The sequence below is a fragment of the Myxine glutinosa genome, chromosome 6 (genome assembly GCF_964187855.1).
Source record: "Myxine glutinosa chromosome 6, kmMyxGlut1.1, whole genome shotgun sequence".
Taxonomy (NCBI): Eukaryota; Metazoa; Chordata; class Myxini; order Myxiniformes; family Myxinidae; genus Myxine; species Myxine glutinosa.
This window is the reverse complement of record NC_136266.1, coordinates 183,063,018-183,135,106: the sequence shown is the minus strand read 5'-3', so window position 1 is coordinate 183,135,106 and position 72,089 is coordinate 183,063,018. Positions and strand designations below refer to the sequence as shown.

At 45.3% G+C, this 72,089-nt stretch overlaps 3 protein-coding genes across 14 annotated transcripts in view; 2 read left to right on the top strand and 1 right to left on the bottom strand.

Moving 5' to 3' along the window:
• Positions 1-9,944, top strand: part of LOC137429315 (nodal homolog 4-A-like) — a 50,894-nt gene extending 40,950 nt beyond the window's left edge. The window contains exons 4-5 of one of the 2 annotated variants that reach the window (XM_068119270.2): positions 5,067-5,390; positions 5,966-9,944. In XM_068119270.2, coding sequence (XP_067975371.2) covers positions 5,067-5,390; positions 5,966-6,118 — 477 coding nt within the window. In that variant the 3' untranslated portion in view covers positions 6,119-9,944. Of the gene's footprint in view, positions 1-5,066 lie in introns of both variants that reach the window. The other variant, XM_078780931.1, reaches the window with a different exon arrangement.
• Positions 9,945-11,661: 1,717 nt separating this feature from the next.
• Positions 11,662-24,285, bottom strand: PRXL2A (peroxiredoxin like 2A). Of its 4 annotated transcripts, none has more exons than XM_078780929.1 (6): positions 24,123-24,285; positions 22,556-22,739; positions 16,648-16,739; positions 16,269-16,409; positions 13,815-13,979; positions 11,662-11,926 (listed from the first exon to the last, which is right to left on the bottom strand). In XM_078780929.1, the coding sequence occupies exons 2-6, from the start codon at positions 22,737-22,739 to the stop codon at positions 11,828-11,830; spliced, it is 681 nt and encodes a 226-aa protein (XP_078637055.1). In that variant the 5' UTR covers positions 24,123-24,285; the 3' UTR covers positions 11,662-11,827. The 4 variants fall into 4 exon arrangements, with proteins under 4 accessions (XP_078637055.1, XP_067975100.1, XP_067975097.1 ...); XM_068118999.2 differs by having other exon boundaries at positions 24,176-24,215; XM_068118996.2 differs by lacking the exon at positions 24,123-24,285 and adding an exon at positions 23,830-23,901.
• Positions 24,286-26,659: 2,374 nt separating this feature from the next.
• PRIMPOL (primase and DNA directed polymerase) lies at positions 26,660-70,188 on the top strand. 8 transcript variants are annotated; one of them, XM_068118990.2, is made up of 15 exons: positions 27,169-27,189; positions 27,641-27,730; positions 39,879-40,064; positions 40,704-40,828; positions 41,010-41,139; positions 43,395-43,542; positions 48,723-48,828; positions 48,921-49,387; positions 51,343-51,505; positions 56,269-56,378; positions 56,700-56,783; positions 60,717-60,825; positions 64,002-64,084; positions 69,281-69,323; positions 69,452-70,188. In XM_068118990.2, the coding sequence occupies exons 3-14, from the start codon at positions 39,915-39,917 to the stop codon at positions 69,316-69,318; spliced, it is 1,713 nt and encodes a 570-aa protein (XP_067975091.2). In that variant the 5' UTR covers positions 27,169-27,189; positions 27,641-27,730; positions 39,879-39,914; the 3' UTR covers positions 69,319-69,323; positions 69,452-70,188. The 8 variants fall into 8 exon arrangements, with proteins under 8 accessions (XP_067975093.2, XP_067975089.2, XP_078637052.1 ...); XM_068118992.2 differs by lacking the exons at positions 27,169-27,189; positions 27,641-27,730 and adding an exon at positions 26,660-26,680; XM_068118988.2 differs by lacking the exon at positions 27,641-27,730 and having other exon boundaries at positions 26,984-27,572.
• Positions 70,189-72,089: the final 1,901 nt, after the last annotated feature.

Sequence of the window (72,089 nt, the reverse complement as noted above, 5' to 3'; positions counted from 1 at the left end):
CTGCCATTTTGATTCCTATGCCGTTCAGGCCGGACATATCGTTGAACCTGTCATGTATCACAATCTGCATGCTCTACCTTCACGTTTTTCATTCAGTGTGAAACACAAACAAACACGTGAAACACATGAAGTAAAACAAGTGAAAATAAGATTCTTTTATGAAACTCTATTGTTATCGTGGCTGTGGTTGTTGTTGTTTGTGGGTTCCTTCTGTGTAGTTTGGTTTTATATTATACTAGCAACGGTACCCGCCCTACGGGCGAGGCTTCGATTGGGAGTATGAAAAAATGAAAAGGCAAAATATCAGAAATTGAAGGCTTTTATTTTTATTTTAAACGATTTATATAAACATCCGTTAAATCATATCACACACAAATCATCAAAATCTAAGCAGTATTTGTAGAATTTCAATAAAAGCCACATCACTGTTCATATCGGTAAATATTATTCCATCGTGTTTGGAAAAACTTTTGAAGGAAATTGGAATTTTGAAGGAGGTGGTAAAGATGTACGAGACTTTAATAATCTTGTTTTGGTTTAAAATGCTTACAGGAAAAGAAGTTTCTGCACAGCACTTTGAATTTTGGTTTTGATAAAATCTGCGTTTTATTTTAATCATTTAAAGTTTAATTCTTCATGGTTCATATATTATAAGCCTGGTGTTGGCTTAGCGGTTAGGGTGCCGGCTTGGGATCCTAGGATCCTGGGTTCGAATCCCGGTCGATCGCTGAATTAACACCAGGGGGGTTGACTCAGCCTGTCATCCTTCGGACGTCGGCAAATTGAGTACCAGTTCACTGGTACTGGTACTCAATTGGGAGTATGAAAGGCAAAACAGGCCATAGGGCAACCTAACTGGTACTGGTACTCAAATTGAGTACCCTGTGTGTCGCAAGAGTCGACCAACAGGGTTGGTGGCAGGAAGGGCATCCGACCGTAAAACATTGCATCAAAAAGGGCACCATGGTGCCCGACAAAGTCCAACCCCTGCTCTGCAGGGGAAAATGGCCTCTAAAGGTGGTTCTAAAGGTGGTTCTAAAGGTGGTTCGTGTTTGGAAAAACTGGAAAAACTGGAAAAATTGGAAAAATTGGAAATTGGAAAAATTGGAAAACCAATATAGCCTATTTTACTCCAGGGGGTCCCAGGATTATCCACCCAAAATTTCGTTGTGATCGGTTCAGCCGTTTTTACGGTACCTGGGAATGGACAGACAGACATTTGTTGAATAATCTTATATATTGACAGAATCAATATATTAATCAGACAGAATCTTATATAATCAATATATAAGATTATATTGCTTTGCAAAACATCACGACTGTATATATAATTTTGTATGCTCATTCCGTGTCCTTCGAAAGGGTTTCCAATGTCATAGAATAATAGATGTTTCCGTTCAAACTGCTGTGTGAATAAACCATAACTTAGCGCTTCTTCTTCTTCTTCAAAATTGCAAAGAGGCTTTTAGAACTGGAAAATTTGTGATTAAACAAACGATTTTTGACGGTGTAGATGTTCCTGCGTTTATCGTGTTTGTCTCTCCGTATGTATGTATGTATGTCTGTATGTATGTATGTATGTATGTATGTATGTATGTCCCTCACATATTTATCCGACATATTGGGTGAATTTTATAGCCGACAATTGCGCTTCTGAAAGGTAGAATGTCATGAATGCCATTTGGTTTTGCCAGTTATGTTTCTTTCAACACCCTTTAGGGAGCATTCATATATTACGTCATATACCTGGTTGGGGAAAATTGTCACATTTGATGATTGGGGGGAGCTGACATTATGACAACAGGGTGATGATATATGATGGGGGGGGGGGGGGGGACTGTATGCCCCCAGGTCATGTATGATTAAAACTTTGATTAAGGGCTCTTCAAACATTGACACATTTCTTATAACTGCCTCCAACCACCCTAATCCTGGTGTTGGCTTCACGGTTAGGGTGGGGGGCTTGGGATCCGAGGGTCCTGAATTTAAGGACAGGTACAGGTGAGGAGTTATCTCCCTCTGTTTGTGGAGGGGAACGTGACGTGCAGCCCCCATTCTGTCTGGCCTTACCCAGTTCCACAGAAGAGAATCTATAGCTATCTCTTTAAGCAAATGTCCCTTATCCTTTGTGGGGACATGAAAAGATTCCTTACATGAAACACAAATACAGTTAGAAATTCTATAGCTATAAAAAGTGGCGACAACCTCAATCAGTTTATTAGACGGTACAGCAACTGAGCGTGCCAAAGTCTGAAGCCTCGGCCTAGTGTCAGGTGTGCTTGTATGATGTATCCTCTTTATGTATTAGACATCATACGGATGTAAATTAACACTCGTTTTACTCTATGTGCGTTGTACATCACGTGCAGCGAATTTCACCTCCCTGCCTCTTTTATTTTATGTTATTTTAAAAAACCGTTTCTGTACACCGCCCTTGAGGCTCGGTTTGCAAGCCACCGTTTACAATTCCAATAGAAGAGACATAATTACTCTTTATGGAAAATGTTTTTCGAGTTTGTTTTATCCTAAAAAAAATAGACCGGAGTGAACACACATTCATGTTAAAAGATTGAACTTTAAAACCTACCCTTATGAAGGGGGACAGACATCTTTTTTTCTTTTTCTTTTTTTTTGTATACTGAATCGAGGCTCGTGAAAGAGCTGACATTTACTTCACAAACAAATCAACCAGACAAACAAAATATATAAAAAGAGGGAGCGGAAGACAAGATGGGGAGAGAAGGGGAAGCACACAAACACTTGAGAGCACACAACATTTGAGAGCAGGGAGATGTGTGGGAGGGAGAGGGTTTGGGGGGAGGAGGCGTGGGAAGGGGGGAGGGGGGGGGGAGGGAGAAGTATAAAACACAAGGACACCAAGGACTTCCAGGACAGAAGTTGGTCTTTCAAAAAAATGGAATTGGGGTGAAATTAGCGGGGGTAGAAAAGTTCAAGGTTTTGGATTTTTTTTTTTTTTTTTTTTTTTTTTTTTTGTATACAATATCGAGGCTCGTGAAAGAGCGAACATTAATCACATGAACACACAGAAAGACAAACCGACACATAAAACATATAACATAGGGAGCGGTAGACAAGATGGGGAGAGAGGGGGAAGGACACAAACACAACATTTGAGAGCAGGGACCGAGAGACATGGAGACATCGAGAGATCTGAGAGAGGGCGAGGGCTTTGGGGGGGGGGGGCGTGGGAAGGGGGCAGTGGGAGAGGTATAAAACATATGGACACTGCCAGGACTTCCAGGAAAGAAGTTGGAATTTCAAACAAGGTGGATCTGGGGTGAATTAGCGGGGGTAGAAAAGATCAAGGTTTTGGATGGGGGAAGATAAGAGATGGTGGTGAACAGCTGTTTTAAAGACCTGGAGGGAGGAGTGGGATTGAAGGGAGTGAGGGAGTTTGTTCCAGAGGCGGGAGAAAAGAGGAATGAAAGAGTGAAGGTGAGCGGAGAGCCGAGATTTCGGCAGTTTAACCATCAGAGGGTTGCTGGCAGATCTTGTGCGACCTGTAGGAATATTTGGGGGACAGAGCACAGAGAGAGCTGGGGGTGCAAGGCCGGAGAGGAGTCGGTAGAAGACAGAAAGACCACCTACCTGCCTGCGGTGAGTGAGTGAAAGGCCCTCGGAGATAGCTTCATCGCGGGAGATTCCAATAATTCTGAAAGCTTTGGTTTCAACAGCGTGAAGCCGAGCTAGGTGTGAGGCAGGAGCACCGGCCCAGAGGGGAGAGCAGTATTCCATTGAGCTGCGGATGAAAGCCTTGTATGTGGTGAGGAGCTCAGGTGTGCCGAGGAAGGACTTCGCACGACGGAGGATGCCCAGTCGGCGACTGGCTTTGGAGGCCAGCTTGGAAATGTGGTTTTCCCAAGAAAGATCATGGCAGATAGTGAGACCCAAAATCTTGAGCGACAGAACTTCTTGGAGAGGATTGTTGAGAAAGTAGATGGGAGGGTTGTCCAGTCGATCTTTTCGGAGAGACATAGTAAGAGTGTGAGATTTGTCAGGATTGAAAGACATGTTCCACTTGTTTGACCAGTCTGTGATTTTGTCCAGGTCTTCAGAGAGATGGGGGAAGATAAGAGATGGTGGTGAACAGCCGTTTTAAAGACCTGGAGGGTGGAGTGGGATTGAAGAGAGTGAGGGAGTTTGTTCCAGAGGCGGGAGTAAAGAGGAATGAAAGAGTGAAGGTGAGCAGAAAGTCTTGATTTCGGCAGTTTAACCATAAGAGGGTTGCAGGCAGATCTTGTGCGACCTGTAGGAATATTTGCGGGACAGAGCCCAGAGAGAGCTGGGGGGGCAAGGCAGGAGAGGAGTCGGTAGAAGACGGAAAGACCACCAACCTGCCTGCGGTGAGTGAGTGAGAGGCCCTTGGAGTTAGCTTCATCGCGGGAGATTCCAATGATTCTGAATGCTTTGGTTTCAACAGCGTGAAGACGAGCTAGGTGTGAGGCAGGAGCACCAGCCCAGAGGGGAGAGCAGTATTCCATTGAGCATCTGTACAAACACGCAAACTGACATTGTGTTTCATATGGTTTTATTAATTTATTTATTTATTTATTTATTTTGTATACAAGATCGAGGCTCATGTAAGAGCTAACATCAATCAGGAAAAAAAAAACGGACACACAAAACATACAATAAAGGGAGGGGGGACAAGATAGGGAGAGAGAGGGAAGCACACAAGTACAACAGCAAAGAACAGGGACATCGGGAGATCTGTGGGAGGGAGAGGGCTTGGGGGGAGGAGGCACGGGAAGGGGCGGGGGGGGGGGGGGGGAGGTGGGAGAGGTATAAAATACATGGACACTGCTCGGACTTCCAGGAAAGAAGTTGGAATTTCAAAAAAGTGGATCTGGGGTAAATTAACGGGGGTATAAAAGATCAAGGTTTTGGATGGGGGAAGATAGGAGATGGTGCTGAACAGCTGTTTTAAAGACCTGGAGGGAGGAGTGGGATTGAAAAGAGTGAGTTGACATTGATTTTGACAGTGGTTGATTTTGTTGTGACAAAAGAGTTAAATGGGCAGATGATCCTTCCTTTCTAACCAACAGGGCCCTCGCCAGAGGAGAATTCGGAAACATCCCCAAGGCGTCATTCTGAATAGGAAGCCCATGAGGAACTCCGGGAGGCTTCAGGAGCAATCCGATGGTGCAAGATCGAGATCGGTGAATGTGGTCGTCGGTTGGGGTGGTGCGTTTAACGTACCTCACACTCACAGCACCTGTCGTCGGGTCGATTTCTACATCGACTTTGATGAGCTTGGTTGGGGGAAGTGGATCGTGTACCCACGGCGGTACAATGCATTCCGATGTGAAGGGTCATGCCCCTCTCCGGTGAATGAACTTTACCTGCCCACGAACCACGCGTACATGCAGGTACGCCCCTTACTAAGTGCAACATATCTCAGGGACCAATGGATTTGCAGTCACCTTTTTGCGGATTGTCGAATACTAGCAACGGTACCCGCCCTAATTTGGAAAAACTGGAAAATTGGAAAAATTGGAAAATTGGGAAATTGGAAAATTGGGAAAACAATCTCGCCTATTTTACTCCAGGGGTCCCAGGATTACCCACCCAAAATTTCGTTGCGATCGGTTCAGCCGTTTTTGCGGTACCTGGGAACAGACGGACAGACAGACGGACAGACATTTGGTGAATTATAGTAATATGATCACATATCCTGATATTAATACCAATCACGTTGAAGTTGATCATGAACGATTATGATTGCACAATAACACAGTTGATCATAGTTTCAGTGGGATGTAAACTATTGTGGGAGTGATTGGTCAGATGTAGATTTTACTGAGGGCTGATTGGTGGGATGCATGTTCGGGGTGGTGGTGGTGATTGAGTTGTGGGACGTCGGTTGTAGTCGATCAATGGTATCCATATTATGGTGATGGTGGTGGTGATTAATCCTGCTCGTTTTATCTCATCTTCTGAACAGAGTCTCGTTCACTTCCACCATCCACAACGTGTCCCTTCGCCATGCTGTGCACCCACACACCTGAGTTCCCTCAGTATGCTGTACCAGGAGAGTGGGCACGTGGTTTTGCGTCACCACAAAGAACTCATTGTGGAACAATGCGGCTGCTTGTGACAGCACATACAATAACCAGTGAGAGTATATGAGCTTAGGGTTAGGTTTAGGACTCGTTTTTAATCACATCATGAAAAAACTACATTTCATGTACAAATGAAAAAATTTAGAGAGAAAAAAATAATAATTAAAAAAAGAAAGCATTCCTCAGCATGTGGATGTACTCATACATGTTGCTGTTAGCATCCCATGACAAAAGTGAAGATGGCATTTCATGAGAATTGGAAATGGAAGTTAAAGTACAGCACACTGTACATCTACACCCCGATCACAATACCCTCTCTTCCAAGCAAGACCAATTTATTACATAAAATGATAATTTTTCATCCTCTCACATCCACCTCCACACCTGCTCTTCAACACAATGTACTAACCTATTTCCCTTTCTATGGAGTCCAATCACACCTGGGTACTTTCAATCATCTCTAACCACAACCAGATCACCAAGGAGAACCGCACTCAGTAGGGCGCACACCTTCACCAGGTCGAACAGTTTACGGTTTGTATCTCTACTGATACACCAGATCTGGATTCGACATGAACCAAAATCGAATCGCTTGTTATTGTCACTGAATCAACTCGTCCACCACGTTTTGTCATAAGTCATCCACAACCTTTTGGAATACCGTGCTACATATCGTTTTTGTCCCTATCACTTAAATTTTTTTTATTGTATCCGGATTTGTATTCGGATCTTCACCAAAATCGAATCGATTTGTCCTTGTTACAAACCCAACCTGTCCACCAAGTTTCGTCAAAATCCGTCCACAACTTTATGAGATATCTTGCGATATACTACCGGTCAAAAGTTTTAGAACACCTCAATTTTCCCAGTTTTTATTGAAATTTAAGCAATTCAAGTCCAGTGAATAACCTGAAATGATACAAAGGTAAGCAGTAAGACAGACAGACCATTATAACCCTTAAAAGTGTAGGTCTTTCCTTCAAATAAATTGCAAAGAAAGCCAAGGTGTCAGTGAATACAGTTTCCTACACCATCAAAAGGCACTTGGAAACTGGAGGAAACTCTGACAGGAAGAAGTCTGGCAGACCCAAAGCCACAACAAAATCAGAAGGCAAGTTTCTGAGAGTCAACAGCTTGCGTGATAGGCGGCTCACAGGACAACAGCTTCAAGCACAGCTTAACACTGGTCGAAGTAAGCAAGTCTCAGTTTCAACTGTGAAGAGAAGACTTCGAGCTGCGGGTTTGACAGGTCGATTGGCAGTAAGAAGGCCATTGCTAAGATGGCAAAATAAGAAAAAGAGGCTTGCCTGGGCCAGGAAGCACCGCCAGTGGACTACTGAAGACTGGAAGAAGGTCTTATGGAGCAATGAATCAAAATTTGAAATCTTTGGTTCATCACGCACGGTTTTTGTACGTCGTCGAGTAGGCGAAAGGATGGATCCTCAGTGTGTGACACCAACTGTCAAACATGGAGGAGGAAGCGTGATGGTCTGGGCTCTTTTGCTGGATCCAGAGTCGCCGACTTGCACAGAGTGACTGGCACCCTGAACCAAAAGGGCTGCCACAGCATTTTGCAGCGCCATGCAATACCCTCTGGTATACGCCGAGTTGGTCAGGGGTTCATCCTACAGCAAGATAATGACCCTAAACACACCTCCAGGCTATGTCAAAACTACCTTCGAGGAAAAGAACAAGACGGTAGGCTTCAAATCATGGAATGGCCAGCACAGTCTCCAGACTTAAACCCCATCGAGCTGGTTTGGGATGAACTGGACAGAAGGGTGAAAGCAAAGCAACCTACAAGTGCAACACATTTGTGGGAACTTCTGCAACAGTGTTGGGAAGAACTTCCCGAACAATATTTGATTTCCATTGAAGAAAGAATGCCACGAGTGTGTTCGGCGGTTATACCTGCAAAAGGTGGCTACTTTGCCGAGTCAAAAATTTAAATTAAATTTTGTTAAACAAAATGATTCTATGATTTCTTTTTTATCCCCAATTGTTTATTTGTTCTATGCTTAATTTCAGAGTACATTGAGACATTAAATTGCGTAAATTTCAATAAAAACTGGAAAAATTGAGGCGTTCTAAAACTTTTGACCGGTAGTGTATAGCAAGATATCGTTCTTTGCCCAATCTCTCAATGGTGAAAAATCACTTAAATAATTCTCAGATCTAGATCCGTATCCGGGTCTTCACCAAAATCGAATCATTTAGTCTGCGTCACGTACCCATCCTCTCCACCAAATTTCGGCCGAATCCGTCCATAACTTTGAGATATCTTGTTCACAGACGGACAAGCAAACAAACAGGAAAGATGTTGTGCATCCATCCCCACCCTCCCCCCAAAAAAACGTTGCCATGGAGACATCAAATTGTTCATTTCATTAGGATTAAATTTGATGATCTCAATTGTCGCTCGGGTCAATCAGATGAAAATTGATGATTTTAGAAGTTTGACCTTGAGTTGACCTTTGACCTCTTGACCTCAAAAATCGTTGTTTTCCAAATTCAGTGATTCAATATGCAAATGCTGTTCAATTTTCAAGTCATTCGGATAAAAAAAAAAGGCATTTTAGAAATTTGACCTCCAGATGACCTTTGACCTCAAAATCAATAGGCCTCAGTTGAGACTACTTCTACAACTTCATAAAGTTTCATGATTATCGGTTTGGAATTGTGACGTGTATACGAGTGACAGACAGACAGGGGTGAAAACAACCTCCATATACCTTCGGTGGTGGAGGTAATAATTACAGACAAGAAAAAACAGCAGGGGGAAGAAAAAGGCAAAGGTGTTCACACACTCAACCTGTACCAATGGGGAAAAAGGTAATTGTTCATCAAATCTTTGTGACAACTCTGCATTCCCATGGTTAGGCCCTAAACCTGAGTGCGTTGTGACTCTCAAATCTTCCACATTGCTCAACATAGCACGTCCACATGTGCAGGTCTGGCTGCAGACCCCTGCACATGCTCTGGTGAGGTGATGCGTCCACATGTGCTACTCCAGGTATGCATGACACTGGCGAGGTGTGGGTGGAGAGACCGCTTTATAGAGGGGTGCCAAGGTGGTTGACCAGAAAAAGGAAAACGCAGGAGACGCAGAGAGACCCAGCAGACAGAGGGAGATGCCAGACATGCCGGACAAGATACTGCAAAGCAATAAGGGGCCTCCTGCAAAGCGTCATTGGCATCTCTGCCAACCTGCGAGACCAGCCTGTGTCACACCTCCAGATGCTTCACAAGGAAGATCACACACACCTGCACCACACAATTCCATCATTCTTCCCCTCGTTCTGTCTTGGCCCGAATAAGAACTTTTAATCAAGTACAGCCGTGAAATCCGTGACCGTCTCAGTCAGATCAATGAAGCTGATCGAGTTTCTATCATTTCTATTAATGTTCTGTTCATGTTATATTACTGTCCCCACCCCCATTATTTATTATTAAACCTGGTGATTTTAAACTGAGTCACACGATTGTTGTTCAGCATAATCAAATTCCTCTTCGAACCACGAGGTTACATTAATTAGGCCCCAAGCCGGTCACGTGTGGAATGCCGCCATCTTGGGAGTTCATCTCGTGGTCTCGCGTCATCCATTAGGGTGACAGAGTCATGACAATTTGGTTGTCAGGAGTGGGATTTGGACTCAGTCACTTTCCAAATGATGTATGAATGATGATGAGGCCTTTTCGCACATGCACTGTGTGTGTGTTTTCAGCGACTCACTTCTGCTGTTGCTGAGGTGAAATCTGGAAGTGAAATAGGCTTTTTAACATAATTTTTGGCATTTACATGAAAAAGGGGAAGAAGAACCACCTTTAGAGGCCATTTTTCCCCGGAGCAGGCGTTTGCCTTTTTAGGCACCGTGGTCCCCTTTTTAGGCACCGTGGTCCCCTTTTTGAAGCAATGTTTTACGGCCGGATGCCATTCCTGCCACGAACCCTGTTAGTCGCCTCCTGCGACACAGGGAATTACCAGTGAACTCGTACTCACTTTGCCGACCTCGGAAGGATGACAGGCTGAGTCAACCCCCCTGGCTTTAATTCAGCGATTGACCAGGATTCGAACCCAGGATCCTCGGATCCCAAGCCGGCACCCTAACCGCTAAGCCAACACCAGGCACCTTAAATGAAAGAGTGGCAATTTCAAAATTCCTGCCGTTCTATTCCTGAATGCAAATCGGACTCACAGAAATATAGGAAATACGACAAAGATCACCCCAATGTCTCAAGTGCCAGAGCAAGATGGATCCAAGCGAGGAGGCCCGTCAGGCCCACACCATCCAGCCAGCTAATCATCCAAGAGCAGAGTTAGGTGGAATTTACGAGGACCAAGCCAACATTTGTAGGATGACAGCAGCAAGCTAATCAGTGGGTACATTTGTCATTAAGATTCCTGTAATGAGTTTAAAAAGTAATTGTGGAAAATGTTTAGATTATGCCCTAGGGTTAAGATTGGATGTTGTTCTCCACATCAGCCAATGAATGCCTGCCACTGGTAATGACAGAATAGGTAAACTGGCATTTTAGAGGACATACTGAGTGCCAAAGTATTAGACCTGGGTAGGTACCGCTCAGCTACCCTCTCCACTAATTCTACCCCATGAACACAAAGCACGGTGGGGTTAAGCAATTGGTTCACTTCTGGCTGTCTGTGTGTCCACCTGTCTATAAACATCAGTTTATGATCCAGGAAAACGAACCTGGAGTGCATGAAGCAAAAACACCTCACTGGACTGGAAAACGTGGGGACACGAATACCGAGCTGTAAAGGGCAAGGACTTGCAATACCCTCCTCCCACCTCAAGGTGGAGCTACACACATTTGCATAGACAATTCGCATCATGCTGTGTGGCAAGTCTGGATGTGCAATCAGGCCAGAATTGTTCGAGTGGTGCAACGAACATACATCCATGAATTACAGCACGAGGAACTTGTATTTATGTTGGTTTAAACGGTTTATAAACTCAATTAATAAATCATTTTCATTATATATATTTTTTCACATTTTTTATTTTCCTTAAATTTTTACACCATGTCGACGGAATGTGCAGACGACCATTGTGGTGAGAAATTACAATTGGGAACGATTACGTGTTGTTTAGAGGGAAAAGATAACGAGAACTAGGCCAAGGAGCTTCCGATACATCCAATCCTGGTCGTTGCTAACTTGGGTTTAAAAAAAAGAAATATATATTTGAGCATTCACGAGATAACCAATTGATAATTAACCACAACCGTTCTTTTTTTTACCATGGCTTTAATTACTTACAAGATGTTCAAATCTGACCTTTGACCCACAATGTCAGTCTTGGTCTTTTGGGTGGGGTTCAGGGTGGACACAGATCCTATGTATGAGCTATACCCTCAGATATATGAAAAGGAGGTTTAAGTATCCAAAATATGTGAGACAATTGACCATTGGTACCTTTAGAGTTTAGATAATACCAGCACGAATTGCCTTGCACGCGACTGCCCACAGCAAAAAAGTTCCACGCAATAAATACAAACTTGAAACCACGAGGATGTTGAATATGGTGGGCGTTTTTCAAGTGAAAACTCAAAATACCAGTTTGAACACAAGGCAGCAAAATTTTATTCATTTCCACACCAGGATCCAACAAACTGAACTCCAGGACTGTTTCAGGTACAAGCCGCTTTAAAACCAAAACTTTGGCATGAACCGTCATAGGTTTGAAGTAGAGCTCGTTGTGAGTGGCGGGTTGTTTTTCAAACGGTTACAATGACCGATTCGTAATCTTCGCCACCGCCTCCCTCACTGCAGTCAAAGAGACTTTATCACCAAAGGTGCTGTCTTTGTGGTTTAGAAGGATGCCCTGAAAAAAAAATTAAATAAATAAAACACACACACACACCAGAATGTACAAACCAATCATTTAGAAACCGTAAAATACCTGGATCTATCACCGAATGTGCAAACAAAATGGCGCATCACATCTACCCTTTGTATCACCCCAAACGCTCTAACGAAATGTACCATGGGTTCTTTTGCATTTAACTTGGAGCCACCTTGATGTCCTGCAGGTAAGCTTTGATGTGTGCGTACTCGTCTTTGAGCTATATAGCATCAGTTCGAATCTCCACTCAACTTTTAACCATTACCCTGACATTCTTATCTTATCTATCCTCTTCCTCTTCCCCCCAGCCCTCTCCCTCCCACAGATCTCCGTTCTCTGCTGTTGGACTTGTGTGCTTCCCTCTCCCCATAATTATCTGCGTCATCCATCCCGAGGACATCAAATCAGAGGATCAGTATTCCAGCAATGATCATTTGGCGGATATTAATGATCTTGGCGTCTTTTGTGGAGTAGGAAAGTTATCACCGGCACCATGGCCAGATTCCAAATTCCTGCTATGACCAACTTCCTGGGAAGCTTACTATTCCTGGGATCTCCTGGGAATTTTATTCGTACTTATTCCTGGGATCCTCATTTTGAAACACTGACTTTTCCTGGAAATCCAGGCAGTGTCCATGTGGTTTTTTTTTTTTTAACGTCTCCCACCCCCCACCCCCGTCCCTCCCACAGTTCTCCCGATGTCCCTGTGTGCTTCCCTCTCTCTCCCCATCTTGTCTCCCGCTCCCTTCATCATATGTTTTATGTCATTTAGTTTTTTTGTGATTAATGTTACCTCTTACACGAGCCTCGATCTTGTACACATTAAAAAAAAAAAGCCAACGGCGAAACAATATGCATAACGACCACTACCAATGCACTGCCTTGGCAGCAATGACAGTAAATAGTATGGTACAGGTGACCATTGAGGTCCAAGTAAAGTGTGTTCCATGGTGCCATACCCTATAGTTGCAGAACCAGAACAGCGATCGCTTGCTTACATTGCCTGAAACATCAAAAGGTCCAGAGTATGCAAAGCACTTGTGACTCCATTATTGCACAAGAGCTTCTAACTGAAGGGACACATTATCCAGAGATGTTGAGCTCCGTGCCAAGTGGACCGAATGCTCGTGGCATTTCTTCACAAGTTGTGCAACAGGAAGTATCAAACTCTCGTATTTAATTATTTTAATAACAAGACCCATGGAGATTTGAACACTAAGATCTGGTTGGTTAGGAACTTGTCCAACACGGCTCAAATGTCCTTGACAATTTTGGGAAGGTTCAGATAAAATGAAATTGGAAAAATATGGAGTAATTCAACGGTTCTCCACGAGGCTTCCTCGGGACCGCAGAACTCCATGCTTGAGATACATTTCCTAACAGGTTCAAAGTCCATGGCACAATACTTCCCCCCCCCCACTTCCCATTCCTCTTCCCCCCAAGCCCTCTCCCTCCCACAGATCTCCCTGTTCTCCACTGTTGTACTTGTGTGCTTCTTTCTCTCTCTCTCCCCATCTTGTCTGCCGCTCCCTTTATTATATGTTGCATGTGTCCGTTTTTGTTTTTTGGCGATTAATGTTAGCTCTTACACGAGCCTCGATCTTGTATACAAAAAACCCCCCAAAAAACAGTTGCACTGTATATATACAACCATGACGTTAACTTGCTACACCGATTGGGATCAAGCTGCTGCGGTACTTTCACTCCATACCCCAACAACAACAACAACAACAACAAAAACCATGCACGTCTCAAATGAAGAGGCACAACATTGCAAATCTCATTCAATTTCTGCTGCTGCAAATTATTACCTCGTCATGAGCCTGGGACATCGTGGGACAACGAAACGATCCGTGCAAAAACAAACCTGTTCTCCGGGTCCAATAACGAGCACACCGCCCAAAAGACGTCCTTCGCCCTGAAGGTTGCCCTTGATGCCCGCATAAAGAGCCCGTCCGAAGCCTGTCCAGAAGCCAGGCCGCATTAGGCCGGTCAAACTCTCCCAGCGTTCTTGGGGTCCGTAGAAACGACGCTGCAAATAAAAAGCATCTCGTGAGGATCACGCCATTGGTTTGGAAAGCTGGGTGGCGCACTGGTGAGAGCGCCCGCTCCGAGTCCGCGACGTTGGCGGTTCAAACCCCGATTGCGCCAAACCAAAAACCAAGTTGAAAGGAGTGAATGAGCCAAAGGATATGTGTCTGCTCACGATGGACGTCAACCCACTTGTGTTTTATCTCAATGAAACGTGAAACATTCCAGGCCCCTTGAGAGACAGACAAGGAGAAGCGACAACAGACGCTCCCAATTCGAGTTATGGTCTGCAAGATGATTTTGCATATGGGGGTAAAGATGGCGTTACCCCAATCGTCTGGAAACACTCGACTCTTGCAAACCAACTTGCAGAAGGTAGATCGTGTCGACACCTATTTCACCAGAAGCTTTCAGTTCCTCAACTGTGACACTATCATACCAGGTGCTTTACCTTCAGTCAGTCTCTTGATCACACTGGCAACATCTTAAATGATTCCTGGCCCCTTGTGCGATGTTATTTATCATCTCATTTACTAAGTTTTGTTATACAAATATTCATCGTTTTCCTTCCAGAAGTTTTTATCTGCCTGCAGGTCGACAAGTACTTCCCCCGTTTTTATTCTTTATTGGTGTTTTGGACTTTATGGTAATTTTCTTGGTCAAGTTATTGCATAACGAAAATCTGCTTTCATCTGAGGTCACATGGCCTTTCACCCCAAAATCCTAGTTACCTCCGCCACCAAAGGTGGATGGAGGTTATGTTTTCACCCCTGTCTGTCCGTTTGTGAACAAGATATTTCAAGAAGTTGTGGACGGATTCGAATTAAATTTGTCAGAGATGTAGCGTATGTGACAAGAACGAAATGATTACATTTTGGTGAAGATCCGGATCCAGCTACCAGAATTTTTAAAAGTGATTCTTCACTATTGAGTGATATGGCCAAAAATGATATGGGTGGGAGAGAGGTGGTGAGCGTGCGGGCGGGAGAGGTGGTGAGTGCGTGGGAGAGTTGGTGAGCGTGCGGGCGGGAAAGAGGTGGTGAGCGTGCGGGCGGGAAAGAGGTGGTGAGCGTGCGGGCGGGAAAGAGGTGGTGAGCGTGCGGGCGGGAAAGAGGTGGTGAGCGTGCGGGCGGGAAAGAGGTGGTGAGCGTGCGGGCGGGAAAGAGGTGGTGAGCGTGCGGGCGGGAAAGAGGTGGTGAGCGTGCGGGCGGGAAAGAGGTGGTGAGCGTGCGGGCGGGAAAGAGGTGGTGAGCGTGCGGGCGGGAAAGAGGTGGTGAGCGTGCGGGCGGGAAAGAGGTGGTGAGCGTGCGGGCGGGAGAGAGGTGGTGAGCGTGCGGGCGGGAGAGAGGTGGTGAGCGTGCGGGCGGGAGAGAGGTGGTGAGCGTGCGGGCGGGAGAGAGGTGGTGAGCGTGCGGGCGGGAGAGAGGTGGTGAGCGTGCGGGCGGGAGAGAGGTGGTGAGCGTGCGGGCGGGAGAGAGGTGGTGAGCGTGCGGGCGGGAGAGAGGTGGTGAGCGTGCGGGCGGGAGAGAGGTGGTGAGCGTGCGGGCGGGAGAGAGGTGGTGAGCGTGCGGGCGGGAGAGAGGTGGTGAGTGCGTGGGAGAGTTGGTGAGCGTGCGGGCGGGAGAGGTGGTGAGCGTGCGGGCGGGAGAGGTGGTGAGCGTGCGGGCGGGAGAGGTGGTGAGCGTGCGGGCGGGAGAGGTGGTGAGCGTGCGGGCGGGAGAGGTGGTGAGCGTGCGGGCGGGAGAGGTGGTGAGCGTGCGGGCGGGAGAGGTGGTGAGCGTGCGGGCGGGAGAGGTGGTGAGCGTGCGGGCGGGAGAGGTGGTGAGCGTGCGGGCGGGAGAGGTGGTGAGCGTGCGGGCGGGAGAGGTGGTGAGCGTGCGGGCGGGAGAGGTGGTGAGCGTGCGGGCGGGAGAGGTGGTGAGCGTGCGGGCGGGAGAGGTGGTGAGCGTGCGGGCGGGAGAGGTGGTGAGCGTGCGGGCGGGAGAGGTGGTGAGCGTGCGGGCGGGAGAGGTGGTGAGCGTGCGGGCAGGAGAGGTGGTGAGCGTGCGGGCAGGAGAGGTGGTGAGCGTGCGGGCGGGAGAGGTGGTGAGCGTGCGGGCGGGAGAGGTGGTGAGCGTGCGGGCGGGAGAGGTGGTGAGCGTGCGGGCGGGAGAGGTGGTGAGCATGCGGGCGGGAGAGAGGTGGTGAGTGTGTGGGAGAGTTGGTGAACACCACAACAAGCCTTAGATGCTGTTTAATAATAAAAAAAAAGTGCACGAAGGAATTACCATGTTTGGCATGTGCAGTGTACCTCCTTATCCAGGTAGACCTCTCCACGGAAATATTGGAGGAAGCTGCCGACCTCAGAGTTAAGCTGCTCATGCACTACTGCATAGAGGCCAACACCAGCTCGAGATAGCTCTGGGACCAGTGTTGAAAGGTCAGCTGCTTCCTGCAGAAGTGTAAATGGGGTGGAGGGGTTACAGGATTGTGTCGGAGAAACACTCATTGGTGTATGCAAGCAGTCACTACTCCCTTCTCAAAAGAGGGCAAACCTGGACATCACTTTGTCTAACTATTCTGTCATCTTGAGTAATGCAAACAATTACGGTCACTACCTGTAGAGTACGCAACGATAAAAATATAGGGCAACACTAAATAGTGCACAAACGAGTTTTGGGTTTTCATACCTCCCTGCACAAAGATCATCCTGGTCTTCGGACGACCATTATCACAGCGCCTTGTTCCTTCCACAGCTCTGCGGCTTTGAAGGATCGTTTGTCTGCAATGTGCGCACAAAAAAAAAACAACAATAAATTCGCAACAATGCGGAGTATGCACCGATCTTACTAAACCTCAATGAGGATAATTCAACACATTTCCAAGCTGGCCTCCAAAGCCAGTCGCCAACTGGTCATTCTCCGTCGTGCGAAGTCCTTCCTTGGCACACCCGAGCTCCTCACCACATACAAGGCTTTCATCCGCAGCTCAATGGAATACTGCTCTCCCCTCTGGGCTGGTGCTCCTGCCTCACACCTAGCTCGTCTTCACGCTGTTGAAACCAAAGCTTTCAGAATCATTGGAATCTCCCGCGATGAAGCTAACTCCGAGGGCCTTCCACTTACTCACCGCAGACAGGTAGGTGGTCTTTGTCTTCTACCGACTCCTCTCTGGCCTTGCTCCCCCAGCTCTCTCCCTCAAATATTCCTACAGGTCGCACAAGATCTACCTGCAACCCTCATGGTTAAACTGCCAAAATTAAGACTCTGCTCACCTTCACTTTTTCATTCCTCTTTTCTTCCACCTCTGGAACAAACTCTCTCTCTCTCTTAAATCCCACTCCTCCCTCCAGGTCTTTAAAACAGCTGTTCACCACCATGTCTTATCTTCCCCCATCCAAAACCTAGATCTTTTCTACCCCTACTAATTCACCCCAGATCCTCTTTTTTGAAATATTGACTTTATTCCTGGAAGTCCTTGCAGTGTCCTTGTTTTATACCTCTCACCCCACCCCCCTTCCCATCCCTCCTCCCCCCGAGCCCTCTCCCTCCCACAGATCTCCCGATGTCCCTGCTCTCAAATGTTGTACTCGTGTGCTTCCCCCTCTCTACCCATCTGGTCTCCCGCTCCCTTTATTTTGTCTTATGTCTGTTTCTTTTCTTTTTTTGTCATTAATGTTAGCTCTTACACGAGCCTTGATCTTGTGTACAAAAAAGACAAAAACAAAAACACTTGATCAAAAAAGGTTAAATAGACTTAATTTTGTATATCAAGGTCAAAGTCCAAGCCATTATACGTGGAAGTTTCAGCGCAAAATACGAGGGCGTGTTGAAAAGTAATGCCTCCTATTCTTTCATCAAAACAGGTAAAGATATTCGAATGAAACAAAGCACAGTCCGTACATTAGTTCAAACATTGGCAGAAATATGTTGCCTACAGTGGTAATCACATCGAGAAATACTTATGCACCACGGTGGAATAAAGACCGGTGTTCGTGTCTGTCGACTTCATTCGGCTTGCTAAGATTTACCTGTTTGGAGAAAAAAACGAGGCAATACCTTTGAACACGCCATCGTGTATCATTATTCTTTATGAATTAAAAAAAAATACAATAAATAAATAAACAAGAAGACGTCATGCGTAGCACGATACTTGCAAAATCCACCCTCCCCCAAAAGTTTTCCAATGATACATGATGACCTATGTTGACCTTTTGGCCTATGGTGACCTCAAAAATACTTGGTGGTTGAATTCAGTAACCAGATATGCAAGTCCTCTTCAAATTTCAAGTCAATTGGATGAAAATTGAGGATTTTGGAAATTTGGCCTATGTTGACCTTTTGGCCGATGTTGACCTCAAATATACTTGGTGGTTGAATTCAATGACCAGATATGCAAGTCCTCTTCAAATTTCAAGTCAATTGGATGAAAAGAGGATTTTGGAAATTTGGCCTAGGTTGACCTTTTGGCCTATGTTGACCTTTTGGCCTATGTTGACCTCAAAATACTTGGTGGTTGAATTCAGTGACCAATTATGCAAGTTCTCTTCAAATTTCAAGTCAATTGGATGAAAATTGAGGATTTTAGAAATTTGGCCTATGTTGACCATTTGGCCTATGTTGACCTTTTGGCCTATGTTGACCTTTTGGCCTATGTTGACCTTTTGGCCTATGTTGACATCAAATATACTTGGTGGTTGAATTCAGTGACCAGATATGCAAGTCCTCTTCAAATTTCAAGTCAATTGGATGAAAAGAGGATTTTAGAAATTTGGCCTATGTTGACCTTTTGGCCTATGTTGACCTCAGATACTTGGTGGTTGAATTTATTGACCAGATATGCAAGTCCTCTTCAAATTTCAAGTCAATTGGATGAAAATTGAGGATTTTAGAAATTTGGCCTATGTTGACCTAAAATATAATTTGTGGTTGAATTCAGTGACCAGATATGCAAGTCCTCTCCATATTTCAAGTCAATTGGATGAAAAGAGGATTTTAGAAATTTGGCCTATGTTGACCATTTGGCCTATGTTGACCTCAAAAATGCTTGGTGGTTGAATTCAGTGACCAGATATGCAAGTGGTCTTCAAATTTCAAGTCAATCGGATGAAAAGAGGATTTTAGAAATTTAGCAAAGTTGGTGACCTTTGGCCTATGTTGACCTTTTGACCTATTGACCCCCAAAACAATAGGCTTCTGGCATTTGACCAACTCTACCATTTGGTGAAGTTTGGTGAAGATCGGTTGAAAATTGTGACCTGTAGGCCGGTGACAAACAGACAAACAGACAAACAAGAAGACGTCATGCGTAGCACGATACTTGCAAAATCCACCCTCCCCCAAAAGTTTTCCAATGATACATGGCCTATGTTGACCTTTTGGCCTATGGTGACCTCAAAAATACTTGGTGGTTGAATTCAGTAACCAGATATGCAAGTCCTCTTCAAATTTCACATCAATTAGATGAAAATTTAGGATTTTAGAAATGTGGCCTATGTTGACCTTCCGATGTTGACCTCAAATATACTAGGTGGTTGAATTCAGTGACGATATATGCAAGTCCTCTTCAAATTTCAAGTCAATCGGATGAAAATTGAGGATTTTAGAAATTTGGCCTATGTTGACCATTTGGCCTATGTTGACCATTTGGCCTATGTTGACCATTTGGCCTATGTTGACCATTTGGCCTATGTTGACCATTTGGCCTATGTTGACCATTTGGCCTATGTTGACCTCAAGAATACTTGGTGGTTGAATTCAGTGACCAGATGTGCAAGTCCTCTTCAAATTTCAAGTCAATTGGATGAAAATTGAGGATTTTAGAAATTTGGCCTATGTTGACCATTTGGCCTATGTTGACTTCAAACATTCTTGGTGGTTGAATTCAATGACCAGATATGCAAGTGGTCTTCAAAGTTCAAGTCAATCGGATGAAAATTGAGGATTTTAGAAATTTAGCAAAGTTGGTGACCTTTGGCCTATGTTGACCTTTTGACCTATTGACCCCAAAAACAATAGGCTTCTGGCATTTGACCAACTCTACCACTTGGTGAAGTTTGGTGAAGATCGGTTGAAAATTGTGACCTGTAGGCCAGTGACAAACTAACAGAGTCACAAACACAACCGACCAATATACTTGAAAAATCTTCGATTTTGCAAGCAAGAAAACGTCATGCGTAGCACTCACGATACGTGCAAAATACGCCCTCCCCCAAAAGTTTACCATTGATACAGCAAATTGTCCATTTCATGAAGTTTAAAATTTACAATCTTGATCAAAGCTCGGGTCAACAGCATGAAAAGTGACGATTTTTCAGATGAAAAATGATGATTTTGGAAGGTTGACCTTGAGTTGACCTTTGACCTTTTGACCTCAAAAATAGTTTCCCTATTTAGTGACTCGATGTGCAAATGCTGTTCAATTTTCAAGTGAATTCGATGAAAATAGAGGATTTTAGAAATTTGGCCTATGTTGACCTTTTGGCCTAAGTTGACCAAGAATACTTGGTGGTTGAATTCAGTGACCAGATATGCAAGTCCTCTTCAAATTTCAAGTCAATCGGATGAAAATGGAGGATTTTAGAAATTTAGCAAATTTGGTGACCTTTGGCCTATGTTGACCTTTTGACCTATTGACCCCAACAATAGGCTTCTGGCATTTGACCAACCCTACCACTTGGTGAAGTTTGGTGAAGATCGGTTGAAAATTGTGACCTGTAGGCCGGTGACAAACTAACAGAGTCACAAACACAACCGACCAATATACTTGAAAAAATCTTCGATTTTGCAACATGGTCAACATAGGCAAGAAAACGTCATGCGTAGCACGATACTTGCAAAATCCACCCTCCCCCAAAAGTTTTCCAATGATACATGATGGCCTATGTTGACCTTTTGGCCTATGGTGACCTCAAAAATACTTGGTGGTTGAATTCAGTAACCAGATATGCAAGTCCTCTTCAAATTTCACATCAATTAGATGAAAATTTAGGATTTTAGAAATGTGGCCTATGTTGACCTTCCGATGTTGACCTCAAATATACTAGGTGGTTGAATTCAGTGACGAGATATGCAAGTCCTCTTCAAATTTCAAGTCAATCAGATGAAAATTGAGAATTTTAGAAATTTGGCCTATGTTGACCATTTGGCCTATGTTGACCTTTTGGCCTATGTTGACATCAAATGTAGTTTGTGGTTGAATTCAGTGACCAGATATGCAAGTCCTCTTCAAATTTCAAGTCAATTGGATGAAAATTGAGGATTTTAGAAATTTGGCCTATGTTGACCTTTGTTGACCTCAAGGGTACTTGGTGGTTGAATTCAGTGACCAGATGTGCAAGTCCTTTCCAAATTTCAAGTCAATTGGATGAAAATGGAGGATTTTAGAAATTTGGCCTATGTTGACCATTTGGCCTATGTTGACTTCAAAAATTATTGGTGGTTGAATTCAATGACCAGATATGCAAGTGGTCTTCAAATTTCAAGTCAATCGGATGAAAAGAGGATTTTAGAAATTTAGCAAAGTTGGTGACCTTTGGCCTATGTTGACCTTTTGACCTATTGACCCAAAAACAATAGGCTTCTGGCATTTGACCAACCCTACCACTTGGTGAAGTTTGGTTGAAAATTGTGACCTGTAGGCCGGTGACAAACTAAGTCACAAACACAACCGACCAATATACTTGAAAAATCTTCGATTTTGCAAGTAACAAGAAGACGTCATGCGTAGCACGATACTTGCAAAATCCCCCCCCCCCCCCCCCCCCAAAGTTTTCCAATGATACAGCACATTGTCCATTTCATGAAGATTAAAATTTACAATCTTGATCAAAGCTCGGGTCAACAGGATGAAAAGTGACGATTTTTCAGATCGATGATTTTGGAAGGTTGACCTTTGACCTTTTGACCTCAAAAATAGTTAGTTTCCCTATTTAGAGACTCAATGTGCCAATGCTTTTCAATTTTCAAGTCAATCGGATCAAAATTAAGGATATTAAAAATTTGGTATATGTTGACCTTTTGGCCTATGTTGACCTCAAACTAGATGGTAGTTGAATTCATTGACCATGTATATAAATCCTCTTGGAAGTTCAAGTCAATCAAATGAAAATTGGTGATTTGGAAATTTGGCCTATGTTGACCTCAAAAATACTTGGTTGAATTCATTGACCAGATATGCAAGTGGTCTTCAAATTTCAAGTCAATCGGATGAAAATTGAGGATTTTAGAAATTTAGCAAATTTGGTGACCTTGGGCCTATGTTGACCTTTTGACCTATTGACCCCAAAAATAGGCTTCTGGCTTTTGACGAACTCTACTATTTGGTGAAGTTTCGTGAAGAACGGTTAAAAATTGTGACCTGTAGGCCGGTGACAAACAAACAAGAAAACGTCATGCATAGCACGATACTTGCAAAATCCACCCTCCCCCACCCCCCCCCCAAAAGTTTACCATTGATACAGCAAATTGTCCGACCTGTAGGCCGGTGACAAACAAAGACAGACAGACAGAATCACAAACACAACCGACCAATATACTTGAAAAATCTTCGATTTTGCAAGTAATAATTTTCTCCCTCACGCTCCAAAAAAATTCTTACCATTATCTGTTGTTACAAGGTCTGCATCAGCAAAATACTGCAGGTCCCCAGGTGTTGCGTTGCTTGCAGGGGGAGCCGTAAACATCGATGCCATCGCTATAACTCCAGCTATGGCTCCGACCCCGACACCAACCATGCACGAGGCAGAGCGCTTCCAGCCCCAGCGAGACGAGGCCGTGGTCATCTGGGTCAAAAAAAAAAAAATTTACACGAGGGGGAAATGTTTTGCAATACATGCCCCATAACGGTCCCAATGAATGTTCTTGTTCCAAGCGAAAAATGGCGCAACTCCATGAAAAATTGGCGAATCGCCCTGAACTTTGAACTTGTAATGATGAAGCCACGTACCAAGTTACAGTTGAAAATGTTAGAGTATGGGGGGGGGGAAAAGTCTGAAAACTACAGGTGTGACGGACAGACAGAGCAAACCTATAGTTCCCCCGAGTGTACAGGAGTACAAACTAAATACAAAGACACTAATTACAAAGTGCAACAGCAAATTTAACACATTACCAAAACCAGTTCAGCATTCAGTCCGATAAACAAACTGCCGATTGCAAAACAAGCTCAAAACTCAATCCCGCAATCTCGAGGATCGACGACATTCGCCAGATAGGAAAATGTGCAATTGCTGAACTTGGAGCTCGTCCGGGGTCAATTTGTACCCCGACTTGATCTATAAAACGAAACCTTGATTTGCAGACAGGGTGGAGCAAGTAGTTTTTACAAGTGCAGTTACTTGTAGACGTTAAATATCTGCAAACTTTAACAACATTAAAAATAAATAAATAAACACCTTTGCGTGCAAGGTCACCTGGCCACCAATTTAAAATCCCTGTCCCAATCTAGGAAAGGAGGGGCAGGGACTTATGGAATGTGGGTACTCCACAACCCCACCCCCTCCCACAGTCGGTTATGGAACAAGAACATTCATATAATATACTGATTTGGGGGGGGGGGGGGGGGTTCTGGGGGTAAGTAACACTGTTCCCACCAAGCACAATATAACGAGTAGGCCACTTTTAGAACCCCGATACATTTTGAGGAAGATGGGGGAAGAGGGGGGATGGGGGAAGGGAGGGGGGTCAGGGAGTTTGAGAAAGTGTAGGTGTGATGGAGTGGGGGTGGGGTGGTTGGGGAAGGGGATGAGTAAGTGAGGGGCGGTGGAGGGGGGAAAGTGGGGGTGAAGGAGTGTAGGTGTGGAATGGGAAGGAATGTTGGAAAGGGATTAAGAGGGGCAGAGGGTTTTAAGATCATTTTATGAACAAACAAACCTTTGCAGTCACAGAGCTGGTTACATCGGTTTGTTTGTGTACAAAGTCGAGGCTCATGGAGGGACCAGAACAAAGTACAGTGGGAAGACGGGTGAACACACCAAGAGCTCGGTTGGCAGACAAAATAGAGGGACACTTGGACAAACTAGAACAGCACTTGGTAGAGAGCATACCTCCACCAGGTGAACCGTTGTATCCCACTGATAGACCGGATCTGGATTCGGACCTGAACCAAAATCTAATCGGCTTGTTCTTGTGTAACATCATGATAAAGCACAAATAAACGTACGTACCAAGAGCAGCACCAGCAGCAGCAGCAGCAGCAGACCAAATAATAACCACCTACTCTTGATTCGTAGCGCACGGCAGTGATGGTGTGCGACGAACGGGCGCACGTACTCACATTTATCACCGCCCACTCCGTGACGTCACGGCCGACTCTACCAATCAGCGTTCGCCTTGCCAATCGTCCCCTTCCTTTAACTCCTGTGCCTCTTCTTTTTTATCAGTAAACCCAATCAACGATTAGATTACCCTCAAAACAAGAAGAGTCAGCTAATATAATGGCGATTACAATAGAACGCAACTCCAAGGATTGTTCGGCTTTTTGCGCTTCGAACACGAACAAGAAACAACCATGACGCACAATTTCACCTTTTGGGGACATTAGACTTGAGATGAGATTCGTCAGCTGTGGTCGCGTCACTGATCTCTCTACACGAGCTGAATAGCTACAAATGGACGTTCATTTTTTGAAACCATGATGCGGCATGTTTGCTCGCCCGTGGGTGCACGCACACTAACACGCAATCACACACACTAACACGCAATCACGCACACTAACATGCAATCACACACACTAACACGCAATCACACACACTAACACGCAATCACGCACACTAACACGCAATCACGCACACTAACACGCAATCACGCACACTAACACGCAATCACGCACACTAACACGCAATCACGCACACTAACACGCACACGCACACTAACATGCAAACACGCACACTAACATGCAATCACACACACTAACACGCAATCACGCACACTAACATGCAAACACGCACACTAACATGCAATCACGCACACTAACACGCAATCACGCACACTAACACGCAATCACGCACACTAACACGCAATCACGCACACTAACACGCACACGCACACTAACATGCAAACACGCACACTAACATGCAATCACGCACACTAACACGCAATCACGCACACTAACACGCAATCACGCACACTAACACGCAATCACGCACACTAACACACACACACACTAACACGCAATCACGCACACTAACACGCCATCACGCACACTAACACGCCATCACGCACACTAACACGCACATGAAATCACCCACACTAACACGCAATCACACACACTAACACGCCATCACGCACACTAACACACACACGAACATGCAATCACACACACTAACACACACATTAACACGCACACGCACACGAAATCACACACACTAACACACAATCACGCACACTAACACGCACACGCATACAAAATCACACACACTAACACACAATCACGCACACTAACACGCACACGCACACAAAATCACACACACTAACATGCAAACACGCACACTAACATGCAATCACGCACACTAACACGCAATCACGCACACTAACACGCAATCACGCACACTAACACGCAATCACGCACACTAACACGCAATCACGCACACTAACACGCCATCACGCACACTAACACGCCATCACGCACATGAAATCACACACACTAACACGCAATCACACACACTAACACGCCATCACGCACACTAACACACACACGAAATCACACACACTAACATGCAATCACACACACTAACACGCACACGAACACGCAATCACGCACATTAACACGCACACGCACACGAAATCACACACACTAACACACAATCACGCACACTAACACGCACACGCACACAAAATCACACACACTAACACGCAATCACACACACTAACACGCACACAAAATCATGCACACTAACACGCAATCACGCAAATCAATCACGCACACTAACACACAATCACGCAAATCAATCACGCACACTAACACGCAAATCAATCACGCACACTAACATGCAATCACACACACTAACACACAATCACGCACACTAATACACAATCACACACAGTAACATGCAATCAGGCACACTAACACGCAATCACGTACACTAACACGCAATCACGCAATCACACACACTAACACGCAATCACGCACACTAACACGCAATTACGCACAGTAACACGCAATCACACACACTAACACGCAATCACGCACACTAACACACAAACACGCACAGTAACACGCAATCACACACACTAACACGCAGTCACGCACACTAACACGCAATCACACACACTAACACGCAATCACGCACACTAACATGCAATCACGCACACTAACACGCAATCACGCACACTAACACGCAATCACACACACTAACACGCAATCACACACACTAACACGCAATCACGCACACTAACACATAATCACGCACACGCAATCACCCACGCACACTACCACGCAGTCCCATTTTTGTGCTCGTGTGCGTGACTGCGTGACATATTTCTTGTTTATCTTTCCCTCTTTCTGGAACTCTGTAGCCGCTGATGACACAATCAATTCGTTTGTGGAAGTTGTTGTCACAAGAGGATTGAGATCGAGTACCACTGAAAACGGTGGCCCGGACAGTATTTGCTCCAGTACCATTGTTTCCATGTAGACCGCCATGTTGTTAAGCGGTGCCGAGCAGTCCGTTCCGTTGGCGTGTTTGCTCGAGCGCTTTGAATCAGGCAATCCGCTTGGTAAAAGGTAAGCGATAGCAAGCCCCGGTTCTCTCCCTCGCTATGGTTCCTTGTATTACACACCTACTTCGTTTTAACTGTTTATACTTGTTCCTTTCTGAACTCAAATGATTTAAAATCAATCAGTTTATTGTTCAAAATATACATAAACCGTTATTGATGAAAGTGCTCAATATAGATCCTTGTAGATCAGTTGAAATTTTGCAGAAGTACAAATCGGAGCAAAATCGAGAGTGGTGCGTTCATATAGTTAACGAAACTGGTAGTTAAGGTGGTGTGTAGATTATCGTAGATTATAGTAGATTATAGTGAGAGTCGGTGTGTAGATTATCGTAAATTATAGATTATAGTAGATTATAGTGGCAGTCTGTGTGTATATTATTGTGTATTATAGATTATAGTACATTATAGTGGAAGTGGGTGTGTAGATTATAGTGTATTATAGATTACAGTAGGTTATAACTTATAGTGGGAGTCGGTGTGCAGCATTCGTGGTAGTGATTGCGCGGGTTCTGGGTAAAGATGAGTAGTTTCCGTTTTGTCGGGAAATGTTAGTTGTGGTAGTGGGATGTGGGTGGTTACGTTAGGTAAACGATAGTGGTTACATGGTTTTAGTTGTATGAGTGGTTGTAGTGAAAGTTAGATTTAGGCGGGAAGTTCGATTGTGGATGTTGTGTGTGGTTAGTTAAGTGTTTTTACATTGTGGTTGCGGTGGTGTATAAGTGTGGAGATGGTAAGCTAAATCTGTGGTAGTTGTTTAATGTCGTGTACAGTTAGTGGTTGTGAATTTGTGGGCGCGGGTGGTTAAACGTGGTTGTATAGTTAGTTGTATAAGTCATTGTGACTGTCTCGTTGTGACGATGAACGGTTCATCGGTTCCATCCATCGATCCACACGAGGTGAGTCTGATCGGTTTAAACTGCTCGATCTAATTGAACGTTTCATTCATTCGTTGTTCCTTTTTCAGAGTCAAACAAACAACGTCATCATTCGCACAGGATGAAGGATAAATAGAATGAGTAATCGCTAGAGCGAGACGCTTGTCTTGTTGGTGAAGGTGAGTGTCGATCTGCGTCGGCGGACAGGTGAAGCGGAACAATGGATGAAATGAACGAGACGATGATTGATTTGATGTCATCAATGAACTTCCTGTTTATTTCATCCATTACCATTACTCATTAGCCCGAAAAGATTACCATTATCCCTAAAAGATTACCATTATCCCGAAAAGATTACCATTGTCCCGAAAAGATTACCATTAGCCCGAAAATATTACCATTATCCCGAAAACATTACCATTATCCCGAAAACATTACCATTATCCCGAAAAGATTACCATTAGCCCGAAAAGATTACCATTAGCCCGAAAAGATTACCATTACTCATTAGCGCTAAATGATTTACCATTAGCCCAAAAAGATTACCATTATCCCGAAAAGATTACCATTAGCCCGAAAAGATTACCATTAGCCCGAAAAGATTACCATTAGCCCGAAAAGATTACCATTACTCAGCGCTAAATGATTACCATTAGCCCGAAAAGATTACCATTTGCCCGAAAAGATTACCATTATCCCTAAAAGATTACCATTATCCCTAAAAGATTACCATTAGCCCGAAAAGATTACCATTAGCCCTAAATGCTTACCATTAGCCCTGCAAGATTACCATTAGCCCTGCAAGATTACCATTCGCCCGAAAAGATTACCATTAGCCCGAAAAGATTACCATTAGCCCGAAAAGATTACCATTAGCCCGAAAAGATTACCATTATCCCTAAAAGATTACCATTAGCCCGAAAAGATTACCATTAGCCCTGCAAGATTACCATTAGCCCGAAAAGATTACCATTATCCCTAAAAGATTACCATTAGCCCGAAAAGATTACCATTAGCCCGAAAAGATTACCATTACTCATTAGCGCTAAATGATTACCATTAGCCCAAAAAGATTACCATTATCCCGAAAAGATTACCATTAGCCCGAAAAGATTACCATTAGCCCGAAAAGATTACCATTAGCCCGAAAAGATTACCATTACTCATTAGCGCTAAATGATTACCATTAGCCCGAAAAGATTACCATTTGCCCGAAAAGATTACCATTGTCCCTAAAAGATTACCATTATCCCTAAAAGATTACCATTAGCCCGAAAAGATTACCATTAGCCCTAAATGCTTACCATTAGCCCTGCAAGATTACCATTAGCCCTGCAAGATTACCATTTGCCCGAAAAGATTACCATTATCCCTAAAAGATTACCATTATCCCTAAAAGATTACCATTAGCCCGAAAAGATTTCCATTAGCCCTAAATGCTTACCATTAGCCCTGCAAGATTACCATTAGCCCTGCAAGATTACCATTAGCCCTGCAAGATTACCATTAGCCCTGCAAGATTACCATTAGCCCTGCAAGATTACCATTACATTAGCCCTGCAAGATTACCATTAGCCCTGCAAGATTACAATTAGCCCTGCAAGATTACCATTAGCCCTGCAAGATTACCATTAGCCCGAAAACATTACCATCAGCCCAAAAAGATTACCATTAGCCCTAAATGCTTACCATTAGCCCGAAAAGATTACCATTAGCCTGAAAAGATTACCATTAGCCCTAAATGCTTACCATTAGCCCTAAAAGATTACCATTAGCCCGAAAAGATTACCATTAGCCCGAAAAGATTACCATTAGCCCTAAATGCTTACCATTTGCCCTGCAAGATTACCATTAGCCCTGCAAGATTACCATTAGCCCTGCAAGATTACCATTAGCCCTGCAAGATTACCATTAGCCCTGCAAGATTACCATTGCATTAGCCCTGCAAGATTACCATTAGCCCTGCAAGATTACAATTAGCCCTGCAAGATTACCATTAGCCCGAAAAGATTACCATTAGCCCTAAAAGATTACCATTAGCCCTAAAAGATTACCATCAGCCCGAAAAGATTACCATTAGCCCTAAATGCTTACCATTAGCCCTGCAAGATTACCATTAGCCCTGCAAGATTACCATTAGCCCTAAATGATTACCATTAGCCCTAACAGATTACCATTAGCCCTGCAAGATTACCATTAGTCCTAAAACATTACCATTAGTCCTAAAAGATTACCATTATCCCTAAAAGATTACCATTATCCCTAAAAGATTACCATTAGCCCTAAAAGGTTACCATGAGCCCTAAAAGATTACCATTAGCCCTAAAAGATTACCATTCGCCCTAAAAGATTACCATTGGCCCTAAAAGATTACCATTAGCCCTAAAAGATTTCCATTAGCCCTAAAAGATTTCCATTAGCCCTAAATGATTACCATTAGCCCTAAATGATTACCATTAGCCCTAAATGATTACCATTATCCCTAAAAGATTACCATTATCCCTAAAAGATTACAATTAGCCCTAAAATATTACCATTAGCCCTAAAAGATTACCATTAGCCCTAAAAGATTATGACTATCCCTAAAAGATTACCATTATCCCTAAAAGATTACCATTATCCCTAAAAGATTATCATTAGCCCTAAAAGATTACCATTCGCCCTAAAAGATTACCTTTAGCCCTAAAAGATTACCATTAGCCCTAAAAGATTACCATTAGCCCTAAAAGATTACCATTAGCCCTAAAAGATTACCATTAGCCCTAAAAGATTACCATTAGCCCTAAAAGATTACCATTAACCCTAAATGATTACCATTAGCTCTAAATGATTGACATTAGCCCGAAAAGATTACCATTAGCCCTAAAAGATTACCATTAACCCTAAATGATTACCATTAGCTCTAAAAGATTACCATTATCCCTAAAAGATTACCGTTATCCCTAAAAGATTACCATTAGCCCTAAATGATTACCATTACGATTAGCCCTAAATGATTACCATTACCATTAGCCCTAAAACATTATGACTATCCCTAAAAGATTACCATTATCCCTAAAAGATTACCATTATCCCTAAAAGATTACCATTAGCCCTAAATGATTACCATTACCATTAGCCCTAAATGATTACCATTACCATTAGCCCTAAAACATTATGACTATCCCAAAAAGATTATCATTATCCCTAAAAGATTACCATTATCCCTAAAAGATTACCATTAGCCCTAAAAGATTACCATTAGCCCTAAATGATTACCATTATCATTAGCCCTAAATGATTACCATTACCATTAGCCCTAAATGATTACCATTACCATTAGCCCTAAATTATTACGATTACCATTACCCCTAAATGATTACCATTACCATTAGCCCTAAATGATTACCATTACCATTAGCCCTAAATGATTACCATTACGATTAGCCCTAAATTATTACCATTACCATTAGCCATAAATGATTACCATTACCATTACCATTAGCCCTATATGATTACCATTACCATTAGCCCTAAATGATACCATTAGCCCTAAATGATTACCATTACCATTAGCCCTAAATGATTACCATTACTATTAGCCCTAAATGATTACCATTACCATTAGCCCTAAATGATTACCATTACCATTAGCCCTAAATGATTACCATTACCCCTAAATGATTACCATTGCCATTAGCCCTAAATGATTAGCATTCCCATTCGCCCTAAATGATTACCATTACCATTAGCCCTAAATGATTACCATTACTATTAGCCCGAAATGATTACCATTACCATTAGCCCTAAATGATTACCATTGCCATTAGCCCTAAATGATTACCATTACCATTAACCCTAAATGATTACCATTCCCATTCGCCCTAAATGATTACCATTACCATTAGCCCTAAATGATTACCATTACTATTAGCCCTAAATGATTACCATTACCATTAGCCCTAAATGATTACCATTACTATTAGCCCTAAATGATTACCATTACTATAAGCCCTAAATGATTACCATTACCATTAGCCCTAAATGATTACCATTACCATTAGCCCTAAATGATTACCATTACTATTAGCCCTAAATGATTACCATTACCATTAGCCCTAAATGATTACCATTACCATTAGCCCTAAATGATTACCATTAGCCCTAAATGATTACCATTACCATTAGCCCTAAATGATTACCATTACCATTAGCCCTAAATGATTACCATTACCATTAGCCCTAAATGATTACCATTACCATTAGCCTTAAATGATTACCATTACTAATAGCCCTAAATGATTACTATTAGCCCAAAATGATTACCATTAGCCCGAAATGATTACCATTACCATTAGCCCTAAATGATTACCATTACCATTAGCCCTAAATGATTACCATTACCATTAGCCCTAAATGATTACCATTACTATTAGCCCTAAATGATTACCATTACCATTAGCCCTAAATGATTACCATTACTATTAGCCCTAAATGATTACCATTACTATTAGCCCTAAATGATTACCATTACCATTAGCCCTAAATGATTACCATTACCATTAGCCCTAAATGATTACCATTACCCGGTTGTGCCTCCGTTCGAGAATTTAGTCAGGTTCACGATGTTAACAAATATAATGTTGTTCAAAATTTTGGTAGATTAGCAAAACTATACATTTTTGGAATATTCAGAGCATGAGGAATCCAAAAATTAATGTTTACATTTGCGTAGACACCTTTGCGAAAATGACACTCAGGACAGTGATTAAGATAGTCAGGTTCACTATGTTAACAAATATAATTTCGTTCAAAATTTTGGTAGATTAGCAAAACTCTACATTTTTGGAATATTCAGAGCATGAGGAATCCAAAAATTAATGTTTACATTTGCGTAGACACCTTTGCGAAAATGACACTCAGGACAGTGATTAAGATAGTCAGGTTCACTATGTTAACAAATATAATATTTTTCAAAATTTTGGGATTAGCAAACCTGTACATTTTTGGAATCTTCAGAGCATGGAGAATCTGAAAATCAATGTTGGCAATTGCACAGACACCTGCATGGCCGCCATTTTGGATTTTGAAAATGGCCGCCATAAAATACATATTTTGCGTGATCTCAGCTTCAAGTCAACCTAGAGACTTAATTAAATATGCTAATCCTATGTTTTCTGGGTCAAGGAATCCAATAAAGGCCTCAAAATAGTGCTCAGGATTATAGAAAAGCAACAAACAAAGATAATTGAAAACCATTGTCTTTATATTTGTGATATTGTAGCGGCTACCGCTGGGTATACACAATCGCCTTGCACCTACCGAGGACGCGGAGCGATCACCATGCCGGGCTCGTCCAGGACGCCCGGGCATGCCCGCTCTCGACTTGCCAGGCCTCGTCCAGGACGCCCGGGCGCGCCCGGGCATGCCCGCTCTCGACTTGCCAGGCCTCGTCCAGGACGCCCGGGCACGCCCCCTCTCGCCTTTCCCGGGCAAACGCTCCGGGATAATGTGTATATATATTGCTGCCCGATAAACGGGCTTTTCAGAGTACCCGAGTTGATTTGAGTTAATAAAGAAACTCGGACTAATTCCAGCTTTTTGTCGCGTCCATTCTTCCGATTTACGTTGGAGCATAGCTCCTACATTGGTGACCTGACATGGACACGGCAGTTACCCTCAAACTGCCTACCTTCTGGGAGGCTCACGCGGCGGTTTGGTTCGCCCAGGCGGACTCCCAGTTCGCCCTGCGAGGCATCACGGCCGACGACACCCGCTTCCACCATGTGGTAGCAGCGCTCGGCTCCGCCACCGCGGCCCGCGCCCTGAGCCTCCTCGAGAGCCCGCCAGCCGCTGACAAATACGACGCGATTAAAAAGCTCCCCCTCGACGCTTTCGCCCTCATCAGCGGAACGCGCACGGCGCCTGCTTGACCTGCACGAGCTCGGCGACACGCGCCCGTCCGAGCGAATGGACTACATGCTTTCGCTGCTCGGCGAGCACTCTCCGGCATTCCTGTTCCGGGAGCTGTTCCTCCGTCAGCTGCCTAGCCCGGTACGCCTCGCCCTGGCAAGCACGACGATCACGGATCCCCGTGCCCTCGCCAGGGAAGCCGACAAGATCTCCGCGGCAGGCCAACGCATTGGAGCAGCGACCTGGAGCCCACCGCCGTCCGAAGCAATGCCCATGGCGCCCGAGCACCCGGCACGGTCGACGACCAAACTGCCGACGCAATTGGCGGCCGCTACGCCACGCCGACCACCTCCAGCACGACGACCGGGGCCTCCACCTGACCAGGCGTGGTGTTATTATCATGCCAGGTTTCGGACAGAAGGCCCGGACATGCCAACCCCCGTGCACCTTCGGCAAGCCGGGAAACGGCCGGGCCGGCGTTCATTACCAGCCATGAGCGCCGGCCACACGGGCAACTTACTTTTCATCAGGGACAAAGCGTCCGGACAGCGCTTCCTGTGTGACACCGGCGCCCAACTGAGCGTCATACCCACCTCCGATCAGGACAGGCAGTCCGCGGTTTGCGGCCCCTCCTTGGTTGCGGCCAACGGATTGGCCATCCGCACCTTCGGCCCGCGCAACGTCACCCTCTGCTTCGGTGGCCAACGCTTTAATTGGACTTTTGTAACCGCAAGCGTGCCCATGGCTCTGCTAGGCGCCGACTTCCTCTGCGCACACGGCCCGGACTGCTGGTGGACGTCCAACGGCGTCGCCTCATCAACGCTGAGACCTTCAGCTCCCTGGCATGCACATTGAGCAGCTCCGCTCCGACCGAGCTGGCATGCGCCCTCCCGGCGGCGAACGAGTTTGCTCGCCTGCTCACGGAGTTCCCGGCCCTCACGTGGCTGACGTTTTCGGCCGTCGCAGTACGACATGGGATCGAGCACCACATACCAACAACGGGCCCGCCGGTCTACGCCAGAGCCCGCCGCCTCGACCCAGCCAAGCTCGCCGTGGCCAAAGCCGAGTTCGACGCTTTGGAACACCTCGGCATCGTGCGGCGCTCCGATAGCGCGTGGGCTTCGCCACTACACATCGTCCCAAAACCAGGGGGCGGCTGGCGCCCATGTGGCAACTACCGCCGCCTTAATGACGCTACCACCCCCGACAGGTATCCGATCCCGCACATCCAAGACTTCTCCGCCCGTTTGGCACGACGGTCATTTTTTCAAAGATCGATTTAATACGGGGATACCACCAGGTACCTGTCAGGGCGGCCGACGTCCAAAAAATGGCCGTCATCACGCCGTTCGGCTTATTCGAATTCCTGCGAATGCCGTTTGGCCTCAATAACGCGGCTCAGGCGTTCCAGCGCTTGATGGACGGTGTGCTGCGTGACCTGCCGTTCCTCTTCGTTTACCTGGACGACATCCTCGTCGCCAGCACGTCCCGGGCCGAGCACCTCCGAACACTGTTCGGGTGCCTCAGCGAGCACGGCCTCATCGTCAACCCGGCTAAATGCCACTTCGGCACGACGGCCGTTGATTTGTTGGGCCACCACATCACCAAGAACGGGGCCGTGCCGCTGCCAACCAAGGTCGAGGCCATCACCACGTTTCCGCGTCCCCGCTCCATAAAGGCCCTGCAGGAATTCCTGGGAATGGTGAATTTCTATCACCGCTTCGTGCCCCGCGCTGCTCAACTCATGCGGCCCCTCTACGAAGCCCTCCGGGGCAAGCCAGCCAAGCACGACGTCGTCTGGTCCGCAGCAATGGACGCGGCCTTTAAAAGCTCAAAGCGGGCCCTCACCGACGCAACACTGCTCGCTCACCCGGTGCTCAACGCTCCCATCGCCCTCACCACGGATGCCTCCGACTACGCGGTGGGCGCCGTACATGAGCAATGGGTGAACGGGGTTTGGCAGCCACTCGCTTTTTTCAGCCGGCAACTCCGGCCGAACGAGCTCAAATATAGCACGTTTGACCGTGAGCTCCTCGGTCTACACCTGGCCGTTCGCCATTTCCGCCACCTCCTGGAGGGCCAACCCTTCACGGCGTTCGTCGACCACAAGCCGTTGGTTTACGCAATGGCCAAGGTCACGGAGCCATGGTCGGCCCGCCAACAGCGCCACCTCTCCACCGTGTCGGAGTTTACCACGGACATCCGGCACGTCGCCGGCAAAGACAACGCCGTGGCCGACTGTCTTTCCCGGGCCAGCGCGAACGCGGTCCACCTCGGCGTGGACTTCACGCTTATGGCGGCGGACCAAACCACCGACACCACGGTGCAAGCCCTCCGGGCGGCGGACATGGGCCTCCGCCTGGCCAACATCCCCTTCACGGACACTGTCCTGCTCTGCGACGTCTCCCAAGGCCAGCCTCGCCCCATCGTGCCCGTTACCTGGCAACGCCGCATCTTCGCCTCCCTCCACGGCCTTTCCCACCCGGGCCGGAAAGCTTCCCAGAAGCTGGTGTCGGCGCGATTCGTCTGGCACGGCCTTCGACGGGACGTCCGCGATTGGACCAGCACCTGCACAGCCTGCCAACAGGCCAAGGTCCACCGACACACCCAGACCCCGCTGGCACCTTTCACCGTGCCCGAACGACGTTTCGACCACGTCAACGTGGACCTGGTGGGCCCCCTCCCCCCATCACGGGGTTTCACACACCTGCTCACCATGGTGGACAGGACCACCAGGTGGCTGGAGGCCGTTCCCCTCGTCTCCACCACCACCGCCGATGTGGCGCAGGCTTTCATCGCCACCTGGGTCGCCCGCTTCGGCGCACCGGCGGACATCTCATCGGACCGCGGACCGCAGTTCACCTCCGAGCTGTGGGGCACGGTCGCCCGCAACCTGGGGGTCAAGCTCCACCGTACTACGGCCTACCACCCCCAAGCCAACGGGTTGTGCGAGCGATTCCACCGCTCCATGAAGGCCGCGCTCATGGCCGGCCTTCAGGACGGTGGTTGGGTCGACCGGCCGCCGTGGGTCCTTTTGGGCCTCCGCACGGCCCCCAAGGAGGACCTCCGGGGGTCCACCGCCGAGCTTGTCTACGGCCAGGCGCTACGCGTCCCGTGCGAATTCGTGCCCGATGCTACCAGTCCCTGGCCCGCAGCTCACCAGCGCTCGGACCTCCAGGAGACCGCCCGACGGTTTGCCCCCGTGCCAACGTCCCACCACGGTGACCCCCAGTCCTACGTCCCCCCAGCGCTTCGCACAGCGGAGTACGTTTTTGTGCGTCATGACGCACATCGGGGGCCACTGCGGCCGCCGTACGACGGGCCCTTCCGGGTCCTGCGACGGGACGACAAGTCGTTCGTCATCGACATCGGCGGCAGGTCGGACCGGATTGCGGTGGACCGCCTCAAGCCGGCGCACGTGGACATCGAGCAACCGCCACGGTTGGCCCTTCCGCCGTGGCGAGGCCACCCCCCCCATCCACGGTGCCCCCCACTCGACCGCCCACCACCACACCGGACCCCCCCCCCCCCACGACCCACCAGGGGTCGCTTCGGCCGGGTCATCAGGACCCCCCTTAAATTGACCCTGCCGGTGCAAGTCGATTCTGGGGGGACGTGTGTAGCGGCTACCGCTGGGTATACACAATCGCCTTGCACCTACCGAGGACGCGGAGCGATCACCATGCCGGGCTCGTCCAGGACGCCCGGGCATGCCCGCTCTCGACTTGCCAGGCCTCGTCCGGGACGCCCAGGCGCACCTGGGCATGCCCGCTCTCGACTTGCCAGGCCTCGTCCAGGACGCCTGGGCACGCCCCCTCTCGCCTTTTCCGGGCAAACGCTCCGGGATAATGTGTATATATATTGCTGCCCGATAAACGGGCTTTTCAGAGTACCCGAGTTGATTTGAGTTAATAAAGAAACTCGGACGAATTCCAGCTTTTTGTCGCGTCCATTCTTCCGATTTACGTTGGAGCATAGCTCCTACAATATAACTGTATTACATAATACATGATATTGCAAGTCCTTTGGAGTTATAGGTTGTTATAGGAAGTTATAGGTAGTATCAGATTGAACTATATGTTCTATACACAGGATCTACGAGGTCTATACCATACAGGAACATGCTTTTACAGATCTTCATCACTGTCCTGAGTGTCATTTTCGCAAAGGTGTCTACGCAAATGTAAACATGAATTTTTGGATTCCTCGTGCTCTGAATATTCCAAAAATGTATAGTTTTGCTAATCTACCAAAATTTTGAACGAAAAAACATAGTGAACCTGACTTTCTTATAACATTAAAAAGTAAAACATCACCCAGGAGAGAGCACACCTCCGCCAGGTGAACAGTTTACGTTTTGTATCCACCGATCGACCGGATCTGGATTCAGACCTGAACCAAAATCAAATCTTGATTTTTCACATTGTCATCTAACCAACTCATCCAGCAAGTTTTGCCATAAACCCGTCACAACTTTTTGAGATTTCCTGTTGACAAACAGACAGCGGTGAAAACACAACCTCCGTCCAACCTGCCGTGGATTTTAAAGTTCGTATAAAATGTTTTTCAGAAGTTTACCTCCGTTTGACACCACCTTATTTAACACATTGCTTTAGTTCATTGTACCTGTTGTTTGGGTTCTTTATGACATCGTATCGTCATGTTGTCCTGTGTGCACCACACTGGCAAGGTCAGCAAAACGTTGTCATAGATTGTTACTCCTTGGACCCTCTGAGTCATTGCTTGCTTGGTAGACGTTTTATGAATCGGACATGTAGCGATAAGGACATTATAAAGCAATAAAAGAGGATAAAGATCGTTGCGCCCATCTTTTTTGTTGCTTCACCATTTCAGCACTGCCACAAAGAATAACTACACGAGGAGCGGAGCACTCGCAAAATGGAACTTGCTTTACATGGAGGGCTGGTGTACAAGTTATGGGGACCAAAAGGGGTAATTTGTGGGGGAGTGTGGGTCCCAAGGAAGCAGAGACAGGGTGGTGAAAAGGTATTGAGGTTGTGGATGGGCAAGGGGATGGGGGATGAGCAGAGAGGCAGATGTAGTGAAAAAGTAACATCTTCAAATTGTGACTTCTGTAAGTATAAGAGCAAAGTAGTGTTAGAAAATAAGTGTCGCCAATATGCCTCCGCATAGTCCCACAACGGGTATAGTAGATGTCCTCGTTCACTGTCCTAAAAATAAACAAGTTTGATTTAAATCCCTTCAGCTGTTTTCATGTATCACATTTTCACCAGCCATGACAGGTTTCACATCGATCGGTGAAGCGGTTTCAGAGAAGGGATTTCTTGAAATATTGGCTTTCAGGCTAATATGGCTGCCAAACCACATGACATGTGACCTTAAAAAATGTACACTCTGCATTTGTATGGGTAGGGGATCACGTTTGTGAAGTTTCGTGTTGATCGGATAAGGTTCGTTTTTCTATCCAAGTTGGCTGCCAAACCATGTGACCAATGACATCATCATTTTCAAACTATATGCAGCAGTGCCGTTAGATGATATTTGTCAAATTTCGCATCGATAGGGTGAGCGGTTTCAGAGATAATTTTTTTTTTTTTTTGTACACTGAATCGAGGCTCATGAAAGAGCTAACATTTATTTCACAAACAAATCAACCAGACAAACAAAATATAACAAAAGAGGGAGTGGAAGACAAGATGGGGAGAGAAGGGGAAGCACACAAACACAACATTTGAGAGCAGGGAGATGTGTGGGAGGGAGAGGGCTTGGGGGGAGGAGGCGTGGGAAGGGGGGAGAAGTATAAAACACAAGGACACCAAGGACTTACAGGACAGAAGTTGGTATTTCAAAAAAGTGGAATTGGGGTGAAATTAGCAGGGGTAGAAAAGATCAAGGTTTTGGATGGGGGAAGATAAGAGATTGTGGTGAACAGCTGTTTTGAAGACCTGGAGGGTGGAGTGGGATTAAAGAGAGTGAGGGAGTTTGTTCCAGAGGCGGGAGAAAAGAGGAATGAAGGAGTGAAGGTGAGCAGAGAGTACTCCATACTCCGGAGCAGAGAGTACCCCATACTCCATACTCCTGTCTATTTAATATATTTTTTTCCCCATGGCTCAAGGTCTTTGCCATGGGGCCAAGCTCCTGCGAGTGGGCTACAAAGCAGCTAAGTCTTGGTAAAGACTCCATCAGGTGCCCATGTTAGTGCCAAGCTTCTGCGAGTGGGCTACAAAGCAGCTAAGTCTTGGTAAAGACTCCATCAGGTGCCCATATTAGTGCCTTGGCCAGGGGTTCTAACCCTTTAGTTTCCTTTGTGCATGCACAATTTTGTCGACATTTGAATGTCATTGTGTGTGTGTGTGTGTGTGTGTGTGTGTGTGTGTGTGTGTGTGTGTGTGTGTGTGTGTGTGTGTGTGTGTGTGTGTGTGTGTGTGTGTGTGTGTGTGTGTATACACACAGCTCCAAGCAACAGTATGGAGCTCACGTTTGGAACGTATGACACAGCTTGAAGAGCGTTTTCGTGCCCGTCCATTGAATACGCGTTATCTGCCACACCTCACCGAGCTGCACTTGCCTCTGGCAACCTGGAAGGAGTTCCATCGTCTAGTTGATGCTCTCCACTATGAACTCAACTGTGGCATTCAGGTGAGGCTTGCAGGCCATACAGATGTTAGGTAAGACATGTATGATCTGAGATAAAGCAATTGGATGTTGTTTTTGTACAAATGTTAACGAAAGGAGAGCTATGATTGGCTCTAATTGAAGAATCAGTTGTGGTGCTTCTAAAGTATTCTCTAATGTTGTGAAAATGTTTCGCTCTGTCCCTTACCTTACACTTTATTGGTTTGAATGGTTGTAGTGAACGTGATACTAAATGCAAACTGTCCAAACCCAATGGAACTGGATGTAGGAACAGCTGCCATATAATGTGTTGCAAGCATATGGCACACACATGTTAGTGTGTCAACCTTTAGAAGGGACATTGATGTGGCTGAAACCTGTGTGCTAATGCCGATAAAGAAGACGCCGTCACTTCACTTCACCCTTGGTAGTGTGATCCTGATCATATCACAAACTTCCTCAAACTGAATCACCTTTCCTAATGAAGCGACTTCCTAGTTTATAACTGCTGTTGCATTTGTATGCATCTGTTTTATTTGGTTTTTCTTTTTGCTAGAATGGGAATTGCTTGCTGAATGCTAGATAATAAGTGTGTGTGTGTGTGTATGTGTGTGTGTGTGTGTGTGTGTGTGTGTGTGTGTGTGTGTGTGTGTGTGTGTGCAGGGTGTGCACGTGTTTGCTTATGAACCCGAGGGAGAGAGTGTGGGACACAGTGGGGGAAGGAAATTTGTAGCGACAACGTACGCAGAATTCTGGCATTACTACCATCTGCGCTGTGCCTGTCCAAGGTTTCATAATTATTTTGAGATATTCCTTATTGTTTTTTTGTTTGTTTCTTGGTGGTTTTATTTATTTATTTATTGTCTTGCAAGTGTTTGGGGAGAAAGATTTTTGCAGATCACCATGGAAACTTCATTAGGAAAGGAATGATGTGAGTGAAAGTGGTGAGTTTTCAACATTTTGTTTCAGAACAGTTACATATCACTACTACGAAGTTATCCCAGAGGAATCGCCCTGCAATCTCTACCTGGATGTGGAGTTTTACTATGAATTCAACCCAGGAAAAGACGGGCCAGCTTTGACCTCTCTCCTCATTGAAGTGTGTATGAACGCACGTACCGGAAACACAAACACGTACATATTTCCTTTTGCACCGATTGGTGCACATTACACATTGTACCATGCAAGATCACGGGACGTCCTATTGTCTTTGGTCACACGATCCTCGGTGAGCAGAGCGAGGCTACACAGGCTGACCTTTGTTTGTGGATATTTTCGTTTTATGGACATTTACCAACAGTTTTGTAATTCCAACTGGGATATTGGCTTTGAGTTACATCAGTATGCAAAATTTCAGCTTTATACAACAACAACAACAACAACAACAACAACAACAGGCACTTTCAGGCCATTTTCCCTGCCAGAGTGGGGGTTAGCCTTGCAGGCCCCATGACTATCTTCTCCATTTTGCCCTATTTTCTCCATCTCCAACGATACTCCACACATCCGTCGAACCATTCGCATTTCCACCCTTTCCAGCCTTCGTTGCTGCTCTACGTTCATTACCCATGTCTCACTCCCATAAATCATAACACTTCTCATACATGCAGCATACACCTTTCCCTTCAGCTTCAACGACACTCCCCTCATCATCAGCACGCCACTCAATTCCCGAAACTTCTTCCATGCACATCTCACTCGAGCAACCGTTGCCGAGTCTGATCCACCTTCTCCATTCAGCATGCTCCAAAACTTCAGCTTTATAGCCGACCTAGAAACCAAGGTCTGCAAAATCTTTGGAATCTCCCATAAATTAAGCTGAGTCTCTGGGCCTGTTACTTTCACATCGCAGACACGTCGGTGGTCTCCGTCTTCTCCTGCCTCGTTACTGGTTGTGTACCCACTGCACTTTCCGTGATGTGTCTACTCCCTCCCTCTCCTGGTTTATGCAGGGTGCACGTGGTCTGCTAGAGCCCCCCCTTCTGCTGAAACTTCCAAAATGTAGACTGGCTCACTGCTCCCTTCCACTTACTTGGTCCTCTTTTCTTCCCATCTCTGGAACCACTTATTCCGTCTCTTCAATCTCATTCTTTCCTCCACTGCTTGAAGACAGCTGTTCACCACCATCTTAGGTCACCCCCCCATCCACAACCATATTTCTACCCACATTAACCCTCCTCAAGCCAACCTCTTTCTGAGTTTCTATTTTTTGCTCCCTTTACTCTCATTCTTCCATTGGTTGTCAGAAGAGTTCGGCATAAACATTGGATTGAGACAGGGAAGTTCACTCGGTCCACTACTGTTTATTATGGGAATGGAACTGGTGAGCAGGAGGGTGAGCAATGGAGCCATTCTGAGAAAGAGAATGTGTGCAGACGATGTAGTTATCGTGACGGAGTGCATGCAGGAAATGCAGGGGATGTTGGAGGAGTAGAAGGATGCGCTCGATAGACATGGATTGAGGATGAGGCTGGAGAAGACTGGTAATGTGGATCGGACAGCAGAGAGAGAGGAAGTGAACATCAACTTAGAGCGGAAGAAGATGAGACAGGGAAGCAGGTTTGAGTACCGAGGTGAGGAGGAAGATACGGATAGGTGCATGTGCATGGAGAAAAGTGGAGGGACTCCTGGCAAACAGCAAAATATCAAGGAATCTGAAAGGGAGTGTTCTTGGATCTCGTGTTAAACCAGCCTACCTTGACGATCTGGAGACGGTGGCGCTGACAGAGAAGCAACGACGGATGCTGCAGATCTTCAAAAACAACTGGCTCAGGAAGATGGAGTGAAGAGAGTGGATAGAAGAATGTTGGACAAACTGTGGGAGTTGGTGAATGGGAAGATGAGCTTGACGGGGGGGGGGGGGGGGGGGCGGGGGGGGGGGTTGGTAAAGAGCAGGCTGATGTGGGCTGGACACCTGGTGTGGATGGAGGAGAGAGAATGGCAAAGGAAATCGACGGGTTGAGGGAGCAATGTCTGAGGAAAAGCGGTAGACCTCGGCTGCGATGGGAGGATTCCGTGAGGAGGGATGTCGGTAAGATGGGATGATCGGAGAGTGCAGATCGTGGGCTCGGTATACAGGGCAGCTGAGGAGTATTTTATAAAAGGTCGAGCAGCAGCAGCTTGGTCCCATTTGACCTCACCCCTCACAAATGTAAAAGAGAAAGAAGAAGAAGAATAATGATCGTGCATTTGTTTGGTTTCATATTGATGCATTGGAGGAAGTGTGATAATTATTGCAGTTGTTTTTAACGAGCTTTAATTTTAAAGTACTTTAAGTCATGTTTTTAATAATGTTCATTTGTGTAGTTGCGTGTAAAATGCTAATTCACTTCCCCAATATTTGTGCGATTTCAGTACATATGTGCGAACTTGGTCACGACTTTTTCACTGCCCATCTCTCGCCGAGATGTTCTTTCGCTCGATTCCAGCTCTTCGACAAAGTTCAGCCGGCACCTCATTTTTCACTTGCCGGATGCCGCCTTTCGCAACAACCGTCATGCAGGTGTGAAAGCTTTAAGCTCATATCCTCCGTGTTTAACGTTTTTATTCCAAGTCATGATTTAAAATTCACTTGTGGGATAACTTGAAAAAAAATTCATTACTAAATGTGAAGGTCCATTCTGCAGTCAGGCCTTGCGGAGTGGATGGCCTCGTCCACGGTCTTGAACGTGCGGAGGGGTCGTGTCTGAAGTTATGCCTTGCCGGATGGAACGTGTGGGTTTTTTGGGGGGTTCTTTCTACCGTACGGGTTGCATTCCTGGTTCTGCAGTTCCTGCTTTGAGAGTACCGTTGGAGTCCGTGTTCCCACAGGATTGCTGCCAGAAAGCTGGAGGCTTGAAGCTGGGAGGCTGCATCATCATCTGCTGTATAATCTCGGGGCCCCTTATCCACAAGTTTGTAACTGACCATCAGATTGGATTCAATCCCAGTCACTCAACTCTGAAGTATACTTTTGTTGCTCTCTCAGCAATGGTTGGAAGTCCGCAACCATAGCCAAGTGGTCAGGACCATCTTCCTGGACATATCTCGGCCATTTTGCACAGTCTGGCATCCTGCTTTGCTTGCCAAGCTCCATGCCTGTGGCATGGAAGACTTCCTTGATTCCTCGATTTCTGATTTCCTCCACTCTCACGGTCAATGTGTTGCCATCAAACTCTCACTCTTTCCCTTTCCCATTGGAGGCTAGAGTTCCCATCGGCACTGTGTTGGGCCCAATATTGTTCCTCATTTCTATAAATGACCTTCGGTGCTCTGGAAAACCCTTTCTTCCTTTTTGCAGATGGCTGCATATTGTGTGGTACCTTCTGCTAAGCAGACAGCAGCTTCATCTCTCTGCTGATCTGGAAAGGATTACACACTAGTCTAATACATGGAACAAGTCCTTCAATCAGACTTTTTTTTTTTTTTTTTTTGTATACATAATCGAGGCTCGTGAAAGAGCTAACATTTATCACACAAACAAATCAAACAGACAAACAAACAAAGTATATAAAAAGGGGAGCGGTAGACAAGATGGGGAGAGAAGGGGAAGCACATAAACACAACATTTGAGAGCAGGGACATCGGGAATGTGTGGGAAGGAGAGGGCTTGGGGGGAGGCGGCGTGGGAAGGGGGGTGTGGGAGAGAAGTATAAACACAAGGACACCAAGGACTTCCAGGAAAGAAGTTGGTATTTCAAAAAAGTGGATTTGGGGTGAAATTAGCGGGGGTAGAAAAGATCAAGGTTTTGGATGGGGGAAGATAAGAGATGGTGGTGAACAGCTGTTTTAAAGACCTGGAGGGACGAGTGGGATTGAAGAGAGTGAGGGGGTTTGTTCCAGAGGTGGGAGAAAAGAGGAATGAAAGAGTGAAGGTGAGCAGAGGGTCTTGATTTTGGCAGTTTAACCATAAGAGGGTTGCAGCCAGATCTTATTCGACCTGTAGGAATATTTGGGGGACAGAGCCCAGACAGAGCTGGAGGAGTAAGGCCGGAGAGGAGTTGATAGAAAACAGAAAGACCATCAACCTGCCTGCGGTGAGTAAGTGAAAAGCCCTCGGAGGTAGCTTCATCACCTCGGAGGTAGACTTGGTGATATAATGGATAGAACATCTGCTCTGAGTCTGGGATTTTGATGGTTCAAGCCTGGCCCAGTCATACCAAACACTTTAAAGATGGTATGTGTTGCTTCTTTGCTCAACGTTCAGTATTTAAAAGGATAGAGCACGGACAAACAACCATAGCGCAGGCTTTGATGGGCCTAATCACCCCCTCCTGTATTGAACCTCCTTGTAAGTAACAACCTTTCGAGGCCATTTTTCCCCACAGAGCGGGGGTTGGCCTTTTCCAGGCACCGTGGTCCCCTTTTTGAAGCAATGTTTTATGGCCAGATGCCCATCCTGCCGCCAACCCTGTTAGTCGCCTCTTGCGACACACAGGGAATTACCAGTGAACTGGTACTCAATTTGCCGACCTCGGAAGGATGACAGGCTGAGTCAACCCCCCCTGGCGTTAATTCAGCGATCGACTGGGATTTGAACCCAGGATTCTAGGATCCCAAGCCAGCACCCTAACCACTAAGCCAACACTAGGCTCAACCTCCTTATTAACGCACAGGTTGTAAACCTGGTGCGTTATAGCGTTTGCCTGGGAATTTCTGTCTCTCCAAAAGTGAAGCTCCGTTTCTGTCGCTCAGATGTGTAGCCAGTTTCTGTCGCTCAGATGTGTAAACATGACGTCATCAAATCTATATTTAGGCTAACCATGGGCTACCCCTTTGGCTGGTACGCGGCCGCTCGCTAGTACATAATATAGGATATATTTGTTATATGTTATGTTATAGGATATATAGGATATATGTTATATGATATAGGATATATATAGGATAGGTTATAGGATATATATGTTATAGGATAGGAATATAGGACCCAAATGACCCAGAGGACCCAAATGACCCAGAGGACCCAAATGACCCAGAGGACCCAAATGAACCAGAGGACCCAAATGACCCAAATGACCCAGAGGACCCAAATGACCCAGAGGACCCAAATGACCCAGAGGACCCAAATGACCCAGAGGACCCAAATGACCCAGAGGACCCAAATGACCCAGAGGACCCAAATGACCCAGAGGACCCAAATGACCCAGAGGACCCAAATGACCCAGAGGACCCAAATGACCCAGAGGACCCAAATGACCCAGAGGACCCAAATGACCCAAATGACCCAGAGGACCCAAATGACCCAGAGGACCCAAATGACCCAGAGGACCCAAATGACCCAGAGGACCCAAATGACCCAGAGGACCCAAATGACCCAGAGGACCCAAATGACCCAGAGGACCCAAATGACCCAGAGGACCCAAATGACCCAGAGGACCCAAATGACCCAGAGGACCCAAATGACCCAGAGGACCCAAATGACCCAGAGGACCCAAATGACCCAGAGGACCCAGAGGACCCAAATGACCCAGAGGACCCAGAGGACCCAGAGGACCCAGAGGACCCAAATGACCCAGAGGACCCAAATGACCCAGAGGCCCCAAATGACCCAGAGGCCCCAAATGACCCAGAGGACCCAAATGACCCAGAGGACCCAAATGACCCAGAGGACCCAAATGACCCAGAGGACCCAAATGACCCAGAGGACCCAAATGACCCAGAGGACCCAAATGACCCAGAGGACCCAAATGACCCAGAGGACCCAAATGACCCAGAGGACCCAAATGACCCAGAGGACCCAAATGACCCAGAGGACCCAAATGACCCAGAGGACCCAGAGGACCCAAATGACCCAGAGGACCCAGAGGACCCAGAGGACCCAAATGACCCAGAGGACCCAAATGACCCAGAGGACCCAGAGGACCCAGAGGACCCAAATGACCCAGAGGACCCAAATGACCCAGAGGACCCAGAGGACCCAAATGACCCAGAGGACCCAAATGACCCAGAGGACCCAAATGACCCAAATGATCCAGAGGACCCAAATGACCCAGAGGACCCAAATGACCCAGAGGACCCAAATGACCCAGAGGACCCAAATGACCCAGAGGACCCAAATGACCCAAATGACCCAGAGGACCCAAATGACCCAGAGGACCCAAATTCTATGTATGTTTCTATGATGATGTATGTTTTGGTGAAAGTACATAATGTGAATACTAGTAGCAATTTTACAAAAACCATGGCATAATTTCAAATCTTGACCCGAGATGATAATTATGCTACATCATAATTTCCATGTGCCAACCTGGGCGGAATCCAAGTGGATTCACTTGACTTGTTATTTCCACTATTACTACTATGATTACTTGCAAATGTATTGTTACGGACCGCGGATTGGATGTTATTTACCGAGCGGAGGTAACCGCGGCCGAACAGTTGTTCCCCGTTCCTTCCCGACTCACCCGATTCACCCAGACGTTGGCCAAATCGCGCTATGCCAAATCAATGATGGAAAGGACACGACGACTGGGAAAGATGAAACGACGCAGTACAGTTCTCAAGACCTCCGGAGGAGGGTATAATTACAGTGGTGGAGAAAAGGGGGGATGATTACAAGGCAGAGTGAGGTAAAGACACAGAAGAGATGGGCACTTAAATACAGTCTTATCTTAGCCCAGACAGACCACGGACAAACGGACAAGGTAGACTTACACAGGGATTGATGGCAGGAAGGGACAGGTAGGTCGATGGCACAAGGTGCACCTTGGCTCGGGGACAGGATAAACACAGTCCAAAGATGCAGGGAGGTGTCACAGCGCTCGGAGGGGACGTCTTGCTTTCTCTCAGCTCGGCGCGCATCTGACGTCACCGCTCTCTCACTGCGCATGCTCAGCGGGGAGTGACACGCCCTCGGCTGGTTGGTTCCGCCCCACTGGGGCCGGTCCGCCGCTTCCATTGGGTGCGGGGGTTACCGGGCTCCGCCCTTGACGAGGAGCCGACGGGGAGCCCCTGTTTGGTAACCCCGTCGAGCACATGTCCGATGGTGGTTCGTTGGGAAGGCCTGGTGCCCTCCCACCACTCCTACCAACCAAGCCGGAGTGAGGACGCGCACTCCCTGCGCTCGTTGTTGTTGTTGTTGTTGTTGTTGTTGTTGCTGAACTGTGAGGAAGAGCTGCGGGGAGGTATTGGGAGGTCCTAAACTTCCTAACGGTGCCATACAATCACATTCTGGTGCAACGAAGGGTCAGAATTAATGGAAACGAATCCTTAACTGACATAGACTAAGAATAACTAGCAAGATGTCCTATAGTTGTCTTACATGAGATGCGGTGGACCTGGATGCGACATTTAATGGGGGAAATAGGGGGAGGTCGGATCTACAGAGTGTTGTTTACAGAAAATGGGACTAGGGAATGGGGGATTGGGGAGAGTTGGGAAGTATTGAGGAAATAGGGGAATATTTACAAGCGGATATGGATGGATGCAAATCCCATATCCGCAACAGTATCTTAGGCCATACAAAAGATAGAAATGAAGAGATAGAGATAAGTATATTTATCTCCACTACCAAAAGTGGATTTCAGCATTTTGATGGATATTCAAATCGAGTGGAGATGTTAAACATTTTGAGGATGGAAATAGGGAAGAGCCATAAGATGAGTTATGGGATGTTATTGGAAGGGCCTGGAATTCTGATTATAGATTGTAATATTGTATGCAGTCTAAGTGGAGTGTATATTCTTTCCTTCCCATATCACCCAGGCCGTTTTCTGTCTGAACTTCTCGGCCCGGTTTTGAATGACGTGCGGGTATCGAGGAATCGTCCCAGTGATGCAAAGCGACAGGCTGACCCTGAAGCACTTGTCCAGTGAGAGACTTTAGATCATTTAAGTTTTTGGATTTTTCTAGGAAATATTGCAGACATTTTGTTTTGTGCAATATTTGTCTCTTTTGTTGCAGCTCTGGCGATGACGTTTGTTTGCCACTCGGAGCTGATCAGGATAGCCGTGAATGCTCACCGGTTGTCGGAACCCATGGAGGACGAGCAGGGGAAACACGACAGAATGTGGTGAAGGTGGTGCAAGAGCGTGGGAGTTTGGAGGAAGATGACATTGAGAGTATGAACACATTTGATGATGAAACCGTCGATTGGACATCAGGCGATAGAGAATTGGCAAGAGAGCAGAAGGGGTTTAAAGAGATTAAGACTGCTGTTACACACGAGCCCAGTGAAAAGGGGCAGGAATTTCAAGCATGGGATGAGTTTGATGAGGACGAGGTGAATCGGCTGATGGAGCAAGAGGAAAGGACTTTTTTCTCCATGGGCAGTGAGAAGTCGTGTGACAATCGTGTTTCACGTGATTGTGAGCTGCACGTACTGGTGGTGAAAGACCGTGATGGTAAAGACACACTGGCTGTGGACATGGGTGAGTGGATGAGGAAAAAAACAGAAGTGATGGTTGTGATAACTGGATTCCCAAATGTTTTGAAGCACAATGTAATCTATCTATAATTCCAGTAATCTCTGTGTGTATGTTTGTATGTTTGTATGTTTGTATGTATGTATGTATGTTTGTCTGTGACCGCTGTTTCTCGACAACTACCGGTCCGATATACTTGAAACTTGCCAGGTATATTGCTGGGGACCCGAGGATGTGCCTTTTCAAGGTTTGAAATTAATCGGACAAGTAGTTACCGAGCTATGGCGATTTAGCCGTTCGCCGTTCGCTTTGGCGTTGCGAATGGACCAAACCATTTCATGTAAATAGAGGGGGGGGGGGGGGGGGGGTTCTGTGGTCGTTGCGAATGGACCAAACCATTTCATGTAAATAGAGGGGGGGGATTGTCACCGTACTCGCAAGCCGTTCGCCGTTCGCTTTGGCGTTGCGAATGGACCAAACCATTTCATGTAAATAGAGGGGGGGATATAATTTTAGATATATATATATAGTACGGGCATATATATAGTACGGGCATGCCCTAGTAAATTTTAAATCTGAAACGACATACTTTATTAGCCCCGTTGGACTTTGTCCGAAACGGGGGCTTATGGATAGGGTCTTGTCTTTGCGTCCGCAACCATTTCTCGGAGATGTATGGACCGATTTTTGTTCATACTTGGTACAAAGACGATACATGATGCCATACGTATGCACATAATTTTGTTTCCTGATGCAATCAAAGATGGCTGACCTTTTTTTTTTTTTTGGTCAAATCAAAGATGGCAATCAAAGATGGCTGACTGAAACCTGATATTAAATATGTCCTTAGCCATTTCTCAGACATGTATTTACCGATCATGTTCAAACTTGGTACACAGATAATGAATGATGGCTTTCATATGCACTCATTTTTTTCGAGATTAGATCCAAGATGGCCGACTGGTAGACTGGCGGCCATTTTAGTTGTAAAAAAACCTGATATTGACCACATTGTCAACCATTTCTTGGACATGCATTTACCGATCTTCTTCAAACTTGGCACCAAGGCAATACATGAGAGTATACACAATACACATGCAGAAGATTTTGTTTTGCAATCCGACCAAAGATGGCCGACTGACAGCCTTTACCTCCCGACAGCACAATTACTAAAACCCGAGGGCTATGACATTTTATGTCTTTTTCTTCTTGTTTTCACCGGTTTCTTCACATATACATAAGGCATAGTAAAGGTTGGTTGCATTTGTACTCTGTGTGCATACAAAAGCTTTCAAATGATCTGTTTGAAATTGCGAAGCCTTAACCAACTTAATGTCAGACAGGATAGTGTAACCAACTTACCTTTGAACTGTCTAGTCTGGGGTTTGCCAGGTTTGTGTTTCATAGCCAGGGCATCACATCAATGTGTGTCATCCCGCAGATGGACATTAAGCTCGGTGTCTTGTCTGCTAGCATTAGTTGGTGGACGTTGAAGATCCCGCCCTGTCCGTCATAAAGAGGAGAAAAATTATCGTCTACATTGGTCAAATTCCAAAGTCCTGCCCTGACTACTCCTTTTAAGGCAAAGGCAAACCACCTAGTGTAGTGCTTGTCATGATATGGGTTTCGGAGCACTGAACCTGTTTTTAGGTTGAGCTTGAGATAGAGAGAAAGACAGGCGAGAGATAAAGGGAAAGGGTGGTTGAGAGACAGACAGAGACAGACAGACACAGACAGAGAGACAGACAGAGACGGAGACAGACGCACAGAGACAGACGCACAGAGACAGACGCACAGAAACAGATGCACAGAGACAGACGCACAGAGACAGGAGGGGAAGGAGAGATTGGGTGGGAGAAAGTGAATACCTTCCCTTCTGACGCATTATGCTCTGATTAGGACAATATCAAAAGTTTGATGTAGTTAACTACTTGATGTTCTGAAGCTGTTTCATTGTGCAGGGGTATACACGAGGAACAGGAATTTCCGCTTGTACGGTTCAAGCAAGCGAGGCAAGGATCTACCCCTTCTTGTGTCTCCTGACAACACCTTTGTTCCTGCATCAGTGGTACCTGGGTCGGAAGAGAGGATGATCTTCCTTGCATCGCTTGTCTGTAACATCCCGTGAGTGAAGCTTTGGGAAATGTGACTTTAACTACAATGGTTGATGGCATATTCAGAACCTCAGTTGACACATTATTATTATTTTTGATCAGTGCAACTATTTTTTGCTGAATGAGGTTCTCGAGAGTAGGCGATAGATTAATAAGTAGATATTCTATGAATGCATTTCTGCATTGAAAGGGTGAATATTTAAATAATCTTAGAGGAGACATCCCGGGAGGGAGGGGTAGCCGTGCCATATTGTGCACTATTCGCAGAAAATTATGATATGGGATTGCAATATACCTGGAGTGGTGTACTGTGCTGTGTGCAAGAACTGCCACGAGTCGTATATTGGTGAAACTGGGAGGAATTAAAAATGGAAATTGAAAGGCCAGTTCTACGAGTTCCCTTGTAATCAAAATTGACACAATAGGGGAGGCCAGTAGGCCCATCAAAGCCTGTGCTGGCATTGCCAGCTTGTGGTTGTTTGTCCATGCTCTATCCTGTTAAATTGATTTTTAACTGATTCTGAGGACCTTTCACTCTCCCAGCGCAGGCATGTTGGGCGGTCTTTTTTATCTTCTACCGACTCCTCTCCGGCCTTGCTCCCCCAGCTCTGTCTGTGCTCTGTCCCCCAAATATTCCTTCAGGATGTACAAAGTCTACCAGCAACCCTCTTCTGGTGAAACTGCCAAAATCAAGACTCTCTGCTCACCTTCATTCTTTCATGCCTCTTTTTTCCCGCTTCTGGAACAAACTCCCACACTCTCTTCAATCCCACTCCACCCTCAGGTCTTTCAAACAGCTGTTCACCACCATCTCTTATCTTTCCCCATCCAAAACCTTGATCTTTTCTACCCCCTTTAATCCACCCCAAACCCACCTCCTTCAAATTCCGTTTTCTTTCCTGAAATCCCCTGCAGTGTCCGTCTTGTTTATCTCTTGTACCCCACCCCATTGTATTGCTCTCCCTTCCACAGTTCTCCTGATGTCCCTGTTCACTACTGTTATTGTCCTTCCCTCTCTCTACCCCTCTTATCTCCCACTTCCTGTATCATATCTTCTCTGTGTTGGCTCTTATACGAGCCTCGACTTACTATATTAAAAATAAATGCTGTGCGTCAAGCAAGGAAGCATCACGCACCATTTAAAAAGTCTTTGGTATGACTCTGCCAAGGTTTGAACCGCAGACCTCCCAGACTCAAAACAGATGCTCTAACCATGGCGCCACTGAGCCAGTGTCGCAAGAATGGATTGACAGGATGGGATGGTGAGAAATACCACATTGCGTATAACCAGGCCAAGACTTTGATCTGAGTGGGACTCTTGTCCTGGATACAATGGCCATTAAACATTGGAGACGTGGTATGCCAAAGGCCGGGAAGGTGGTCTAACTAATATAACTTTTGACATAAATAAGGGGATAGTGTAAAGCACAAACAATTTATCTGTCTCACACCTCCAACTTCCCCCATGCCACTTCTGCTAGTTGCTTCAACACAGATTGCAAGCTTGCCAACAGGCAATGCCAGACATTCATGGCCATACCACACATGTCCGCTCACAAATTTAACTGTCAGCTCATCAGCATACTTTATCCATACATATGTGCACCAGGGAGGAAGGAGAGCATGCCAGTCAGGAAACTGCACCCAATCGCACTCACCAGGGAGTGCAAACTACAGAGAGAACGGCAACCAGAGAGAAATTTGTGCAACTCGCCTTACTCTTAATAAATCCCCCACTTGAGCAGGTGTCTCGGACCGGGGGACTGGAGAGGGGGACTCCGACCTCCATCAAGCCACGTGGCCTTACTCGCCCCTCTGTTGCTTGGGCCAAATGGTCCATATGACCTTCACTCACTTGGATCATGTGAACCTCAGGACGCTGCAGAACATGTTTGCACATACAGACGGATCACATCGACGAATGTTGCAGAATGTAATACTGTATTTGTGAATGCGTGTTGTTACGGACCAGTCTATTCTGTACTTCTAAGATTTAATTATTGTTGGAAAAACTTTAAATGTGGTGCGTGTTGCTTCCTTGCTTGACGCTCAACGTTTCAAAAAGGATAGAGCATGGCCATTTAGATGGAGAGTGAGGGGATGGGGTATGGTGGGTGGAGTGAAGGTGGAGAGGTCGATGGGAGGGGAGAGAGAAGAGAGAGGATGGGAGGAGGGGCATGAGGAGGGTGTGGGAGGGGAGGACAAGATTCCTTCTGCATCCATCCTGTCCACCCCATTCTTGCCCACCACATTTTTGTCTAAGTCTTTCTATTTTGTCCTTCAACTCCGCTGTTGGTGTGGCCCGCCACCCCCAACCCCCTCACTACTGTTCCTTTTGTCTTGTTGTGTCCTGATCCGTTCAGTGTTTAGTTCTTCCATGAGACTTCACTCTGTATACAAATACTGTCATAGATTGGCAACCATTGTGCAGACTTGATGGGCAGAATAATCTGTTTCTGTGTTGAAGTTCCTTGGAAGGGAACTCATCTATTATATATTGTGAACCGTGGTACCTGTCTGTGCGTTTCATTTGTCTGTCTCCCGTTTATGGCAGCCGTTTCCTATGCTGCGTTTGAAAAGCTCAACATTCACTTTTGAAATGACGGGAGAACCGGCATGCATAATGTTGATTCCAAATTTTATTTCGCAACCAGGATATTTTGCCTTCTTTTTAGCCAAATTGAACCTCCGCCGCCCCATGTTGCACCACCATTTTGCGGTTGGCGGTATAAGTAGCTCAGAGCTTTGGCTCTGAGTGAAAAAAGAGTAAAACATAATGAACCTTTTTATAAAAGTTTATTAGATAATAAAAATTGATAGATTAACTGAAATTTTTCCCATCTGGCGACGGGTACTCTTCCTCGTAGTTTTGTAACAGAACATGCCCTACGGATTATGATTGTATGCTAACACATGAAAGCTTATGGCAAAGATGGTAAACATCTAGATGTAGAAGCTATAGGGCAGAGTTTGAAAGTAAGATTGCATTGTCGGATTGGCTGACTGCACAAAGATGAGGGAGTGGATGATATTGTAACCGGCTCTGTCCGTCCGTCTGTCACGCTATCTCCTCCTAAATGGTTGTGTCGAAATTCACCAAACTTGGCAGTTATTATCACCACATGGCAAGAAGGTGCAAGAGCAGTATATTATTTGGCTCTGCCCCTGAGGTGGGGTCAAAAGGTGAGATACCAAAAAATGCAGTTACGACACATTTATAAACATTTCTTCATGAAACTTTGTATGTGCAATCAACATTGGAGGACACATGAAATATGCAACGATTTGTTTTGGATTTGACCCTCTGTTCATGCCCCAGGTGGTGGGGACTTAGGGTCACAGGTGTCAAAACGGGAAATTTTTTAAACTCAAAATTTGATATTTAATCATTCCAGGTGGAACTTTTTGCCATCTTTCACCTTTTCTTTAGGTGGAAAGCATGGGGATTTGCGATGGCGTGCCATCAACTTCGCCCTATTTTATTCTTTACGAGTACATAGCTTGTGATACAACCTGTCCTCTTCACCTGAGGTACAGAGTTGCTGCCACAACGTTTTGCTCCTAATTATCTAGTCCTGCCAAGTCTGTTTCAATACCCATAGGGCAAAGCTGTCTAGAACAGTGTTTGTTCGTCTGTATGTCCCCTCAAACGTATACCAATCAGAGCTGAGGATCTGGTCACATGACAGGGTGATGTGATGACGTCTGATGTCATTATGGCGGTACGTCAGCTGACTCCACACCGGCATTTTGAATCCAATTTCGTTCAGGCCTAACATATCGTCGAACCTGTAATATATCACAATCGCCATGCTCCACCTTAAGGTTTTTCATTGTGTGGAACACAAACAAACCAAATGTTAAAATGACAATGAAATATCGAAAGCATAGACGTTACGTCTCTTCCAACAAAACGGTGCGTATAGGCCTTAGGCTTCATGCCTTCATGGCTCACCTTCGGGCCGTTTCGGTCAAATTAAGCCCAGGTTTCTTAATACAGTAGTGCATCGTTTCAGTCGTATCGTTTTCATAATAGTTATAATAATAATATAGTAAATATAACCATAACACTTTAATCCCAATGTCGTGAGTACAAGGTTAATGGATTGAAGTGGTATATGGTTCATGAATCAATGATGAGCGGTGTACGGTACTAACAACCACGGAAGTAAGGAATGCGCCACTTTTTTTTGATAGCATGTTATAAACCAACCCTTGTGGGGTATATAGATTACAGTAGATCTTCGCTCAGTTCTGTAAGTAAAACTTACCTCACGGATGTCGGGATTCCGCCAAATTTATTTGTTTAATGTTATAATCAGCATTAGCGACTGTTTAAAAAGCTAATCATTCATATGTGCTTGTGGTTTATAATATTTTACAAGCCTGGCTACGCCGCTGTTAGACTTTCGGCCTTGTTTTATCAATAATTTTGCAATTAGTCATCGTTTCCTTAAATTGTTGCTTTTCCAGACACTATGCCATTGAATTAACCCCAAGTTAGAGTCCATCCACAGAACTACCGGTAGAGAGGTTTTGGCATGATTGTAGTTTGAGATCCTACATTGTGTTGTTCGTGAATGTGTTATGTCACATTGTTTTGTTGGTGGGAGTGCCAGGAGTTGGTGGTTGAACTACGTGGTTGCGCAAACTTTCTCCCCAAGTGCAATCTGGATCAACTCTCCGCTGAACATGAATAGGAATTATCGCTGTTACTTCATTATTGTCTGCACAGCTCAGAGCTTTAACTTTTCACCCCCATGTCGCTTGCAGTGTTGGGGACCACGTGCAGTTACTGACCTGTGATGATGAACACTCTTTTATCCAAACAAAATCCCCTGGGCAACCCTGTAGCAACCGTGTAAGACAACTGGAGAAAGATGGTGAGTTGACGCTGTGTAGCGTGTCTGGCATGGATTTTATGAAGCTTCTCTCCATTGTCAGCCAGTGAATTTACAACTCGCAATGTGAGGCATGCCGTAGCATGGGAAGAAACGTGTCATTTTATATGGAATATTATACAACATGTTGTCTGAAGGTGTTGCACTCTTTAAGTGTTGCTTGTTCAGTCAGACATTCATTACATGCTTACTCTGCCTTTTCATAATGCAACTACCATGAGAACCTGTCTGCTTGATTCTAGTAGTGATTACTCATCTCCACCGTGATAAAACTGATCCAAATCCTGTCCATGTGCATTTCAGAGATTTCGGGATTCCATTCCTCCCATTTCCCCGCCATCGATGAATTTATAAAGACACAGATAAACAAAGGAGGCATTGTGGGTGGTAAGCATTAATTTGTTCATCGTTTCAACTACCGAGCAACTGTCTGGATTTGTTTTGTACCTTCCTGGTTTTCCATGTGTATGCATATTATTTATGTTGGCTTCAGCTATGAGAAGGTTTCCCGGTTCGGTGGATTTCTGCGGGTTTTTTGAATGCCCGAGTCATTTCGAAATGAGTGTAAATATGGTTTTAAAATCAAGTGGGTGTCAGAGGGGTTTTGTTTGAGCGAATATTGTAACGAGCTGGTGCTACGATACAGCCTCGGATGGTCCTAATGACCGTCTCACTGCGACCCAATTGTAAAAAAAAGGCCAATTAGTCTGACCTGCACTGGTCAAAGCTCACTAGATTGTACACCCAGGTGGTGACCAGCCATTTTAGTGCTTTACATTTCCGAACGGAAGATCTATTGTTATTTTTCCAGGTATTATTACTATGCCAGGCTATTTTTGTTGGCCCAACAGCACCTAAACGGCTTGGACTACAAACACTATTTTTTCATGGATATATACTGCTCTGAAGTTGTGCGCCTGACCTTTAGTAGACCTTTAATGCACCCCTTTTGACCCCTGCCCCTCCGACAGGGTTGGAGACGGGGTACATTAAAATGAGCTACGTCCGACGCATTATCCGTCCATGGACTTTTGTGTACGATACGCCATATTTCAAAAACCGTTGACCATTTAGCTTCCATATTGCAGATATCTATTCCTCATGACATTATTTCAACCTAATTCGATTAGGGCTGTGATTGGCTGAATTATGTTGCCATGGCAACCATCTCGATACGACAATCATCTCGAACTTGGCTTGTGTACGTGATATTTCAAAAACCGTTTAAGATTAAGCTTTTATATCACACAGATCTATTCCTCATACCACCCAAAAGGTGGGGGGCCCAGGGTATCAGCTCCTTGTTCTTGATACATTTCAGGGAAAACTTTTGTTCAATCAACATTAAATTTTGCAAGCGGAAAATGCTACCTGAAGAAGCATATTTAAATGAGGTCACTGTGACCTACTTTCTTATTTGGTAAAAGTTTGTGTTCACACATAGGTGATGCACTTTGAGGTGTCCGAGAAGGCTTTTTGTAAACTAGGTCATGCTGGCTTATTTGTAGCATTAATTTCATTGTTTCATTTGACCTTTGACCTATTTTCTCTAAGTTTGTCCCTTTTCTTACTTTTAACATGATGCGTGTTAAGTGTCCTCAATGCCTTTATTTCAAACTAGCTCACACCAACATATTTATGGCTGGATTTGGCGTTTGACTTTTTTTTTTTTTCTTTCGTACATAAGCTCAAGGCTCGTGGAAGAGCTTTTATGGCACTGAACAGATCAGGAATAACAGAATTAAAGCAACAGTAGAGGGAGAGAGAGGGTGAGGGTGGGAACCAACAGCAGGGTTGAGGGACAAAAAACAGGGCCACTTGGACAAATAATGAGTTTCAGGAGGAAAGACAGAGGTTAAGGGAGGGAGCTATGGGGTGGACAAGATGGATCGAGAAGGAAATTCTCAGGAAGGAAAAACTAGAAATTTGGAAGAAGGTGGGCTTGGGGTGGGGGCTAACAGGGGTAGAAAGGATGATGCTTTTGGATTGGGTGATCTGAGATGGTGGTGACCAGCTGTCTTGAAGACCTGCAGGGAAGAATGGGATTGAAGAGGCTGTGGAAGTTTGATCCACAGGTTGGAAAAAGAGAGTAACAAATGTGTGGAGGTGAGCAGTGATTCTGGATTTTGGGAGTTTCATGAGAAGGGGATTGATGGTGCAACTGTGTGTGCCCTGGAGAAACCTGGGGTGCAAAACCAGAGAGACCACCGACCTGTCTGCGATGGGAAAGTAATAGGCTCGTGGATTGGCTTCATCGTGGGGGGATTCCAATAACCTGGATATGTCAATGAACTTTTTGCTAAGTCTTAAAAGGTAGTTAGGGTGTGCAGGTCTAAAGGCTACAAGGAGTTTTAGGGGTATTTAGTGGTCTTCGTGGTTTTGAGGGTCTTCTAGGATCTTCGTGGTTTTGAGGGTCTTCTCGGGTCTTCGTGGTCTTAATGGGTCTTTGGGTGATAAATGGTCGCATGTAATTATTACATATACTCACGTTCTGTATGGACAAACGGATAAACAAACGGACCCAAATGCAATATCCTCTTCCTCTGGCAAGGGTAACTAGAGCGGGCACTTGGTAGAGTGCATACCTCCGCGGGGTTGAACAGTTTACCTTGTGTATCTCGCTGATAAGTCGGATCTGGATCCAGACCTGAACCGAAATTGAATTGGCTTGTTTTTTGGGTGGCGGAGGGGACAGGAAGTGCCTGATTGCGAATGCCCGAAAAGGTCTGACGACATTGCTGCACCGGTAGAGAGTGTAAGAGATTTAAAAATGCATCACATCCTTTGACTGCCAATAAATTTGTCCTCACAAATTTTTCGGTGCCTTCATGAGGAAGGCCTCTAAAATTGCTCAAAAGGTTTCGCCGATTCCACGTTGTCCTGGATTTAGTCAATTTTCATTGCGAAAATACCACACGTATCCTGGCAGCGAATGACGCTACCTGGCAAGCCTACAGGTGCCATAAGAGTTACGTAGGAAAGCGATAGTGCTTCTCCAGTACACCACCACTACCATAATGGACATGTTCTCAGTATCGCGATTAATTAAAATTATCTTATCGCATGTGGACATGTCCACATTTTGGGTCCTTTTGGTGTGCAACAGCGGCTGGAACACTTCCGTCTTGATCGAGAGCGTTATGGTCTATGTTTAATTTGACTGCCTCGTTTAAGTTTGATTTGAGGCCTCGTTTTCTTATTCGTCACTTTGCAACTTGCTGTTATCTCCAGATATTGCTTTTCTACCCTAAATTTATATCATCATCGTCATCATCATCATCACAGTCATCATAACCATCATCATTTTTTTTTTTTTTTTTTTGTATACTGAATCGAGGCTCGTGAAAGAGCTGACATTTACTTCACAAACAAATCAACCAGACAAACAAAATATATAAAAAGAGGGAGCAGAAGACAAGATGGGGAGAGAAGGGGAAGCACACAAACACAATATTTGAGAGCAGGGAGATGTGTGAAAGGGAGAGGGCTTGGGGGGAGGAGGCGTGGGAAGGGGGGGGGGGGGGTGGGGAGGGAGAAGTATAAAACACAAGGACACCAAGGACTTCCAGGACAGAAGTTGGTATTTCAAAAAAGTGGAATTGGGGTGAAATTAGCGGGGGTAGAAAAGATCAAGGGTTTGGATGGGGGAAGATAAGAGATGGTGGTGAACAGCTGTTTTAAAGACCTGGAGGGTGGAGTGGGATTGAAGAGAGTGAGGGAGTTTGTTCCAGAGGTGGGAGAAAAGAGGAATGAAGGAGTGAAGGTGAGCAGAGAGTCTTGATTTTGGCAGTTTAACCATAAGAGGGTTGCAGGCAGATCTTGTGCGACCTGTAGGAATATTTGGGGGACAGAGCCCAGAGAGAGCTGGGGGGGCAACGCCAGAGAGGAGTCGGTAGAAGACGGAAAGACCACCAACCTGCCTGCGGTGAGTGAGTGAGACGCCCTTGGAGTTAGCTTCATCGCGGGAGATTCCAATTCGGAAAGATTCCCGGAAAGATTCCGGGAGATCATATGGAAATAGAAGGTAGTCCTGGATTCGTGTCAAATCCACAGATCATTCGATATCTTCCGATCGTTCCCAGATATCCACAGTTTATAATAAATCATTCAAGCTTCTTTCAATGACTCAGGAGTGGCCCACAATGCACCATTCTATATTTTGAGAGGTTACAGGCAACCCCCTGCCCCCAACTCCCCACCTCCCGACCTCCACGCCACTCTCCTTGATATTTTCCTCATTTTTCAAATGGAAGCTCTCTCATACCTGTTTTTTCTCTCTTCTTTTATTTAACACGTGCCCTTTTCGAACCTGTTCCTCAGCAATCCGTCAATGGACCTACAATGCCAGTCGTGGACTCCTTGTATATGATATTGCTCGAAACCGCTGGTGTGAAAATATTGGTCGGCCCCACCGCAGCAACCACATTAGGTACGTGCATCACACCTTTTTTTGTAACTCTCCTCGCTCTTTCTTGTACATTTTTCTCTTTTCCTTCCTGAGTCATTCTGTCCTTGTGCATCTCAATTCATTCCCTCCAGAAAGTCAAATGAAAATATGTCGAGGTTGCTGTTCAATTTTATGAAAAAAAACATCATTATTATTTTATTATTTATTTGCAGTATTTTGTACCATAATTTGACATCTATCACGTATCAAATTTTTCTATTTCTATTACCCTCGCCAGAGGAGAGGGTATTGCGTTTGAGTCCGATTGTTACTTGGCAAATGTTTTTTGACAAGTATGTTGATCACTCCGGTTTGTGTGTGTGTTTGTTTGTTTGTTTGTCTGTCCACTCACTTATACTTGCCTACAGGACACAATTTTAAACCGATCTTCACGACACTTCACTAGATGGTAGAGCTGGTGGTCCGACAGAATCCTATTTATTTTTGAGGACAAAAAGTCATAAGCCAAAGGTCAATCACATTGTTTTCGAAATTTCTAAAATCCTCAATTTTCATCTTATTGACTTGAAATTTGGTTAAGATTTTTATATCAGCTTACAGAATTAAACCACCAATTATATTTGAGATCAACATCGGCCAAAAGGTCAACATAGGCCAAATTTCTAAAATTGTCAATTTTCATCTGATTAACTTAAAATTTGAAGACGATTTGCATATCAGGTCATTGAATTCAACCACCAATTATTTTTTTTAGATCAAAAGGATGCTCCACTGAGTGCCATTCTACTTTGGTCTCTTTTGCCAACTGTCGCTCTATGAGTGATTTTTCATCTGTCTTTCTGTCTGTTTGTCCGCACAGAATAAGTACGTTTTTAAAAAAAAAAAAATTGTATCAGAATCGAGGTACGTGTAAGAGCTAACACATTGAACATGAAAACATGCACAGACATATAAAACATGCAATGAAGGGAGCGGGAGACAAGAGGGGGAGAGAGACGGAAGCACACAAGCACAATAGGAGAGAACAGGGACATCAGTATATCTGTGGATGGTGGATGGGGGTGGGGGGAGATTGGAGGGGTTCACGGTATAAAACAAATGAACACTTCTAGGAATTTCGGGAAAGAAGTTGGGGATTTAAAGAGGTTAATTTGGGGTGTTTTAACGGGGGTAGAAAAGATCAAGGTTTTGGATGGGAAAAGATAAGAGATGGTGGTGAACAGCTGTTTTAAATACCTGGAGGGAGGAGTGGGATTGAAGAGAGTGAGGGAGTTTGTTCTAGAGGCGGGAGAAAAGAGGAATGAAAGAGTCAAGGTGAGCAGAGACTTGATTTTGGCAGTTTCACCAGAAGAGGGTTACTGGCAGATCTTGTGCGTCCTGCAGGAATATTTTGGGGACACAGCACAGACAGAGCAGGGGGAGCAAGACCGGAGAGGAGTCGGTAGAAGACAGAAAGACCACCAACCTGCCTGCGGTGAGCGAGTGAAAGGCCCTCTGCGGATGAAAGGAGAGTTGTGGATGAAAGCTTTGTATGTGGTGAGGAGCTCAGAAGTGCCCAGAAAGGTCTTCGCATGACGGAAGATGCCCAGTCGGCGACTGGCTTTGGAGGCCAGCTTGGAAATGTGGTTTTCCCAGGAAAGATCATGGCAGATAGTGAGACCCAAAAGCTTGAGTGACAGAACTTTTTCAAGAGGATTGTTGAGAAAGTAGATGGGAGAGTTGTCCAGATGGTCTGGAGAGATGTAGTGAGAGTGTGAGATTTGTCAGGATTGAAGGACATGTTCCACTTGTTTGACCAGTTTGTGATTTTGTCCAGATCTGCAGAGAGTGATTGATTGAGAGAGTGAGTGATTTTTCTCTGCAACCGTTGGTTCGATTGACAGGACATTTTCACCATAGGTGCGCCTCCTCCTGTATAATTTTCTAATGATAATTATGACGTCATAGGTCACATGGTATGGGCATCCTCTTGGAAAAAACGAAAAACTTTGCACCTCTATATCTGAAAGCGCCGCGTAGAGAAAATTGTGACATGGCTCATTGTAAAGAACTCTCCATGGGGAACAACATATGTTAATGATGTCACAGGTGTCTCCATTATGATGTAATAATTTGATAAGTACAAAACTTAATCCGATCAGGATGAAATCTCTTGAGCATCATCTAGGAATAAATTTGTGGAGAAAAAAGAAAATAATGACCATTGGACACGTGGTTCAGCCACCATATTTTTTTTCAACACAAAAGCCATAAAAACCACGAAAAATCCTTTTTCTCCGAAACGGCTGAACAGATCGAGGCGAAACAATCCGTAGATGGGCAGGGGGGTTGAGGGAGGAATGGGGGGATGGAGGGGGGAGACGACTGATCGTTCTGCGCACCGACCGAAAAAGGAACAAGGGACGCAGCTTCCTCGTCAAGGTGCGACACATTAGCCCTCTCTGCAGGCTCGGCACATCCAGCAGCCATCCGAACAATTCTATCCGCGTCTGCAGGCGTTCTCCGGCTCTTTTTCATCTGCCTATCTCAGATAACCACCCCAGTGCTCGATCAACAAGGCCACGTGACCAACAGCTCCAATCACGAGAGCCGTAATGTTTTATCCACCTCCTGCGGCAATGCTAAATGTCGGCTTAACAGCCACAAGGCCTTGTATGACTTAAAAAGAATATATAACGAAAAGATAACAGAGGATGGAAGGATCCCAATTATATTTGCCTCGTCATACTTCGACACGTTCTGGTCTTTGTGCACAAATACGACAGTCCTATGCTGAACATTTAATAATGAAATAACTACGCTACGTTACCCCCTTTATTCCCTATGACATCCCTGCAACAATTGACTGCATACAGGATAACCACATTTGGAGACATCAGTGTACAAATCAATAGGATATATGGGATTTAAACCTGGGATCCCACCATCATAATCTCAGTGGTCCAAACAGACCAATCTAGCTTTGCCATTGAATTTGTTCTTACAAAGGCAATGTCTATCTAACTTTAATCATGTTAAAACTAACCATGCTTCATATTAGCAAATAGTGTGTGTGCGTGTGTGCGTGTGTGTGTGTGTATGCGCCACAATGACGCAGGCTATGATTGTCTATAGTGGACTTGGAAATGCAATATCACCGGGGCCTTGATGGTTTATCCTCTGGAATTTAGGATTTGCTTTGGTTGTTTGCGGAGCAGGATTGAGGTGAATCTGGAGGAGAGGATGTTCTACCAACGCTGCTACGATCCAGTTTGCCGCTCGCAAAATTTTTGCTCCAAAGGTTGGTACAGAACATCTGGCCATGAAAACTATTCCTTTGTCATCAATACAACAGCTTTGTTTTATTGTTAACAAATCTTTCTCAAACAATTATAAAGGTTGAGGCTTTTGTTACATTTTAAAGTGGAAGTTTTGAATCGTAATATGTGGTTGTTTTGTTGTTGTCGATTTTTTTTTCGTCATCTGCAATTGCACGTGTTTGTATTGTCATGTGCGTTGGTGGGGTCGCTACCACCCACAGGGTACACTCCAATGACCATGCTCAAAAATGCAGTAACCACACCCAGTGTTGCGGGGCTGGTTGCAGCCAGTAATCTGATCAGTTGGAATAAACAGGCCATTTAAGGAAATACGAGTGAAAAATAAATCAGAAAAATAAATCAGTCCTTGGCACACCTGAGCTCCTCACCACATACAAGGCTTTCATCCACAGCTCAATGGAATACTGCTCTCCCCTCTGGCCCGGTGCTCCTGCCTCACACCTCGCTCGGCTTCACGCTGTTGAAACCAAAGCTTTCAGAATCATTGGAATCTCCCGCGATGACGGTAACTCCGAGGGCCTTTCACTCACTCGCCGCAGGCAGGTTGGTGGTCTTTCTGTCTTCTACCGACTCCTCTCCGGCCTTGCTCCCCCAGCTCTCTCTCTGTGCTCTGTCCCCCTAATATTCCTACAGGTCGCACAAGATCTGCCTGCAACCCTCTTATGGTTAAACTGCCAAAATCAAGGGTCTCTGCTCACCTTCACTCTTTCATTCCCCTTTTCTCCCGCCTCTGGAACAAACTCCCCCACTCCCGTCAATCCCACTCCTCCCTCCAGGTATTTAAAACAGCTGTTCACCACCATGTCTTATCTTCCCCCATCCAAAACCTTGATCTTTTCTACCCCCGCTACTTCACCCCAGATGCACTTTTTTTTTTTGAAATTCCAACTTCTTTCCTGGAGGTCCTTGCAGTGTTGATATGTTTTATACCTCTCCCACCTCCCCCCAAGCCCTCCCCCTCCCACATTTCTCTCGATGTCCTTGCTCTCAAATGTTGTCTTTGTGTTCTTCCCCCTCTCTCCTCATCTTGTGTTCCGTTCCCCTTATTTTGTGTTTTATGTGTCGGTTTGACTTTTTGTGTGATTAATGTTAGCTCTTTTACGAGCCTCGATCTTGTATACAAAAAAAGAAGGAAAAAAGTGCCACAATGTTGTTGATGGAAAACAAACTATTTGCAATTTCCCCAGATTTCCTTAAATCTATCTTTGACAAATCCTGTACACAAAAGCATTATTCACAAATACATTTGGATAATGCAACTGTAGGCACCTTGAGATTATTTTACCAAGCACGTGATCACCAACTTGATTGTACAGTGAGCAGTCGAGGGAGTGTCACCTCATTGACAACGAAAGCAATGGTGATCCACACGATGAAGAAGCACCAGAAGATGACAATATAAGATCGATGTATTACAGCGGTGCTGAGGAACACTGTGTTGTTGAACATCTTTTTGCAAAGAGTACTGCTTTAGATTGACGATGTTACCCCTCGCCACGGGGAATCGCCACCATCTTGCTGTGGTGAATAAGCAGTATGGATGGCCCTATAGGAACTTGTAAGCTTTCCAGAGACTGCGCATCCCAACAATGATGCTCAAAATAGCTGGGGTTTTTGTAGTATTATAAAATGTAATCTGTAAAACAGAAATAGGCCCCCACTGAAGCCAAGGCTCTGATGAATGGCAAGCGTCTGAGAGCATCTTGATTTTGAAGGAAGAAGCCTCCATCGCCCTCTCCCCTCCTCCCAAACAAACCCAAGCACAACAGCGATCCCAGAGAAGTGACTTCCACAGTATTCCTTCTCCTTGATATGAGTCCTCTGTCTGCCGACGACATCTGTCTCTGTCCACACAATTTTGTCCGTTATTCTAGCACAATTCTAGCACAACAGTCCGTTATTCAACACAGTCAATTCTATTTGAGTACCAGTTCACTGGTAATTCCCTGTTTGTCGTTAAAGGCGGCAAAAAGGGTTGGCGTCAGGAAGGACATCCGGCCGTAAAACATTGCTTCAAATAGGGGACCGAAAAACAACAACAACCACGGTTCCCGAAAAAGGCCAACCCCCGCTTTGCGGGGAAAAATGGCCTCTAAAGGTGGTTTTTTATTTTATTTATTCTAGCACACCTTTCCCCAAAAGGGCCCAATCACAAGCAGCCCATGGCTTCCGAGCCAAGCTTGTTAAGGTATGCTCTTGCTTGCCCAGGCTTACCCCCAAAACCATTGCCCATTTTTACCTCGATTATCAACCTAGCTCACATCTTGCTTAGTAACATTACTCTTTGCTTAAGTAACATTACAAACTAGAATGGCACTCGTGGAATGCATCGTCTCGCCTCGCATGTTCATTCTGAGCAATAATACCATCGTTAACTGAACACGCTACTATTATGGCCCGTATACCCGTAACATCCATGCACCCTATGATGTCACATAGTTTATTGGCTTGGGTTATGAACGTCGTAAATTTCATTCTTCACTCACATCGGGTCAAAATCGGCTCAAAGTTCAGATATATGAAGTTTCTGATTTTTCTGACAAAGATTTAAATTCGACCAATTATGGTTGGAATACCGCTTCACTGATATCGTCGTTATCACCTTATATACCCCATAGGGGGTTGATGACGTGCCAAGTTTATTTTATTTTTTGTGTTGAGAGGTCTTGGCGAAAATTATATCCAGTTTTTTGTCCCCCGTCGCACCGTGGAGCGAAAGGGGGACTATGGTTTGTGCGTGCGTGCGTGCATAAGCGAAGGACCGAATTCTAATTTGGTGTGTGGGTGCAACCCACGTCAAAATCCAAGATGGCCACCGCCATGTATGTCTGATGCCATGTATGTCTGAACCTTGTGAGCGGAATATCTTGAAAAATAAGCGAAGTACCAACTTCTAATGTGGTGTGTGGGTGTATCTAGGCCTAAGGAAGAACGCTATTGAAAATTGGGTCGCCACGTCAAAATCCAAGATGGCCGCCACCATGTATGTCTGAACCTTGTGAGCGGAATATCTTGAAAAATAAGCGAAGTACCAACTTCTAATCTGGTGTGTGGGTGTATCTCGGCATAAGGAAGAACGCTATTGAACATTGGGTCGCCACGTCAAAATCCAAGATGGCCGCCTCCATGTATGTCTGAACCTTGTGAGTGGAATATCTTGGAAAAATAAGCGAAGTACCAACTTCTAATCTGGTGTGTGGGTGTATCTAGGCATAAGGAAGAACGCTGTTGAAAATTGGGTCGCCATGTCAAAATCCAAGATGGCCGCTACCATGTATGTCTGAACCTTGTGAGCGGAATATCTTGGAAAAATAAGCGAAGTACCAACTTCTAATCTGGTGTGTGGGTGTATCTCGGCATAAGGAAGAACGCTATTGAACATTGGGTCACCACGTCAAAATCCAAGATGGCCGCCTCCATGTATGTCTGAACCTTGTGAGCGAAATATCATATCATAGCATGTTTTCTGCGTCTTCCACTTTGTCAACTCACATCACTTCCTCGACGGGGGACCTAGGCGTAACGCTTGTTTAAGTGATTCTTCACCATTGGGAGATAGGGCCAAAAATGATACATAGGATATCTCAAAAAGTTGTGGACGGATTTGGACAAAACTTGTTGGACAGGTTGTGCGTGTGACAAGGAAGAATCGATTCAATTTTGGTGAAGATCCGGATCCGGCTAGAAGAATTTTTAAGTGATTCTTCACTGTTGAGTGATATCGCCAACCAGGCAGACGTATGCTCTCTACTGAGTACTGTTCTCGTTTTAACTTTTTCAGGGAGGGGTCAGGGCCAAATCCCACTCTGATGAACACCAGATGTTGGAGTGTAATTCAAACCCAGGTCCAATATCCCACTCCTGACACCAAATGTCGCATCCACGGGTCTTATAATGCCGATGGTGGGATTATAATTATAATTAAGTTGCCTCAGGATGGGTTGAATCACATGAGGGATCCGAGTGGAATTCGTGCCTTGCGTGCACCGATTGGAATTGCTAATTTCAAAAGTCTTTTAAAAGCTAATGTTACCAGTTTTAACCTCCCCTAGGGATTTACCCAAAAGAGCCAAAATGCTTTCTGATGCGCGAGGTTTGTAATGGTGGACCACCACATCAAATGTGTTCTTAAAAGATAACAGGTTTATTTTAAAAAAAAAAAGGGAAGAAGACCACAAAAACAGAGAATCCCAAAACAAAAGATAGATGGACACGAATGCAAGGAAATCGATAAATAAAATATACACACCTGGTATAATAAAAAGCCTTTATACAGGAGAAATAAAACATAATGGCCACGAGCACACGGTCATTCACAATGAGGTGGCCAGGCAAGGACTTTAAAAGGATAACGGCACCGGGTATCGGAATGGCTCCACTGCGTGCAGGTCTTCAAGCCCTGGCACGGATCAGCGAACAGGCGAAGCGTCCGGTCGGGTGAGGAGAATGGAGAGACAGAACGGCGAGCACTTGTATTTAGGGCAGCCAGGGAATACAGCGGGCCGCACGTGGTAAGCGGAGAATGCCAAACCCAGACTCGGAGTGCTCATGCACGGCCATGTGAACGAGGTGTTGTCGCAGGCCCTCACTCGGGCCAAAACCATCGCGGGTGGATGATTTTTTAAACGCTACACATAGGTTGCAAACATCCAAAAATAATTCATTCTTTCTTACCTTACCTGGTGCCTCACCTATTTTACAGAGAGAACAAAAAGGATGAACACTTTACTACCAAATGTTTATTTGTACACTACCCCTTTCATGGCAGACATCATAGCAAGACAACTTGACTTAACGAATCCCTGATTTACAGAAAAATGTTCTAAGCAACTCGAGCACACAGTCCACCTAACATATTGTTGCGGATCTCCGACGTCGGCTCTCCCCTTTTAACCTTTAATGATGTGATATTTACAACAAGTGTGGGTTCTCAAAACCGCAACAATATCATCTATCTAATACATACTCCCTCCAACATAACACTATTATAATGTTGAACAATAACCTTATTATTTTCAGTTGCATTTTCGCCACGTTGGTTTTAATAAAAGCAGAGGATATTTTAATCTCTCGTTGCTGCGAATGACTCGATTTTTGTTCTACCGCATAATATATAAATTGTGTATAACGTTTGTTTTTTCTCTTTCCCCTTTAAGGTTACCCTCTACCTGCAATACTTCACCCAAAGCAATAGAACCTGTAAGACCAACTTTTGCTTTTGCCAATTGAACGTATCTTTTGCTTCTCATCTACTGTCAGTGGTGTGTTTTAAACAGGTAAGATTTGCTTTGGGAATTGCTATTGTAATTGCATTTTGTCATTTTCAGGCCTGTCGGTAAAAGAGAAAGGAGGAACACGAAACGAGAAGAGCTCGTGGAATATTTGTTTCAACCTCCTTGGGATCGGATCGAATGCCTGGTGCCAACATGGGGAAACAGTGTGGATGTTTTTCAAATGCAGAGGGTGCTGAAGACGAGGTGATTTGGGGAGAGGACATTTCATTGCAAGAGCTGCCTGAAAATAGGGATAGAAAAAAAACCGAGGCCTCTAATTTACTTCTTCAATTATTTTATTCTCTGCCCTGACATTTACTTGGTTCTTTATTTATTTCCTTAATTATTTATTTTTGTGATTGAACTTTCACTTTGTTACACACGCGATTAAGCATTCTCATGGAAGGAAACACAGAATTGAGGCTCCAGCATTGAGTTTATATGGAGGGCCATTTGATGGCCGTTCGGAAAATTCCTATGTCCATAACCGAGAATCCTCAAAACAAGTTTGTCTTGGTCTGTATTTCGACTTTCATTGCAATGTTATCATTTTAAACATGTATTTTAGAAACGTACTTCTGTTGCACATCTGTAGTGGTTAAATGAGGTCTCTGGCAGCCATTTTGAAAAGGAGCCATAACAGTGAAAGTGGCTCCACGTTTGTTTCAACGTTAACAATGAAAACGTTTCTGGGGCACTTTAGAGCTCTTAAAAAAGTTCGTCTCACCAAGTCCTGGGGTGAGGAGGAGTGGGTTCTGGTGTGATTCACATTGATAAACTCATTATACACATCGGGGTGTTTTTTTTCTGGGAGCTGCATCATGTCCGCAAGATGAACTGGCAGCCATTGTACATAGTTTGATCTGTCCATGGAGTTGAAGTGTGGGGCGAGGGTGGCACCCGTTGCAAGGTGTCGGAGCTACTCAGCATTTCTCTCGGCCTTGATGAACTGCAGCGAAGTGCTAACCATTGCAATGTAATCGTCCCAGGACGAGAAAAGGTCACACGTCTGTCGGGATTAATGTTGCAATCGCGTGAACCCCGTGCCAGTGGCTCGAGCTCTGCAAGGATTTTGTCCAGTATAGCTGGGAATGTTTTGTTCTTTCCAATAATAGCAATGTGAATCTTTTGAATTTTGTTGCGCAGAACCTCTTTATTGATGGAATGTCTCACCTGAGAAGCCATCGACCTTAAACGAACATGGTCTCCGTGGTTAACGAATCCGTTAGACCCTTAACACCTCGAAGATGCTTTGCAACCCGAAGACCCCAGAATTGGGCCAGGTCCTCGAGGTTTCCCTACCCGAGTCTGAGGTCCCCAAAAAATGAACTTGAGTCGGACATGAGGCCGAGTCCGGACTTGAATCCTACAGCACTGGTTGATGACATGGTTGAAAAGTCCCAAGTGGCAAAAAGAAAATGGTGTCCATGACAACAATTTCACCCCATTATAATCAAATGGGAATTTTTTTGTGATTTTAGTATTGCCAAATCTCAGGAATTTATCAAGATATCAATTACAACTGACATAGCTTATTTGTTACATATGTATAGTGTATGTGTATAAAATGTAGTCAAAATTGGTCAAAGGTCAAGGTCTATGCCATCCAAAACATCTAATACTCTTATTAGGAGGCAATGAGAAAATGTATCAACCAAATTTGTTATGCACAACATTCCATCATGTAAAACAGTTGATAGGTCAAATTTTCCAAATTACCAAATATCTGTTTTAGTCAGGTTTGTTATGTAATTTCGTTCTTTTTTTGTGGAGATTAGCAAAACTATACATTTTTGGAAAGCTGATAGCACCAGGAATCCGAAAAACCATGTTTCCATTTGCGCAAATTTTTCTTTGGCGGCCATATTGGATTTTCAAAATGGCCACCATCGGAAACCTATTTTTCGCGATATCTCAACATCCGAACCACCTAGAGTGCTGATTCCAACACCTATACCCACATTTTTGGGGATGAGGAATCACATGAAGCCATCTAAAATAATCTACACCTACCCTGGGATACCAGGTGGCAGCCTACAGCGGATTTTCAAGATGGCCACTTTCAGGAAACATGTTTTTTTCTGAATATGTATACCACATTGAGTGATGTTTCGCTACATTGTGGCACACGGATCATAATTATGAAACCACATCCCTCATATATCCTAAACAGGTGATTTATGTATTCAAGAGGTAAGTATATAGAGATGAGGCTATACAATCCATAATTATACATGTAATAATTACTTTTATTTGAACATAGAATATTTCCCATAGATGAAATTTTATCTTTGTCAACATTCATCAACATTTTGTCCTCATCACTGTCGTCAGAGCAGAGAACAGGTTGATAGTCATCGTCGTTTTCACATTCGGAGCTGCACAAACACAAGTCTGTGCATGCCAAGTCATTGGCACGGCACGAACACCGTCTCGATGAGCAGTCTCCTTTGCACTGACATCTGACCATCTCAAGTATTGCTTTCGGTGCTGGAGGTACATCTGTCATTAGTGGTTTCAATTCCCCATCGTTGTCCTTGAAGTAGCCATGTTGCTGTGGATCCAGGAACACTTGATGTGCGATAGTAGCCTGAGCCCATACCCTTGCCTGAAGATGTACATGATCAACATGCTGATTTAGAGCCCCTAGCGTTGGAGGTAACTTGTGACTTTCAGTCATGTGTTTACAGAA

Coding starts and splice junctions, on each gene's coding strand:
- PRIMPOL (XM_068118988.2), top strand. CDS start 27,534: ATGAACGGTTCATCGGTTCCATCCATCGATCCACACGAG. Junction 27,573..39,878: donor CATCCATCGATCCACACGAG/GTGAGTCTGATC, acceptor GTATACACACAG/CTCCAAGCAACAGTATGGAG. Junction 51,506..56,268: donor TCGCTTGTCTGTAACATCCC/GTGAGTGAAGCT, acceptor TGTCGCTTGCAG/TGTTGGGGACCACGTGCAGT.